Below are 72089 nucleotides of genomic sequence, written 5' to 3'. Positions count from 1 at the left end.
GAGGACGGCATCCCTCTCTCTCGGCGCGTCCACCGGGGATACCCCGAGCTAATCGGGATGGAGGACGCCATCCCTCCTCTCTCCCCCTCTCATGACATCTTCGTTGCCCCGACACCCGTGTCGTAGAACTTGTCGTGTAGGTTGTTGTTTAGGCACGAGTATGGCCACGAGTGGGGAATTGTCGTTGCTATCAGACGGCGCGGAGGAGTGTGCAGAATTTGCGAAGCTGGCGCAAAGGTCGGTGAGAGTGACATAGCCCCAGCAGCAGCCACAGGTGGGTAGCAATTGGACATTGTGTGATGTGTCGTTCTGCCACTGTGGGGTAAGGCCGAGATGACCGGTCTACTCTCCTTGTTGGAGCTCAAGCCATTATGCCTCTAATGGCCCGCGTTTCGAAGTTATAGGACTAAACTGACACACTTCCAACAGGTTTAGAACCTAAAACTGCAGTTTCGAAGTTATAGGACTAAAATGACACAGCTCCAATAGTTTTAGGACCTAAAATTGCAGTTTCGAAGTTGTAGGACTAAACTGACACACCTCCAATAGTTTTAGGACTTATAATTCATTTTACTCAATTCAGTTTCTACTTTTAAAGCTTTATTATTCTTTTTGAAACCCGTTCAAATATTTGAGAAAATGTTTGGAGTACCAGAAAATGTTCTTATTTTCAACTATTGTTTACAATTTGAAAAAAGTGTTCTGGAATTTCATAAAATGTTCCCATTTTTTATTTTTCTGCCCACAAATTTAAGATATGTCCGTGTTTCAGAAAAGGTTGATAAATTTCAAAAGGTACGTGGTTTGCAATTTTTTTCAATATTTTCATCAATTGTTGGCAATTTGTTAACTTTGGAAAAAGTGTTCAAGTTTGTATAATTTTCATACAAAATTTGAAATTCCGGAATTGTTGAAAAAAATAATGATTAGGACCAAAAAGTGTTCATATTGATATATAATGGTGGAAATTGCAAATAACAGAAGCATTCAAATTAGGAAAAACTATATGCTCGGAGATGCACCTGTCTGGCATAGTCTGGCACACTCCTCTTAACTGGTGTTTTTTGAACTATGAATAAATGACCCAAACTTCTATAACGGTCTGGCACGGACATACGAGGCATCCATGCGAAATTTGAACGAGTCCGGACACTGTTTACATGTTGCGACACGTTTGGCCATTTATTTATCATTTTTCATCGTCGAGAAAATTTCAGAAAATGCAAAACTTGTAAAAAAATATCTAAACTACTTGGCATGATGCCTTGGGGCCATTTGACGGATGTCGGAAAACAATGAGCTTTCAAACAAATCCTTTTGGCCTAACCAAACACCCTTCATTGACCATTGTCTATATTTTGACATCCTTAAAATGAGCCCAACTTTGCAAGATGGTAGGCAATGCCCATGGTAGGCACCCATGATTGGTTTGGACGACTTTCGACCATGTATGCAAGTTGCGACATGTTCGGTCATTTATCAACCTTTTTAAATGGAGAAAACTCCAGAAAATCCAAAACTTGTCAAAAATCCAAACAACTTAGCATGGTGTCTTGAATTGTTATACAAGGCCATGAAAAAAATTGGGGCCATTTAAGGGGTGTTGAGAAACAAGGTGCTCCCAAGCGGACCCTTATAGCCTACCCGAACACTGTGCGTTGAATATGGTATTTCTTTGGAAATCTTATGATCGGCCGCAAATTTTGCAAGCAGGTGGGCATGCCCATGTTAGGCATACATGCCTGGCTTGAATTACTTCTGACATATGCACGTTGCGTCACGTCTAGTCATTAGTCAACCTTTTTCATCGAGAAATTCCAGGAAATGCTAAACTTGTTGAAAACATAAACAACTTGCTATGGTGCCTTGAATTGGCATACAAGGTCATGGAATACAATTGAGGTGATTTCAATGATGTTGAGAAACAACGTTCTCTGAGACGGAGCCTTCTGACCTACCCGAACACCCTCCATTCAACATGGTCTATTTTTATACGTCCTTGGAACGACCCCAACTTTTTTCCACTAGGTGGGCATGCCCAGGATAGGTACCCATGCCAGGTTTGAATGATTCCCGATATTATATGCAAATCACGACACGTCCGACCATTTATTGGTCTTTTCTAACCGAGAAAACTTAAAAATATATAAAACTTGTCAAAAAAACAAAATAACTTTTCATGGTGCCTTGAATTGATCATAGAAGGCCATAAAATAATGGGGCCATTTCAAGGATGTCGAAAAACAACGTGCTCTCAGACAGACCTTTCTGGCCTACCCGAACACTCTCCGTTGAATACTGTGTTTTTGTGGAGATCATTGAAATTACCCCAACATTTGCCACCATGTGGACATGCCCATGGTAGGCATCTATGCTAGGTTTGAATGACCTCCGACACTGTATGCAAATTGCGACACGTTCGACCATTTATCGGCCTTTTTGACCGAGAAAACTCTAGAAAATGCAAACTTGTCGAAAAACCAAGCGAAATGGCACGGTGCCTTCAATTGGTCGTAGAAGGCCATGGAAAAAATTAGGGGAATGGATGCCTACCATGGCATGCCCAACAACTGGCAAAAGTTTAGGTCATTTTAAGAATGTCGAAAAAAACATTATCAACATAGGATGTCTAGGTAGGCATTCATGCCAGGTTTGAAGGGAAAAAGTATTTAAAACCACAATTTAAAGTACTTCAAACTTTTATTTTAAGTTTTTAACATAACTAATAAATATAAAGGAATAAAATTATAAAGAATAAATGCTTAAAAAGCATTTAATAAATATTTGAAGGAAAAAAGAATTTAAAATAATAATTTTAAATATCCACTTAATACTGTTATTTAGTATTCCAAACGATATCAGATTCTTGAACAGGTTTCAAAAAGGATAATAAAGTTCAAAAAGGTGAAAAATGAATTAATGAAAAAAGAGAAGAATATCGAAAAAAACATTTAGGCCTTGCCCAACTAAGCGACGACAACGCTGCCGTTGAGCATCTGTTGGAATTTGTTTGGAATTTAAAAAATGTTCCTGTTTTTCTTAAATGTTCACAAACTAAAAAAATCTCCAGGCAAATTTAGACCACATTTTTTGCTTACAAATATTTGTTCATCCTTCTGAAAAATGTTTTGAAATTTCAAATATTGTTTATGTATTCAAAAAATATTTGTTTTCAAAATTTTGTTTGTGCTTTTCAAAAAATAAATGTTCGCGTTTTGACATTCTGAACAAATTTTGGAAGACACAAACATTTTTCTGAAATTCCCTTACAATTTTCAAAAATGCGTATATTTTTAAATTTATGAAAAGAATTTGAAAACGACAAACATATTTTGAAATTTTGAAAGGGCGGCCATTTTTTGAAAAAAAAGAAGAAATGTAACAGGAAAAAAACATAAGAGAAGAGAAAGAATAAGAAACGGTGGAAAAAAGATTGGTTCGGAAAGTGTTCGTAAAATCTATTTAAAATTCCCAGCCCGTTCGTTACTTAAACTAGATGATGCCTCGCACGTTGTTGCGGAAATATTTTGCAGTATTTTAGTGAAATTTTGGTTATATGGAACATGAATATTTCAAATAATAGTTTTTAAAATTATATAAAAATTAAATCTAATTCCATTATAGAATGGAATTTTACATGCATGCATGTTTGCATGTTGAAGTGGATTTTTAATATGCATAGTTGCATGGTGAGGTGGGTCTTTCCTATGCAAGTTGAATGATGTGGTGGTATGCTTGCATGTTAAGAGAAATATGTAGTGGAGGCTAGCTATTTAGATATACTCCCTCCGTTCCAAAATTCTCGTCTTGGATTTGTCTAAATACGGATGTATCAAGTCACATTTAGTATTAGATACATCCGTATCTAGATGAATTTAAGACAAGAATTTTGAGACGGAGGGAGTAGAAGATAGAAGATGTCTGGCTTCACAACCTTCACTAAAGGCAGACAATCCGTGTCGCTATGCATGCACGTCATGTTGTAGGCGGACACGTGTTTGATCCCAGCTAGTGTGATCTTTTTCGTTAACTTTCATTGCGTGCTACCGCAAATGGGCTGGCGTAGGTGAGCCGCCTTTTGCGAACGTATGGCGTATACGTATACTATGATTTGCGAAAGGTTCCTATTACCATGAACGACTGAACTAAATAAATAAATAAATAGGATGAACAACTTTTGTGAGAATCAGGCGTAACCATGGTCTACTAATGGTCCCATTCATATGGCTACACAAACGCAGGTAAAAGGTGAAAGGAACAAATTGGAATGGCGATTGTGGTCCGTTTGAAGTCTGGAGTCTGAAACATGAAATGAAATCTAGGGCGAAAAGGCCGTCGTGTTATTCAGTGGCAGTGCTGGCCATGCTGTCAAATGCTGTGTTTTGTTAGTTAGCGCGTGTGATCATTCGATGCTGCCACTGCGTTTGTGAAGTGGTTGGTTGTTGCGCTACATAAATGAAGTGAACACGCGTTCTTCCAGCTCAATCATATACCTGTCACCACATAGAGAATTGGTAGTTACGTAGGCATAGAGTTAGGCGATGATAAACCAGAGTACTACAGACGAGGCTCCAAATGACAACATTTTTCATTTCGATCCCTCCAAGTGTCTCCAGGTCGACTCAAGGTTACCAAACGAACAAAAGCTACTACGTGTCAGTCTGCATGGCTGAAACTGCAAGAAAGAATTGACATGTAAAGAGTGCCCATCTGGTTGCAATCTGCACAACATGTAATTTTTTCAACTGGATCTTAGGCGAAACGGAGCACCTATTTCATTTTAGACGAGAACTGACCTGCTGAATGGTTAGGAGGACAATGATATCATTAATAATCAAATATCATATTTGACGCTTTGTTCTTTTATAAAAAAAGATGGAATATTTGTTTGGTGGGGGGCGACGTTCCGTTGATAGCAAGGCGTTTGTGGTGATTTTGTTAGTCTCAAGATCCGTTGGCTCAGTCTTACGAAGATGATGTGTTTATTAGAGTGAGTGTATGCACATGTTTGTGAATGTCTGCATTTGTGTTTCTTTTAAAAAAAACTTCAAAAGTCATAGCACCACAGGAAAAAACGAAAATGCTAGAAATCAGGCGTCAAATTTCCATGCATGGAGAATCAAAGTTTTTTTTATGGCAAATCGTGTTGTTGGTATAACAATTCTTTTCAACAAGCATGGCAAATCCTAGCAAAAAGCAAAAGAATACGAACATGCTAGTGTTTGCTAGGCTTCCTAAAGGGAATTGTTAGGTTCGCTCACGACACGTGATTTGCTGTCAGAATTTACCACGCTTGCTGAAGGGAATTGCCAGGCTCGTAATACGTAATTTGCTGTGTTTAAAATTTCGACATCAGATTTTTTTAACGGTTCCAAAAGAAAAGGACGCCGATAACGTCTACACATGTGGGCGTTAAAAGGTCTGACCACATGTTTTGTGTGGTGTCTAAGAGAATCAGCCCACACATATATGTGTAAACAAAACAAGTAATGTTCACACGTCTTTTTTTTTTGCCTTGTGGTCACTTTCACATGTCTACGTGTGGGCAAAATAGATAACGCCCACACGTCCGTACATCAGGCCTCCTATCTCATGGTCCCGCTCGCCCTGCGTGACAGTCATCACGCGTCTTGCCATGGTCCGAACCCTTTTTCATGTTCGTTTAACTGCAGTTGCCATGTTGCTGAACTACAGTTGCCATGGTTGCTCAACTGCAGTTGCCATCTCAGGTCAAGTGACAAATGCCATTTTTGGACAACTGCAGCTATTGCCATGTAGCACTAAAAACGACATGGCAAAATAACATGTTCGGGTAAAGGAGAGAGTTGACATCTGCTTACAAGCACACTAAAAGCAGTTGTCATGTACCCTGCAAAACACATGACAATTGATAGCTTTGGATGTGGAAGAAGAGGTGGGCGTATGGGCGCGGTGGTATCTTTAGGAGTTGTTATCTATTAAACACTAGACAATTGCCATGTAGCACTATAAAAAGATATGATAAAATAACATACATGTTCGGGTAAAAAAAGAGTTGTCATCTGCTTACAAGCATACTAGGGCAGTTGCCATGTACCCTACAAAACACATGGCAACTGATAGCTTTGGGTGTGGGAGAGGAGACGGACGTGTGGGCGAACTGATAAACGCCCACACACCAGCCCCTCTGTGTGCGTAGAAGACGGGCGTGTAGGCGAACTGCTAAGCGCCCACACACCAGCACTTCCACATGTGAAAGAGACATGTGGGCGACCGAATAAATGCCCACGCACCAGCCCACTCCTACGTGGCATAAAAAACTGGCAAAATATACCAAGATTCATGCAAACTCAAACCGATATTGATCAATGTCTGTGTGCGAGATGTAAACGCCCCACACGTGTGGGCATTAGTATTTTCGAAAAAAAAACTTAAGAAGGCAGGGTAAGAAAAAGATTGACCCGTTGACCAAGAGTAGCACCTTAAACTGCCAATCCAATCCCTTGGGCTGCCAGTACCGTGCGGGCTCCAGCCCATCCGTCACGACTGAAGCAAATTTACGAGACGGCGACAGATAAGAAGATAGCGCCATTTTGTTCAGGTCCAGCCAGCCACGCGGCCACGCCTTCCTCCGCTGCGCCCGTCCTCGTCAAAAGAAACCGACAACCAGATTTTTTACAACGACAAATCCCAAATCCCCTTCCGCTTCGCTAATAACGGCGCCACCGGTATAGTTGCTGCCCGTCCCCTCGGTAGCGCCGCGCGGAAACCCTAGCTAGCCGGCCGGCGAGGCGATGTACCCGGCGGGGGCCATGGTGGCGGCCGCGGCGGCGCCGGCGCGCCAGGCGGCGTCGCGGGTCGACAAGGCCACCAGCCACCTGCTCATGGGCCCCGACTGGGCCGTCAACCTCGAAATCTGCGACATCATCAACGCCGACGTCTGGTGGGTGATCCCCTTCCGCCGCCTCCCCTTCCTGGAGCCCCTCTCTCTGTGCCTGTGTTTGTTTCTGTTCCTGCGTGCGGAATTATGTGCGGAGTTTTGATGATTTTGGGCTCAGGGCTTGAGCCTTCAGTGGGACATAGTGTTGGCTTGTTCAATCGCTCCCTGTTCTGGCAGAAATCGGGGTTAATTTTTGGTATTGCGATGATAGGAGGCAATTTGGGCAAGGGGATCCAAGGCGAGCTTTAGCTTCTGGTGTGGATGTAATGGTCTAGTGGTGAATCGACCGCAGCTTAGCTTGAACGCTTAGCACGAAATCGTCCTTTGCCCTTTTGTAAGCTGTTGCTAAGAGACCTTATTATGGTCATGAAGTGGGGGATAGCTTCTGAAGGGCCGTGGCCAAAGGCCAAAGCTAGAGGTAATAGAGCTTACTGCATACATCTCACGGTGAATCATAATGATGAGGGGAACATGGCATGGGGGATTTGTGATTATGGTAAAGACTAAAGTGTTTCCAAAATTCATCATGCTAATTCTATCCGACTAACATTATAGTGATCATTATTAGTATGAAAAAGACCTCTGGGCCCCTATACCAATGGACAATCATGGTACAGACATAACCAGATTGAAGTATCACATTTGCTTAGAGGTGTACTATGCGGGCAGTGGAAGCGTACCTTGCATCTGCTTTTAGCACATTTATTCCTGTAAGAAATTTAACTGTAAACATATTTTGCACCTTTTTCACTTTTACTTATGCAACATGTGAACATTTGCATTCCATTGATAGTATTAATATTATACTTAAATAAATAGTGTTTTTTTGGGTCCAAGTAGCTGTCTGCCTACCATGCTAATTTGTAAACACCTTAATCAGGCAAACAAAAGATGTGGTAAAGGCAGTGAAGAAGCGATTGCAACATAAGGATCCGAAAGTTCAATACTATGCTTTGACGGTATGTACTGCAATGATGCCATGTTGCGCTCTGTAAAATTTCTTTTTGGAACACCCATTTAGTTTGAATCTAATGCAAATGTTGTTACTTCTCATATGTTTGTTTTAGCTTCTGAGAGCATATCTTTTCTTTGCTACAAGATTTGAAGATACTGTTGGTCCTGCTCATATTAGTTACAATTTTTTTGCAGTTATTGGAGACGATGATGAAGAACTGTGGAGAATATGTTCAGTTTGAAGTCGCTGAACAGCATGTTCTGCAAGAAATGGTTAAAATAATCCAAAAGAAGGTTGTTTTTTTTACTTCCCTCCTTGCCTTTTATTGTGCTTATCCTTACCCAACACATAAAGTCTAATTCTGTAAGATGATTATTTTAGCCTCAATAGTTCTCAATGGCATTGTATCTGTCTTGTATGATTGTATACATTGAGAACATACTAAGTAGTCTGTCACATTTAGAACCTCATGGGTACACTAATCCTTGTTCTTAGTCACTCCCTTTAGTGGGTTTTCACTGGTTCTCTTCTCGAGTAAGTAGCCTGAACTACTTTACCCAGGCATGGTTAATTGTTCAATATCCTACTTCCAATTCAAGTTCATGCAGTTATCAGAACCCTCCTATAACATACTCCCTCCGTCCCAAAACGCTCTTATATTATGGGGCAGGAGGCAGTATTAAGGTTATGTCGACCGATTTCTGTGCAGCACTAAATAATATCTCGTTCACCATTTTCACTTACGCAATTTTTTTCTAGTTGAGTTAGCCATGATTGTTGTAGTACTCCCTCCGGTCCTTTTTACTCTGCATATAAGAATTGTCTGAAGTCAAATTTAGTAAAGTTTGACCATATTTATATGAAAAATATATCAACATCTACAATACTAAAGTTACACAACATGTAAAGTAAATTCATGACGCATCTAATGATATTGATTTCGTATTGTGAATGTTGATATTTTTTTCTATAAACTTTACGAAGTTTGACTTTAGACAAATCTTATATGCGGAGTAAAAAGGACCGGAGGCTGGAGGGAGTGCGTTATCTCTGATCGTTACCACAAAATGGTTGACAATTGCACTGTTTTCGTAGCATAACGCTATTTGTCTTGTGGAAGATCCATTGCCAGCTTGCGCTTGTGACTAAATTCTACAGTATTCTATTTTCTCTGATGATCGGAGATGCCAGTAATAAGATTACAATCTTTGCCTTTTCGAATTCCTTTCAGAATGATATGCAAGTAAGGGATAAGATATTATTACTTTTGGACTCCTGGCAAGAAGCATTTGGTGGACCTGGAGGTAAATACCGGCAGTATCACTGGGCATATCTTGAAGTAAAGGTAGGCAACTAATCCCCGTCTGTTCCCTAAAGAAGCAAAAATATATTTCCCTGTATTTGATTCCAGAATCATATCCTGTTGTCAGCAACATGGTCATGTGAGGCAACACCATTCTTTTTTTCATGGAAATTAATCCTTTCAAAGTAATCATCTAATTGTGAAATTTTGTTACAGCGGACAGGTGTAGTGTTTCCAAGACGTCCCATAGATGCCCCACCAATACTTACTCCTCCTGCAATACACAGTTCTCAAAACTATGGTTCACCCGGATATGCTGCAGGAAGTTTGAATGAGAGGATGTCCTCCGATGTTGATACTCTGAGGTGATGCCTATTTTTATCGTGCATTCGACTTCATTTGACTTGCTCAATTATCACCCAGTAACTCCATTTATATCATTATATATGTTCTCCCCTTTCCCTGTTACAGTTTAGGAGACTTGAATAATATTCGAAATGTGACGGAGTTACTGAATGATATGGTGTATGCTTTGAACCCATCAGATCCAGAGGTAGTAAAAAGCCATCTCATCTGAATTTTTGACTTGTGCCCATCTCTCATGAAATGATTGTATATATTTTTTAAGTTCATGCTGATGAATGGCCTCTTAAATTTCTTTTGAACCCAGGCCGTCAAAGATGAAATCATCACAGATCTCGTGAGCCAATGTCGCTCAAATCAGCAAAAGCTCATGCAGTTTGTCAGTTCGACAGGGTAAGTTATCAAAGTGTGTTCTGTAAATATTTGCTGTCCTTTTGTTTGTTGTACTAAAAATCTAAAATGACCTTGCATGTTTTTTTCTTCATATTCACTGTTAGGTGCACATCATGTATCTTGATACTGCAGTTAGCTTACAGTGATATTTGATATATTCATTTTACATTGTTTATTTAGGAACGAGCAGTTACTAAAGCAAGGTCTCGAAATAAATGATCGCCTACAAAATGTGCTTACAAAATATGATGCCATCGCTTCTGGTACTCATTTGGCAGTTGAAGCTCCCGTGAGAGAGACAATTGAGTCTCCTAGGGAGGATCCACCAGCAAAACCATCCTCATCTCCTGTTGAACAAAATGACGCTTCCAATGAAGAGGAGGATGAGTTCGCTCGGCTGGCTCAAAGGTATGTCCCATGCTATTGCTACTTGTACTTTCTTCACAAATATTAAGCTCCATGCTTTATTTGTCTGCAGAAAAAACAAATCTGTGATAAGTAGCGATGAGACGTCATCAAGCACAAGCACTGTGGACCTTGCCCTCGTACCCATTGATCTGCCAAGCTCAGAATCGCCCCCTTCTGTTGCAAGCAATGCATTGGTTCCCCTTGATCCAGCTCCTGTCACTAGTAGTACTCAAACAAAAGAGCAGGATATGATTGACCTTCTAAGCCTCACTTTGTGCAGCCCTACTGATGAAACTTCTACAGATTCTTCAGCACAGAGTCAAAATGGTCTCCAGCAGCCTCCAGATGGGCAACAAAATCCTACTGGTGTGCCCCAATATCCTTCAACCAACCAGCCATACTCAGTAAACCAAGGATATACTCCACAGAATAGCAATTATGTTGCACCTTGGGCCCAAACTGGACCATATCCATCTCAAGCCCAGACCGGACCATATCCATCTCAAGCCCAAACCAGACCATATCCATCTCAAGCCCAAACCGGACCATATCCATCTCAAGCTCAAACTGGACCATATCCATCTCAAGCCCCAGCATACACATCCGGATATCCAGTGCCACCTTGGGCTACACCTCCAACTGCCAATTCTAATCCTTTCCTGTCGGCTGCTTACCAAGAACAACTCCCCTCGGCCGTCTCTGGTGCCCCAGCAACCACCTATGCAGCTCCCTCACCTTCATATAGCTCTCCTCCAGCCTCCCAGCCAATGCAACAGTACAGTTCTGTGGCCTCTCCAACAAGCAATGGTCTAACGATGCCTCAAGCTCCAAATGGGAATCATCAACCGAAGGATTCTTCAGCAGCGGCAAGCAAACCTTACTACATACTCGATAATTTGTTCAGTGATTTGATTGACTTGAAGAGCACCAGTGGTGGAAATAAGACGGGTACTAGTTTGGGTAGCTCAAATGGTGGCCAGCCTATGATTGGTGGAAAGAAATAAGTTTTCTCTAAATGGCACTAGTCTGTGGCTACTACTTGATTCAATGTACATTTGCTGTATATCTCTATTCCCTCTTCTACATGTTTGATTGCGTTGGTTAATTCAGTGGGTTCAGTTGCATAGAGTGAGCTAGAACATTGGTGATGTACATAAATGATTAATTGCATCGAGTGGATTGTTACTTGTTACGGACTTGCAACACGTAAAACATGCTGGAGTTTGGTTTCCCATGTCATGCATGTACCAATGACAGGTACCAACTGATCCTTTATCTGCGAAATTTGTGATCGTTCCTTTGTCACAGGGATCATCTGTCTCTTTAGTGTTTGCCTCAGAATCATCTCCCACTCCTTTGATCTTCTATGTATTGTTCTTAGTTCTTGCTGAGGTTTCTTAACCTTGATGTGGTTTGCCGTGGGTAATGTTATGTCAAATACTCAATTTGTCACAGGGATCACATGTCTCTTATACACGGTTGCAGGCCTGGAACCATTGGTTTGTTATATGCCAATAGGAAAAGAAAAAAAATGATTAGCGTTTAGGCTACGGGACCTGTTTTCTAATAGCAGCACAGTCGCCACAAAATCATTTTGGAGTGCACTCTAGAATATAACTCAGATTTCCTAAATCGCAGCCTCTAGATTACCCCATCTATCTTTTTTGCTTGTACTCAAAATTTCTACTTCTATTCGTTGTTGATTGTTTTTGAGATAGCTTACCACTCATTTCTACCTCTATTTGGCACAGATTGAAAACCAAACTTTGGCCGGATCATCACGAAACACTTGCACAACATTGTAAACTAGATAGTTCATTTTTATATGGCGGCAAAATTCATCGCTTATCGATTGTACATATATGCAGCAACTAGTCTAGTAGATAACTAAACTAGATGTTACGGGGAGAACCTTCCTGGACTTTTTTTTTTTGCATGATAATACATGTCTCATTCATATCACAAAGAACAAAGTACAAGTCTTATAAAGACCGATATGACAAAACTGAAAAGATAGTAAAACATCTCTGAGCTTGACGCCAACGTCCGTCACTTGCCTCCGGCACCACCACAGCAGCCACCGAAGAAAAGAATGACGAATCACCTCCTCACCCGAGCTCGATGCGGCTCCATCGATGACAAGCAACTTTGCGGACCTCCAAGGTGGCTCACCAAAAATGAAGCCCTTACCGTTGAACGAATCAGACCGGGGCAACACCCCGGACATGCCATCGAACTCCAGATCTGGCCCCCCACCACGACTAAAACGCCGAAGGAGGAAACCATATCTGCCATCCACGAACCACGAGCTCAGCACATGCTCAATCTTCCAAATGTCGTCGATGCAGACCACAATCTGCATCCGCTCCTGGACTACCTCCCAAGCTCCGCGTCGACACTGCAGCAAACGCCGTCGCAACAACGAAGCCTGAGGACACAGATCCACCACGAGGATGCCGCTGCCGTCACGCCATCCTTACTTGAACAGTTTGGTTTCCAAATCCATCCACAACCATAGAATTGATGGCCTCGTCAGGGAAGGATTCGAAGAATCTTTATTCAGCATTGTCATCGTCGCCGTCGAAACAAAGACGATGAACAACCTAAAAACCTAGACTACGAGAGAGTAAAAGCGATCCACACGTGTGGATCCGGCGACCCCCCTCAGGACCGACGACCGAGGTCGCCAGCGGAGGGAAGCCGCCGAAGAGCGGCGTTGGAAGATCGGCCTCCCCTGGTGGCGGCTAGGGTCCCAGCCGCCAGGGACGAGAGGAAAACCTACACCGATGTGTCTGACCGTAGGAATTAGGGTACTTGCGCGGCGGGTTAACCTTCCTGGACTTGATAGTGAACAACAACCTTGGGAATAGTATTCTACTATTCTTCAATGTATATACCATGCCAATGTACGAGGACACGTTCTTAGATTTTGCCGGCGTTGGCTGCAGCCTTGGAGTCGCAAGCGTGGGTGTCTGCCTCCCATACCGGCGAGGCACCCTCCTTAGCCTCGAGGGTGATGGCACGTTCCTAGATGACACACTCCCTCTTGGCGTCCATCGCCGACACGATGTATAACTCCGTCCAACCCGTGTTCATGTCGAAGACTGGGGTAGGGCGGGCGGCATGGCAGGTGTCCTAAGCCTCCGTACAAGCGAGGGAGTCACGCTGGCTTTAGCGCGGCTACGACATGACGAGCAGCGTGACAGGTGTCTCAAGTCTCCCTACGGTGAGGGCGTGACATTGCCGCGACACCGGACGATCGTCTAGCAGGACTCCACAAGCACACATTGATCCTCAACCTTTACTCTAGCATCTCGATGTTGGACCATCTCGTTGGCAAAATCATGCTCCTTCTCAGCGGCGGCGTCATCCTCCTCAACATGCTCCCATTGCATTTCTTTTGTGGAGGCCGACGGAGGGCCACAACAGCGCTTCTCCAGATAGGGCTGCAGGGCAGCATTGCTTCGACGGAGGAAATGGTGCGAATGGGTGTGGGGAGGGGAGGAGTGGTGATATAGGCATCGACACTCGACTTTTCTTAAGCGCACAAAGGGAATGTATGCGGGTGGCAGGAAATCTCATGGGAAAGGGCAATGTGACGGGAAAAATGTGGCGGTAATGTGTGCGAAGAGGATGGAAACATAGAGGCTCCCATAAATGGGCATGTTTCCAGGAGGGGGGACTTACCTATGGGACTAGTAATGGTGGCGGGTTGGGTTTGGAGTACACTCTAAAACAACCTCCAACCTCCAAATATACAGGTAGTTTTGGTGAAAGCCCGAACGTTGTATGTTAGATAAAACTAACCCGTACAATAAACTTCGTTACAAGAATAAGAAATTACATGTAAGCCCTTGAAGAAATCGACACCATCTTCCTTCTGTATTCACCGGCGATGTGACGTGAGAAAAGCTCTTTGCTACCTCTGGGATTCTGTTCTCATCGGATCAGTTTTGTTGAAAACTAGGAGCTTGAAGAAGTAGCGGTCGGGAACTCGTCGATTTAGACCAAAAGATGTTGGCGATCACGATCTAGAAATATCGCCATCTTGGAGAAGCTGGTACCAAGGAGGGCCAGAATATAATCCCAACTCCGGCAAGACAGGAAGGGGCACAGACCTCGCGAGTTCCCCCATGGAGCCCCATCTGGCTAAGCTTCATCAGACAAAGAAGGAACCGGAGAACGAAAGTATGCCACGACATCATCCCCTCCATAGGGCGCCGCCGATCACCTAGACAAAACAAAGACAAAAGGACAAGATCAACCCTGACTGAAGCTCCACATGCCCTTCGTCGATGTCAAACAACAACATTGTAATGGGGACATGACCCGGAAATCTTATTCCTCATCGCTAATGGCGCCATCGCCTCACCACCGGCATCCAGACACTTAAACTTAACTCTAACTGAAGCTAGGGCTACCAGAGACATAGAGAGAACTTAGACTGCGCACCCCCCCCCCCCCTCACCTCGCTAGCGGCAAAAGGCACCTAGAAGCAAGGGGAATTGACAGCAACGGGGCCTTAGGAGGAAACCCTAGCGTTTCTTCTCAGGAGCTAGAGGCACGGCTGCGGCCGGTTCCGAAACTTTAGTTAGGGTTTGGTTTCCAAAATTTTGGAAGACGGGGGTGTGGACGGACAATCTGCTAGAGTACATTTTGCCACTCTAGCCTTCATTTGGACTGTCATTATGGAGTAGTTCTGACGCTTTTTCGTTCAGAGAATATGTAAGGAAGTCAATAATAACATCTGGGTCCAGGCCAAATAATCATTGAATATTACCATTTCCGCTAGAAAATGTTTAAGAAAACGATGTATCATGCAAAAGCTCTTTAGGACGATTCTCTCATTTTCAAAAGAAAAACACAACCTGATAGTTTTTAGTTTTTCCATAGTTAATGCAATGATGCAATTCCTTGAAGGCACTTCTCTCTTGTGATTCATCGAGCTTGTACGCGGTATTTCAGCCTCCATAAAACGAACGTTAGAATTGCAATCTACTTTGGTGCATGCACTCCCTAGAGTGCTAGTCATTAATGAGCAAATCCCTTTGCTTGAGATACTAGAAAAATTAAGCGAGTATCCTTTTTTGAAAATGGGATCGTGGACCCTTGCCGTTTCTAAGCAACCCATAAATTACTTCTTTTAGGGGTATAAGGAACCCATAATAAATTACATTACAGAACTAATCCTGCTACCAAATTCAATTTCAACAGCTAAATCCCCTCTCCTCATACGCGAGCCTTCACCACAATCTTAATAAATACACGGGCAACCACATCAAAATCTACCCATTTTGATATCCCCTACCCAAACTTTTTAACGGTAAAATACAGAGAGATCACAATGAGCCCCGGGTGCACCTGGGGCGCGCTGCTCCTCGCCGCGCTCCTCCTGCAACCCGCACTCTCGTCGCCGGATTTCCGTGTCGGCGCCCGGTTCGCCGTGCGCCTGCCCGCGGCCTACCAGCCGGGCTTCGCCGAGCGGACCACGGTGCTCGAGGCGGCCGGCAAGCGGCAGCCCCGCTTCGCCGCCGCCGTGAGCGTGGAGGCCGGCACGGGGGGAGGGTACCTGTGCTCTCTCGTCGTCCTGCTGGCCAACGTCACGGTCTGGGCTTCGGATCGCTCCGACCAGGAGTTCGCGGCGCGGGCTGTCTGCCAGCTCGAGCTCACGGAGGACGGGCAGCTGCGGCTGACGGACGGCGCCAGGGCCGTCGTGTGGTGGTCCGGCACGGCCGGGCAGGGTGCCAAGGTGATACCCCGTCTCTTCTTTCCATCGTTCTCCATCATTAGTTTAATCGAGTCTAGATTTCTAGCTAGCGTGGTTTTTTGAATTGTTACGCCGAAATTTCCGATTTCTTAGTGCTAAATGCTAACACGATCGGAAATTTAAAATATGGACATTCCTAATGGCTAATGCATCGGGGTATAAGCAGTGCTTATTCATGTTGAAGATGGAACTGTGCATCGGCATTCGGCAATAGGAATCATCCGGGGATACGTGTCTGTCCACACATGTGCCTCGAAGAACCCATGGCATAAGTCTGTGAATCCAGAACTGCCAGGCAATATGAACTAGAAACCAGATTTTACATGCTCTCCAGATTCTAACTAGCACTCGGGGCCAATACACTTTTCGGATATGTGCCCTATCAAAGGCAATTATAAATACATTTTTTGAGGGGCAATTGTAAGTACATGTTCTATTTCATAAGGCGCGAAACCATAACGGATATGATCTATGCTATACGAGTATTTTGAAAAAGGCGCGGGAAATGCCGACGTAGAAAGAAATCTTTAAATTTGTTGGGCTGAAATAGAAAAAACCTTATTCAAAAGAAAAATGAGGCTTCAATAACTACCAGGCATATATATAAATTCTATTATAGCATTAATGGGTTTCATTGATATATAAATGATAATAAAATCCCTATCATTCATTGTCCTGTAGAATGAGTCCCCTCTTAAGCTATCTGAATGTTCAAATCTTGAGTTCTTTTGAGATGCTCCTAAACTGGTATGAGTCCTTCGTTTTCTATGGTCCACTGGCTCATATTAGTATTAATTCCCTCTTGGGAGATCAGATGCTATCAAAATATCATGTATGGTTAATATGGACTTTGCTCTACAAATAAGAAAGTAAATTAGAACGTATCTAAAGCACAAAAATAAATAAGGAAAGTATACAAATACACATTAAATGATATTATTTCTAATATTAATTATTGAAGTAATTTAGACATATTATGCTTATACCGGTTGTCACACGTATATATATACATATATGACATATGCATACCTTAAGTACAAAAACATAAAATTTACATATTCATAGATTCCTAAAATATTTGATTTTGGATATTTCTATGAAAAATGCCTAAGTATATCTCTTGCACAAACCTGTCACGTGGTGAAAGAAAAATATGTATGCATGAATAACACATACTAGCATATAGGAAGGAGTGGGCACTAAATCTGTCAAAACATATATTTTCAATCAGTTACACTTTGCCATGTTAATAAAGAACATATCATGTGCTCCCGGTACTCCAAAGCCAAAAATCACTCCATTAAAGTTGTGAAAAAAAGTCTGAATGTATTAGTACATATATAGATCATGAATCTACCATGACACAAAATTTTAAATTTCAGTATGATATAGAGCTCGAGAAACGAATAGAAAAGTTCGAGGGTGATAGTAGCAATGGACTAATTAAATTCATAAACCCAATTTGTATTTGCTATATACATTGGGCATTTTAACCTCACTATTGTGATTTTGGGAGAACCAGAGTACCGCAAGGCTGGGAAGTGGGAACACATGAATGCCCAAAACAAATAAAAGGCCCCGGGCCTGGGCTCCTGACGAAACGTTTTTGTTTACATAGCCAAATTTGTCTGAAGAAAAAACTAAGCCAAATTTACCCCTGGTACCGAATTCTCCTCGCAAAAAAAAACTCCTCTTCTCCTCATGCTTTTTTTTTTATTTTCTGATTTACTCTTGCGGCACGTGCACAGGCTCTGCGCTTGGATTCCAAAACCGGCAACCTCCGTCTCCTGGACGACAAGAAGCATACGGTATGGCAAAGCTTCGACAAGCCCACGGGCAAACTCCTGCCGGGCCAGTGGCTCCGGGTGCCCTCGTACTTCACCGTGTCCCCGGCGAAGAATTCCTCGCCGTTCTACAGCCTCGAGCTCGACAGCGACAAGATCGCCGCCTACATCTACTTCGGGGAGCGAAAGTACTCCTACTGGGAGCTGGCCCCCAGCACCAGCAACCAGGCCATGGCGTTCGCGGGAATGGACGAGTCGGGGCTGACGATGTACGACGGGCGGTGGCGACCCGTCGCGAAGATCTCTCCGGCGGTGAACAAAGGGCCAGTCAGGTTCCTGGCGCTGGGAGACGACGGCAGCCTGGGGCTCTACGCCTACGACAGCCGTCACGGGAGCTTCACGCCCTCGTACGAGGCGCTCGCGTTCTGCGACCTCCCCCTCGCCTGCGGCGTCCTCGGCGTCTGCTCCCTCTCCGGGAGCTGCCGCGACTTCGCCGCGCGCGGCGTCCGGCCGGCGCAGGGCGGCACCCTCTGCAACGCGACGGCGACCGGCTCCGACGCCCTCCACGACATGGTGGAGGTGAGGGGCGTCACCACCGTTCTCAGGGCCGACTCGCCGCTCACCAACGTGACGGTGCAGCAGTGCGCGGACCAGTGCCTGCGCGACTGCTCGTGCGCCGCCGCGCTCCACGTGAAGGACGACGCCCTCGCCGGCAGCGGCGTCTGCTCCCACTACGAGCTGACGGCCGGGGCGAGGGAGGTGATCGGCGGAGGCGACGGCCAGGGGCACAGCTACTGGGTGAAGGTTCTCAAGGGGAGCAAGAGCAACTGTCGGGAAGACGAAGAGGATTACAATGCCAAAAACGAGGCGCTCACCAAGATCATGATCATCTTCGGCGTAGTGGATGTGATCGGCCTGCTCTTGTTTGGCGGGCTCTGCGCGTACTTCATCTGCCTTCGTGGGCGCGCCGCCGACGAGCATGCCTGTGAAGAAGATGGGGAAGCAGCAGGCCGCGACAGAGGAGCTGTACAAGACTCATAGAAGCTGATGGATGAAATCAACTGTGGTACAAATATCATAGGGAAAAAAAAACTTGGGCGTCAGCTAAGCTGAGCGCGCAACCATACCTCTAATTCTAGCTCAGCACTTCATAGCTGGAGAACCTCTGAGACTCGAAAATTCGAACCCATTGATAATTTGAAAACTTTGGACTTGAAAATTATTTTCTTTTTTGTTGAAAATCAAAACCTTAACTCGATATTTTGGCCATGTGTAACTTCCAAGCACTTTGAAATTAACAAGGCTCCTTCCGTTCCACAAAGTAGTGCATAGTAGGTTTTTCGAAAGTCAAACATGTCTATGTTTGATCGAGTTTTTAGAATGAACTATCAGTATCTATCAGTAAGAAGTACAATTCATGATGAATTTAATGATACTAATTTTGTATTGTAGGTACATATTTTTTTCACAAGACTTTGGATCTACACATGAAAAAAGTGGGATGTTTTATCTCATATTTGATATTAGTGAAATAAGTTTTGACCTTAGTTTAGGGATTTTCAACTTTAATTTTTTATCATTTGTTTTGCTCGAGGTCGCTCAGTATTGCTTCTGCTGTCTATACCATATTGTTGCAACACCACATATTCAATATATATCGATGCTATGTGGTATGTTTGGTTTGAGCCCAACTTTAGCATTTTGGGGAGGGTTTTGCTTGCCCGTTATTCGGCCACTATTGGAAGAAATAAGAGTGGAAAATTTAGTATGGGCATACCAAAACTTTGCCAAAGTATCTAAACAAAAGGACCAAAATTTGGGGTATGACCAAAAAAATGGTAAATTAATTTGGAAACCAACAAAACATATTCGTCTTTCCTTACTTGACAAGTAATGATCTTAGATTACTACTCAAGTAGTGTTGGAAATATATTTACCGCATTGCGGTTTTCTAATCGATACATGTGGGTGTGCTTCCCGACAAAATGGACACTATCAGCAAACTCCTTTATTGAGTGTATCTTTCTATTTACGCTCCTTTCTCCAATACGGAATCACTAGGGGTTGCCCCCGTGCGCAGGTAAAAGTCTTGTCGGCACGGGGGGCGCCGGGGGGGGGGGGGGGGGGGAGTGACTTCTTTTTTTGTCGGGATGCGATCAAGGTGTGGGCCCCAACACGTGGCATCCCCGTTCTCTCTCTCACGCACACATTTTCCCTTTTTGACTGTTGGCGGCCCATCCCCGTTCTCTCTCTCACGCACACATTTTCCCTTTTTGACTGTTGGCGGCCCACGGCCATGTGTCTTTGTTCTCAATTTCACCCCATTGAAAAGCTCCATAATTTCCGAAAGTTCAAATTCTTTCGACGGTTTCATATTCTGAAAACTGGACCAAGATTTTCAGGAAACGAAACTTTAAATTCCGAAAGTAGCAAACACAAGAAATTTCACGAAATAGAAATCACCAAATATCGAAGAATTTTGGCAGGAAGCCACCAAATATGCAGAGTTCTGGTAGGAAGAGGCCCAGCAAGGAAAGAATAAAGCCCACTCTGCTATGACCAACCCGAGTCAAAAACAAATGGCCCAGACCACATATTCAATTGGGCCGACGAGAGGTTTTACGGCGCGCCGTGTCACTGACAACTGGTCCCTACGACTTGCGATCAGCGCAAGTAATTCGAAGCGAACTTGCCGGAGGGGAGCGGACTTCTCGGTCTGCCGTTGCCCACCGGCAGCCGGGAGAGGGCTTCTTCACCTCCTCGCCGTCACGGCAGCGGCCGAGCGGCGTTCAATCCTCCTTCTCCTTGTCCGCAGGCGAGGTCTCGGCGCCGCGCCACCTTGGATACGTCTTTGCGCCCTCAGTTACACGTTTCACCCCTGAGTTCCTCTCAGCTTTCACCCCTGAATTCGCTTGGTCTCACTCTGCGGTTCAACTATCGCGTCCTCCCACTTGCTGAAGTTCACTTGGATTTCGAGACACGCCAAGGCCTTGTCCTCTGTGTTTCCCATGGCGGATGAGAGACGGGGACGCTGCATCAGCAGTGCAGTTCCTCCAAGAAACTACGGCATTCAGAAGAGAGCCGTCATGTCCAGTAAGACTTGCTTCAAGGACGCAAGAAGTGAACGAGGAAATTCTCGAGGACGGCAGCCGAGTCGCCTCGGAGAATGGGCACCGCCAAAATAGTTGAGTGAGGGACTCTGAATCATGAATCATGACGAGAGTTATCATGAGCAAATAAGTGGTGTAGTCTCGAGTCTTGACTGGACCTTTGACACATATCACGTAGAAACGGCAATCCCTTATTGCGAACTTAGGTTGTTTTGACTATCTGAACTGCCTTGGAGCTTCAGATTTCACACACCTAACTGGCTTCTCAAAGCGGGACATGTGGTATCTTCACGCCAGCAGAATGTAGATGGTAGGTTGGTTAGGCCTGCATTCACCCCCTTTTGAACCAGTTGATCATCATCCTACCAATCTTCCCACTCGTCGGACCGAAACTCTGAACTCTGGATGTTGAGCTATGGACTACATCACTTTGGCATAAGGGTTGCACATGGATGCTTTTTTGAAATTCAACCGAAAGGATTGTGACGCGGCGGTTCAGACGACGGAGCAACCGAATATGCAGTCTCTTTTCTGAGTCCTACCATGTGGCTTGTCCTCTCATGTTCTGACGGCGTTTTCATGTATTATTACCGGATGAGATCAGCATTTGCTCAGGGTGATCTCACATTCGTGTACATGATTATTTGTTGCTCTGAGCCTGAACCTGAACCTGAAGGCTGAATGAATGTGATTCGCGTGCCAACCGTGGCCTCTGGATATCTCGGAAATCAAGCGTGTTGGACATGAGTATACGTTTCCATCTGTTCGTCCAGTCCAACACGACGCCACCCATCATCGTGCATCTAGTCGAACGAACGGAAACGGCAGTTCAGTCAGTCCAGCTCCAAGTCCTGTCTGAATGCAGAACGAGATGGAATTCCATCCCTTTCCATTTGTTAGGCCTCAGGTATGGTCAGACTGCACTCCGTACAGGTACAGGAGAGGAGAGGAGCAGCTAGCCCGCCTCCCAGATACCGGCGGCCACCGTATGCCCTGATGTCACCGTTACGCCGTGGGAACGGCGATTAATGGCGGGATCCGTCTTCACGCCGAAGCCGGCCCGAGGCATGGGTGCGAGCGCCAGATTCATTCAGACATGGCTGGGAGCCTGTACACGCCTCGCTCCTACGGGCCTGACATCACCTCTGTTGCCTGCAGGTCATGGCGGGTTCATTTTAATGGCGCCAAGGCGGGACGACAGTAACCGCGGCTGCGAGCGTGGCCGGAGACGCCGAGATTTAACCGTACCTGCGGGGGGGTGATGGGAACGCGGCATTACTGCGCCATGGAAACCGTGGCGATGTTTCTCAGGCGGGTGAAAGTGGCCGCCCGGCCTGAGGGTGACCGCCGGGGGACAAGGCGCCACGGACTCCCGGAGGTTCAGTGCATTTGAAAACGGGGCTGAGGTCGATCCGAGTGGCGGGAAACGCCTTCACGTCGACGCCCGGCTGAATCTCCAAGATGGCAAGAGCCCGTCCGCCGTCGCCCTCCCATATCTCGGACGAAACTGAACCCCACTCGTCGTCGGATACGATCGTACGAATTCGTCCATACCATACATACGTGATACGCGTCCCGTTCGGCTCCGGCTTCCGATTCAAACTAGGCAGGTATTGTGGTATATATGTACTGTATATGCGTCGGGCCAGGAAGGAAGAAGCCAAGCCGCAATCTTGGGAGCTTCCAAGTTCCGCCGACGCCGCAGATCGCGGAGATCGATCTCGGCTCTCGGCGATCGTCGTGTTTGGTTTCGCTTCGGCGTCCGGGGACGGCCAGATTCATCGCCATGACGTCTATGAGAGCTGGCTGGCCAAATGAGTTGTGAACCCTGCAGTCTCCCTGTCGTCGTGGCTGCCGGGTAAACCGTAACCAGCTCGGGGTAACCATGGCCAGGAGCTCGATCCTGCCATAGGTCATCCGCCATTAATTTCTGGCTAGCTAGACAGCTCAGGCTGGTCAGCTTGGAGCAGCAGCGGCCACCAGGTGTCTCGCCGCGGCAGCACCGAGCAAACTTGGAAGCAACCGGCTGCGGTCTGAATTCTGAGTCCTGAGCTCGACCGGATCGGCGTGACAGTTACACCTCGGCCCTGGCACTGCTGGCCTAACTGTGTCCGGCCCGTATACTGGCTGACGGAGAAGCCACATAGCTGAGGCAGCAGCTCGCGGCCACGTCGGAAGCGGGCCCTTAATTGCCGGCGATTTACAGCCACAACCATCCGACTTGGACGAGGAGTCGCCGGTTGGTTTACCACCGGCGGTGCATAAATACCCAGCGGCCACGGGCCATAATTATTATCAGAGCTCCAGTGCCTCCAACACCACCACCACCACCCCTGAGCCCGGACGGAGCACGTACAGCTCTCCCCTCCCCGGCGATGTCGTCGCCTTCCTCGGCCCACTGGCTGAGCCTCGTCGGGACCATCTGGCTGCAGACCATCAACGGCCCCAACTCCGACTTCCCCGTCTACTCGTCGCAGCTCAAGGAGCTCAAGGGCATCTCCCAGGTGCAGCTCAACTTCCTCGCCTTCGCCTCCGACGCCGGCAAGCTCTTCGGCTGGTTCTCCGGGGTCGCCGCGCTCTACGTGCCGCTCCCGCTCGTCGCCTTCGTCGGCGCCTCGTTCGGCCTCGTCGGCTATGGCGTGCAGTACCTCTTCCTCGACAGCCCCGCGCTCAAGTGCTGGCACCTGTTCCTGCTCACCGCCCTCGCCGGGAACGGCATCTGCTGGATCAACACCGTCTGCTACCTCCTCTGCATCAAGAACTTCGCGTCCAGGAGCCGCGTCGCCGTCAGCCTCGCCACCAGCTACCTCGGCCTCAGCGCCAAGGTGTACACCAGCCTGGCCGAGACCATGCCCCGCCTCGCCGACTCCAAGGCCAAGACGTACCTCCTCCTCAATGCCGTGGTGCCGATGATCGTCACCGTGTTCGTGGCGCCGGCCCTCAGGCTGTTCGACCTCAAGAGCGACTCCATGGCGAGCACGGACACGGCATTCCTCGTCATGTTCGCCATCACGCTCGCCACGGGCGCGTGCGCCGTGGTCGGCAGCATCGGCTCCACGGCCAGCGGGCTGTCGTCCAGGGAGCACATGGTGAGCCTCAGCGTGCTTCTGGCCGTGCCCATGCTCATCCCGGCGGCCCTCAAGATCCGCGAGAGCATGAACAAGATCTGGGAGGCCAAGCGCGAGAACAGGATCCACGATCTCGGCACCGACGACGCCGTGGTCGTCATCGAGGTGATGGACCTCGAGACCAAGGAGGAGGAGATCGTCGTGGCGGAGGAGAATCCACAGGAGGAGATCGGAGGCCTCCAGCTGCTCAAGAAGCCGGACTTCTGGCTCTACTTCTTCAGCTACATGTTCAGCGGCACCCTGGGCCTGGTCTTCCTCAACAATCTGGGGCAGATTGCCGAGTCGCGAGGTCTCGGCCAGACTTCCACTCTGGTCTCCCTGTCGTCTTCCTTCGGCTTCTTCGGTCGCCTCCTCCCGTCCTTCATGGACTACTACTCTGCAAAGTAAGCACTTCACCATTCTTTCCACACACACATGCATGATTAGATTAATGCTTATTTTCGTCTGATTGGGCCCTTGGGATCTTCTTGGAGTCTCCCTCCAGGATTCATGGGGGTCCTTTTAAATGGGAAACTTGTAACTATCAACAACTTCTAGTTCTAGAGTCGAATCTTCTCTGCTTTTGTCCATGCAATTTGTTACTTGTTTCCAGAAACAGCAGCTAACTGAATCTGTTGGTTTGTGGTGCAGAAGCGGGCACAGCATATCGCGGACGGGGTCCATGGCGTCGCTGATGGCGCCCATGGCGTGCGCCTTCTTCCTGCTGCTCAACCCGGGCAGCGTCTTCCTGTACGCGAGCACGGCCATCGTCGGCACCTGCACGGGGGCCATCACGTCGGTGGCGGTGTCGGCGACGAGCGAGCTGTTCGGCGCCAAGAACTTCGGCGTCAACCACAACGTCCTCGTGTCCAACATCCCCGTCGGCTCGCTCTGCTTCGGCTACTTCTCGGCGTTCCTGTACCAGCGGGAGGCTGGCGCGCGGGGCGCCGCCACGTGCGCCGGCGCCAGCTGCTACCAGGCCACCTTCGCCATCTGGGGCGCCACCTGCGTCGTCGGCACGCTGCTCTGCGTCGTGCTCTACGTCCGGTCGCGCAGCTTCGCCGGCAGGCTGCCGGTGAGGTTACAGTGGCTGTCGCGCGTAGCTAACTTCCTAGGCGCCCGTCAGAAGGCTTGACCCTTGACGGCGGCGGCCATGGCGGGTGATTTGATTAACTTAGGAGACACGAAGCATCGGTCTGCCGCGATGCGATCGATGTAGCTTTTTGTTTTCTTCTTTTTCATGGCTTTTCTCTTCTTGACTGATCGATCCCACGGAGGGGATGCGTACACAGATCAAGCTGGACTGAGTAGATATTGTGCAGGTTGATCATCACCTTTTCGCTGCAGATATATATGCATATAAAGAGTGATTGAGGAAAAGCAGATTTTTCCTTTTTCTCTTCAAGTATATAATGCTTCTTCATTTCCTTTTATTTTTTTCATGTTTTGGTGGCAGCATGTAGGAGTATCAACGTTGGGATGTTGATGAGTAGTGTACGTACCTGGAGCTGCAATTAACAATTAGTGCATGAAAGCAACAAGGGATGCCCTGTTTAGACTTTTATATGCTTGATTAATTACGAAAGTGGAATTCTACTAATTGATTGTGTAGTTTCGTGAGGTAGGCAGCTAGAGTTAGCTAGCTATACGTGTAGAGAAAAATCTGTTGGGCACATCCGTACATGTACGAGCGATGGAGTGAAAGCTTATAGCGGACCTTCCAAATTACAATAATTGTTCATAACATTTCGCAAAGTATGTGTCCGTAAGTCAGCACGAAAGGTGTCAATCTGCGAAGATCAAGGAAAACTCACCAGGCCGTATTCTTGTGATGTTATCACATGATTTTATAAACAAATCAAACTGTAGAAAAATGGTGACGAGGGAGGCTCCGTAGATCACGAAAATTAACGAAAATTCTAGACTTGATGGCTCGAGTGACAGTGTAACCCGCCTTTCAGGATCTTGTCTTGACCATGTAGCATGGCACACAGTAGGGTTCCATCTGCTATCGACCCGTCCCTTCCGACAATAGCATGCATCACTGGCATGCGATGCGTCCAATCAGCATCACCAATAAACAGGAACTGAGCATGGCACCACTGACATTTTACTAGTATCTATACTACACGCACGAAGGTCGGACATGCGATGCATGTGAGGCAGCGGCCGCCATTAAAGGATGTTCAAGGCTTCAAGCTGGTAGGTCGATCGATGGATCCAGCATCGGCCTCGCTCGTGGTCCTCTCACATGCTGTTCGACTTGGATCGATAGCGTTGCAATGCAATGATAAACGCAAAGTTCAGTTCCATCCTCCTTCCCCATGTACTTGCATGGATGGGCCAACGCCCATTTATTCGCCGAAAGATTGCGGAGCCATCAGCCCTGCCACCCCTGCCGGATGTCATGCTAGCTCTATTTATCCAATCTTTCAGCTGGTGAGCTGATGTGCATTTATGCGTCTATGTGGTTGGCTCGCGCACACCGGTGAGGATGCTGCGGCGCAGCGGCTGCCTCCCCCACGCCGTCGGTGCATGCGGTGATGTCCAGCGCGCGCCCGATGGATAGGTCGCTTGTCTTCAGCCTGGGGTTGGACTCGCTTGGAAACTGACATGACGTTATATCTATGGGCTTGAATCTTGTCACGCTTAACGGACAGCGCACAACGCATGACTTGAACGGACAACGCACAATGCATGACTGATCGATCCATGGCGCACTGGAGCTACCCAGCTAACGAACACGCTGCCTCAAATCGAGCCCAAATCTCGCGCTCTGTGGCTGCTACACTATATATTGTTGCCGCGCCCTCGCCCGGGAAGGAGGAGTGAATGAGGGACGATGCTTGGCGCGGTGCAGTGCAGTTATGGTGGTTGATGGCGGATGGTAATGGCGGCGGTTGTTGAGGAGGCAGAGCCACGCGAGATGGCCATGACATGTGTCCTGTGCGCGCACATGGCTGGCACGCCCGCGAGCGCGGCAAAAAGGAGCCCAGGGTTGGAGACGAAGGCGGAAGTGCGCGCTCTTTTCGGTCCATTTGTAAACGCAGCGATTTGGTGTGCTTCTGCTAGTTATTAGTTGGACATGCTAGTTTGTGGACGCCATGATGATTACGGTCGTGCGTCTCTTGTAGTAATCTTGCTGCTGCTTGCCATTGCTAGTGGTCGGGTCAGATTCGGTAATGCTGCTGCTGAAAGCGTGCCGTCAGCGGGCGGAAAATATCTGAGGCGTGGGTGTCACCCTGGCGTGCCGATGTACCCTAGCGCTCATTTTGATTTTTTTTTGAGAAACTTTCAATCTAATCATAGTACGTCGTGACAATACATAGAACATCAGAGGTAACACAAAATACAACTCGCAAAGCACATCGTTGTCATCGCCCCTCCTCGCCGGAGCTATGCAAACCTTATTGTAACAGACAGTCAGGAAGTCGTCGTGCCAAGATCCCATAGACGCATCAAAACAACAATCACCGGCTTCATCGCCAATGGAAAGAGACCCAAACACATCTCCACACATCGTCCGAGAACGCTAAAAGCACCATCAAGAAAAAAATCAGACATGGGAGACATTACTCCTTCAGAAGGACAACGCCATCGTCAGCCAACCCAACCAAAATGATGAATATACCAAGAACAAGAGCGGCGCCCTCTCGCCGACGGGGGGCATGGTCCTCCACACATCCATGGCCTAAATGCTATCAGAGGCAGGGCGGACCGGCGACGACACCAATGGGAGGAGAAGCAAACATAATCGCCTCAGAGCCTCTTTTTTGGGAGGAGGAAAGAAGGACCTAGTTTTAATTATCTATTTTGCTCATCCGATGTCATTAATTTTACGTGGAGATTCGTGTGGGTATTTGTTTTACGCAATCATCAATTTCCGGTGTTTTGGATTATTTTTCTTGCTAGAGCACTTGTCCTGATTTTGTTTTCTTATTATCACTTTCGCTTCAAACTTTTTTCCCAATTTTTAGCTAGTTTTTTTACTTGCCGTATAGCAAACCAAAAAATGCGCTAGGTATTGCACTGGAAAAGAAAATGGAAAAAAATCCATTGCACGTCTAGTACTATGCATTAGTTTTAGTTTTGTGGAAGAAAAGTCAAGCTTCCTTCCAATGCATTGATGTTTGAATACACACAAACATATTTTCATGTAAAATATGTCCGATGTTAACACCGAACAAATTGATGTACAATATATAATTTCTTTTTTGATGAAAATGCCGTTAGAGCAGCTTTTCATTGACATTGGGGGTAGAAGACATACATACAACAGTTAAGCTTACAATGTTACAACTCATAGGGCCACCAGGGGTGACCGAGACACCAGACCCATGTCTTGTCTGGGCGTTTTAGTCTGGTTCCCTGGGTCTATGCATAAGGGTGTTAACTAATCACCTGTCACTGTCCATATTCCAGCATCTTCGATCAGCCGCCCGACCGTCACCTCCCCTGATGCATAGTTGTTCTGAAAGATCCGGGCATTGCGCTTCTTCCATATAACCCACCATACCAACTGAATCAGTGAACTCCAGGCCTTCTTTTTGCAGGCCGGCATTGTTGCCGTGGACTCTTCTATCCATCCCAGCAACGATGTGGTTGCTTTCGATGGCGCCAAAGTGGCCGGGAGCCCCCAGTGTTGCAGCGTTGACTTTCATACGTCGACAGTGTAAGGACAAGCAGCCAACAAGTGAACCACGTCCTCGGGTTGCCCCGCGCAAAGTACGCATGTCGGACCATGCGGCCACCCCTTTCTGGCCAGCACATCGGCCGTATTGCACCTTCCAAGCAGAGCCAGCCACCCAAAGATTTTGCATTTGCCGGGAGCGTCTGATTTCCAAACGAAAGTTTGAAAACCTACTCTGGAGCAGCCCTCAAATTGTATAGAGTATGCCGATCATGCTGTGTAGATGCCATCGTTTGTCCATCTCCAAGAGACGGTGTCCAGCCCACTGCCTAACTCCATGTGATTTACCTCCGCCCAAAGTGCAGTGAACTCCCGCGTTGCCTCAACTGTCAGGTTTTGCTTGAGGTGCTTGATCCACCTTCTATCCAACAGCGCCTGTGCAACTGTTAAGTTTTTCCTGGTGCAGTGCGCGAACAACATCGGGTAGGTGTTCTAGAGGCTGACGCCGTTGTGCCATGGTTCCTTCCAGAAGGAAATTCGCTCTCCATTGCCAATGTGGAAGACGACCGATGCATTGAATAGTGCCCTGACCTTGGGGTCGATAGGCATGTCCAGACCAAGCCACGGTTTGCTCCCATCAGTCCACGTTTGCCAAAGCCACCTGGCACGGAGCGCAATACTCTGCGCCGCAAAATTTATGATCCCTTGGCCACCAAATTCAGTTGGGCGACAGACCCTTTTCCAGTTTACCAAGCATTTGCCACTAGTGGCCTCTTCCTTCCTTTCCCAAAGAAACCCTCTCCTGACCTTGTCGATCATCTTCTCGAGCCAGGTTGGAATATGAATTGCAATCATTGGCATTGCTGACAAAACCTTCTTAACCAAGTCCAACCTCCCGTCCAGACTTAACAGGGTCAGTTTCCACCCCTTCATCCTTCCTAGGATTTTATCACACACCGGTTGTAGTTCCCCTTTTTTCAATTTTGAGTCTAAGATGGGCATGCCCAAATATTGACAGGGGAAAGGCTTGACCGGACATTCCAGGCCTTGAAGGATCGACCCAACATCCACCCCCTCACAGTATATGGGCGTGACTGATGACTTGGAAAAATTGCACTTGAGCCCTGTGGCCTCCCCGAACAGCAGCAGCATGCTCCTGACTGCCTGGATTTCACATGCTCTCGGATTGATGAAAAACACAGCGTTGTCCACGTAAAGCGATGTTCTGAAGGGCAGATTTTGGTGTCCAATGGGGCCAAGTATCCCTAGTTGCACAGCCTCATTGCCGCCAAGCAGTCCATGACGATGACAAACAGGAGGGGTGATAGGGGGTCCCCCTGTCGTAGGCCCCTTCTATGGCTGATGTTGTCCGATAGCTCCCCATTGACAAGGATATTGGTGGTGGAGGAGCGAAGCAAAGCTGCCAACATGTCTATCACCCTCCGGCCCACACCTCGAGCCTCGAGCAACTTCATAAGAAATTCCCAGGACACCGTGTCAAAAGCCCGCTGGATGTCCAACTTAACCATGAGGGCAGGCGTCTTTGCCCTACGAAACGCCCTTGCAAGGCCGCTGACATAGTTGAAACTGTCGTGAATGGTCCTTCCCCTGATGAAGGCCTTCTGGTAGGGTCTAACAAGCTCCAGCATCCTCCTCTGCAACCGAGCCGCAAGGATTTTAGTGACCAATTTAGCGAAGCTATAGATCAAGCTGATGGGCCTGTAGTCCTTGGGTTGCAGCGCCTCGGGATTCTTGGGAAGAAGCACCATGGTGGCTTGGTTGAGACGGTGCAGGTGAGTGGTGTCGTTGGTATGCACAGCTTGTAGGGTGGCCAAAAGGTCATCTTTAATCGTTGCCCAACATTGCTTATAGAATGTTCCAGTGAATCCATCCGGTCCCGGAGCACGACTCCCCTTCATTTCTTTGATGATCAAGTATACCTCCGTTTCAGTTATCTGTTCCTCTAGATCACTGAGATCGAGGGGACTGTACCCCAAGGCATCAAGGTTCAGGCAGTTATGTCTTCTGTCAGTTGTCCCAAAAATTGGCTCAAAGAAGTTATATATGGCCTCCACTTTGGCATCCTGGTCAGTCACCACGACCCCACCGACCATGAGCCTGATGATGTGGTTTTTTCGCCGGCGTGCCGTGGCCTTGGACCTAAAGAAACGCGTGCCGACGTCCCCCTCCTTGATTCCATGAATCCTTGATTTCTGCCTTCATATGGCCCTATCGAGCGCAGCCAAGCCCAGCCTCTGCATCTTCAACATTGCCCTGAATTTCCTTTCCTCCTCGGTGAGAGCCCTTATATCCATGGCTTTGTCCATCCGCGCGATGAGCTCACTGCTGATCGCGGTTTTGAGCTTGATGTTATTGTGAAAACTAGGCTGCCACCTCCGTAATGCCTTTGCCGTTGCCCCAAGCTTGGCTGCGAACCGACATATTGGGTCCGGTCCCGAGTTACATCCTTTCCATGCATATTGAATTGTCTCCTGGAACCCTTCCATCCTCTGTAATGCCCCGGATGTAACCTACCATATTTGTACTCCAACTCTTGCCATTTTCGGCTCTAAGTTATGAGATTCCCTCGTGGTTGGGTTTTCACTTCGTTTTGCATTTTTTTCATGTCATGCATCTCATATCATGTCATCATCTGCATCGCATTTGCATACGTGTTTGTCTCATGCATCCAAGCATTTTCCCCGTTGTCCGTTTTCCATTCCGACACTCCTACGTCCTCCGGCGCCCCCTTTTGTCTCTTTTCGTGTGCGGGTGTTAAACGTTCTCAGATTAGATTGAAATTCGCCAAGCGGCCTTGGTACACCACCGGTAGACCGCCTGTCAAGTTTCGTGCCATTTGGAGTCCGTTTGATACTCCAACGGTTAACCGAGAAACCGTAAAGGCCTCGTGTGTGTTGCAGCCCAACACCCCTCCAAAGTGGCTCAAAACCTATCGTAACCTCCTCCATCCTCTTGGCCGTTCGATCACGATCGCGTGGCCGAAAACCGCACTTCATTTGGACTCTCCTAGCTTCCCCTACCTATATATATGTGCACCTCTCCAAAAATTCCCGGTCTAAACCCTAAAATTCCCCCTCTGCGCCGCTGGACACGTCCGAGCGACGTCGGACGAATCGCGCCGCCGCCCGCGGCCTACCACAGCACGCCACGTGGCGAGCCCGTGCCTACTTTGCCGCCCCTCTAGCGCAGGCTCGCCGGGCCCAGGCGGGGCCCTCCCGGCCCGCGTGCCCGAGGCCAGCCGCCGCCCGCGCCCGCCTGCTCCGCGCCTCCACCGCCCGGCCCGACCTCCGCCGCCCTGATAGCTCGCCGGCGCGTCGTTCCCTTCCGCCAACGCCGGCCGCCGTTGCCTCCCTCGCCGACCTCCGCCCGCCGCGGACTCCGCCGCTCCTCCGCCACTCCGCCGCCGTGGACCCCGCCACCTTGCCATCCCGCGGATCCGGCAAGTCCGTCAGCTCCGGCCGCCGTTCCCGTCCTTTCCGGCGAACCTCGGGCTCCGAGATCCCAGATCCAGATCCACTAGGGTTGACCCCGATTTTCTCTCTAAGTTATTTTTGCATTATTTTGTAGCACTATTCATCATGCCATATCTCTGTCACCGTAGCTCCGTTTTGAGCATGCCATATATCCAAATGTTCGTTAGGATGTTCTCTTTATTTTGTTCCATTGCACCATGATTGTTTGAGTCCATCTTGATGCCCAAATTGTTGATGCAAGAGTGCTTCATAATGTTAGTTCTTGTTTCTTAACAGATCGTGAGCATTTGTCATTTTTGCCATGATTATTGTGTGCTGCATATGAGCATGAGCTCTACATGTGTTTTGGGCTATGCCATGCCATATTTACAGAGGTGTATGCCATGTATTTTTGTGATCAATGTGGTGACTAGCACAAGCATGCAAAGTAGCTCTCGTGATGTTGCTGATTTCAGGGACTTAGAATTTCACTGTCTTTTCCCTGTTGTTATTTTTATGCCATGTATTCATGCTGCTCCAGGGTGATCCATGCTTCTTTTGAGTATCTTCAGTAAGGATGATTTTGACATATGGTTATGATCTATCCATCCATGTCCCTGTTTGCATTTATGGAGTGCCCTAGCATGACTCAATATTACTCTACTTTTGCTATAAAAAGTTCCTGGCAGATTGGTTACGTGTTAATCAATTTTGCCAAGGTTGTTGTAGTTGATCCATGCATGCTATGAGATTGTTATTGCCATGGTTAGCTTCTTGATCATGTCTTCTTGCTGGTAGTATGCTTAGCTTGTCATGCAATGCCTTGTGTTGAGTTTATAACTTTGTTTTTGCCATGTCCAGTTTTCTGCTAAGTCCGAATCTGTTAACGAAACTTGCTATGTTTACATGGGTGCCATCTTATCTTCTGATCCTTTGTGGCTTATGGTCAGTAAGGGACTTTTGTTATATGCTTTGAGTAGATTCATGCCATGCCTTGCTTTGCTATGTCATGTTCCTGTAGCATGTTGTTATCTTGCTCTAAACATTGCTTCCTGATGTTAATTTCTGGCATGTTATTTTCACTAAGTCTGAGATGCTGTTATCTTTTGCACTTTTGCCATGCTTGTTTGAACCTGCTATTGTGTGATTTAGCCGTAGCTCAGTGTTCATCTTTTGTCAAGCATCTTGAGTAGATCACTGCCATGTGCTTTGTTACTATGTTGGAGTGCATTAGCTTAGTTTCTTGTTGCATTCTAGATGGCATCGTGCTGTTAATCGCAGAATTGTGCAATTATCATTTTGCTTGCCATTTGCAAACCATGCATCCGATTCCGGTGATCTTTATATCGATTTCGACCGAAATCAACTCATCCTTCCAGCAGCGCACTTGGTTTGCCAAGTTGAGGCCTGGTTCATCTTTTCCTTCCGGAGCATGCACATGCATTGCATAGCACATCCCGCATATCATGCCATGTTTTGCATCATGTTGTTTGCGCATTGCACCGTGGTTGATTGTGGTTTCCTTTTCTTGTGTTCTTGCTTTGGGTAGAGCCGGTAGATGAGTGCGTGATCGAGGAACCCGTTGAGTACGCTTACGAGGATCAAGCTTACGTCAACTCGGAGAACTTTGCAGGCAAGATGACCATACCCTCGAAATCACTTCTATCTTTGCTTGCTAGCTGCTCGCTCTATTGCTATGCCGCGATACCTATCACTTGCTTCATCATGCCTCCCATATTGCCATGTCAAGCCGCTAACCCACTTTTCCTAGCAAACCATTGTTTGGCTATGTTACCGCTTTGCTCAACCCCTCTTATAGCGTTGCTAGTTGCAGGTGAAGATGGAGTTTGTTCCTTGTTGGAACATGATTATTGTTGGGATATCATTATTATATCTTGTTTACTTTAATGCACCTATATACTTGGTAAAGGGTGGAAGGCTCGGCCTTATGCCTGGTGTTTTGTTCCACTCTTGCCGCCCTAGTTTCCGTTATACCGATGTTATGTTCCTTGATTTTGCATTCCTTACGCGGTTGGGTGTTATGGGAACCCCTTGACAGTTCGCTTTGAATAAAACTCCTCCAGCAAGGCCCAACCTTGGTTTTACCATTTGCCTACCTACCACCATTTACCTGCCCTTGGGTTCTGCAGACTCAAGGGTCATCTTATTTTAAACCCCCCCGGGCCAGTGCTCCTTTGAGTGTTGGTCCGAACCGAGCCGCCTGCGGGGCCACCTCGGGGAAACTCGAGGTTTGGTTTTACTCGTAGCCTGTCTCATCCAGTGTTGCCCTGAGAACGAGATACGTGCGACTCCTATCGGGATTTGTCGGCACATCGGGTGGCTTTGCTGGTCTTGTTTTACCATCGTTGAAATTTCTTGTAACTGGGATTCCGAGTCTGATCGGGTCGTCCTGGGAGAAGGAATATCCTTCGTTGACCGTGAGAGCTTGTGATGGGCTAAGTTGGGACACCCCTGCAGGGTTTTGAACTTTCGAAAGCCATGCCCGTGGTTATGGGAAGATGGGAATTTGTTAATATCCGGTTGTAGAAAACCTGACACTTAACTTAATTAAAATGAATCAACAACATGTGTAGCCATGATGGTCTCTTTTCGGCGGAGTCCGGGAAGAGAACATGGTCTCGTGTTATGCTTGAACGTAAGTAGTTTTAGGATCACTTCTAGTTCACGACCGTGCTTTGTTTCTCTTCTCGCTCTCATTTGCGTAAGTTAGCCACCATATATGCTAGTGCTTGCTGCAGATCCACCTCACTACCTTTTCCTACCCATAAGCTTAAATAGTCTTGATCGCGAGGGTGTGAGATTGCTAAGTCCCCGTGACTCACAAATTACTTCCAAAACCAGATGCAGGTGTTGATGATGCCAGTCCAGGGGATGCAACCAAACTCAAGTGGGAGTTCGACGAGGATTCAGGACGTTACTATGTTTCCTTTCCAGATGATTAGTAGTGGAGCCCTGTTGGGGCGATCCGGGACCTATGCATTTGGGGTTGTCTTTATTTTGGTTCCGTAGTCGGACCTTGATTGTATTATGGATGATGTCATGCTATATTTATGTATTATATGAAGTGGCGATTGTAAGCCAGCTCTTTATCTGTTTCTTATTCAGTACATGGGATGTGTAAAGATTACCCCTCTTGCGACATGCCTACTATGCGGCTATGCCTCTAAGTCGTGCTCCGACATGTGGGAGATATAGCCGCATCGTGGGTGTTACATCCTCAACCAATGATTCTCAAACCGGAAAGCTCGGGAGTGCCAGAAGGAAATATCATAGTTTAGCAGTAGTGGGCAATGGTCTGACATCTCCGAGGAAAGTGCTTGTAGCAAGCAGTTTGGCATCAATCCCTCCCATTCCCCATTGACCAGCACCCGGTCGAGCTTTACCAAAGTTGCATTCCTCTGTTCGTTGCACCAAGTGTAGCGCCGCCCATGTAAGTATAGATCTTTTGCCTGCACCTCGTTGATGAAGTTTCGGAAAGCCGCGAGACAACGCCGATTGATTCGCTAGTTGCTTTTGTCGGCCGCCCGAGCAATCAAGTTAAAGTCGCCCACCATGGCTACCGGTGTGCCCGCCGGGAAGCCCCCCTGTAGCACAAGCCTTAGATCTTGCAGGAAGGATATTTTGTCATCAGTTCCTTGTGGTCCGTAGATGGAGATTAGTCCAACAGGCTGCCCGGCAGAGTTTGTGCCATGAGCCGCGATGAAGTGTTGGTGCACCGAAATATTGGGAAAAGTATAGTGATCGCCCTTCCAGGCCAGCAACACCCCACCCCGCGTTCCATCGGCTGGCAGGAAGGCAAACTCCAAAAATTCAGCCCCGCAACACTGTTGCACAGTTGCCGCATCCATGATAGACAACTTCGTCTCTTGCAAACACACTAAAGATACACTGTTTTGATACACTACATCCTTGACTACCTTCCTACGGGCCGGGTTGTTGAGCCCCCTTACATTCTGGATTAACCAGTTGTCTTCCATATGGAAACTATGTCGACAATGCCGCAAGAACGACGGGACTATGCCGTCACCATCACCGCGGTCCTGCACCCCTTTCCATCCCGTGCAAGGGCCGTCAGGGCGTCAATCTGCACCGTGGTCAGTGGTTTGTCGAAGCAGGTGGTGTAGGCTTTGATTCGCAGCTCCTTTGATTCTCCTCGCTCTGGACTCGCCAGCCCATGCTTGGACATGACCAGCTGTCGTGCTTGCTTCATCACGCCCCCATCTCCCTCCAGGAATAGGTTCCTCTTGCACATGAGGCGGTAACTACGTCGACTCGCTATTGCAGGTGCCCTCACCGGTCGCCTCGGGCGGCACCGGACCAGCTTTGCAGTGGGAAGGATCCCTGGCGTGATCGGCTTGGCCACCAACTCCAGGAAGCGCGCCGTTGCTTCTTCCTGGGTGATTGGCATGGTGATGTTGCCGCTGCATGTGGGGCTGATTGGCTGCATGCCCCCCATGCATGCGGGTGTGGTGAACTGCCGGTGGGGACCGCGATGCTAGAGTTGACAATATATAAATAAAAGAAGAAGATTTGTGTTGAGGTTATTTGAAAAATATCCTAAGGACATCCTCTTTGGAACCTGTCACTGACCTTACTACACTCATGTTGTACATCCACTGTACTAGGACAATACCCGTGTATTGCAATGGGACATAAATATTCTAATACGTTAGTCATGATTCATTTGCCCATACTAATGTGATTGTGTAATAAATGTTTATTAATTCCTGCCTGGGATTGTGCGAATAAATGTTTATCAAATCTTGCATGTGATTGTCTAAATAAATGTTTATCAAATCTTGTCATTGTGTAATTAAATGTTTGGTACTCCTGAGTAAAATTAGGTGGAATTGATGTAGAAGGTAAGTAAATTAAGCCGATTAATTAGAATACATGGTAGGTGCGAAAATAGAGTTTGGGGGGACTAAAAAACCGATCGGGAGAAAAAAACTGTGATGTGATGTTTTTTCTTAAAAACATCAACAACTTTATTAATTAGAAACAATGGTTACATCGTCTAAAAGAACGGGTAGACTATTTCCCATAGGCTCCTCGAACCAATTCTTTGTGACCAAACTTTTTGCTAATCTAGCAAGCTCATGAGCTACTTTATTCTCTTCCCTATTATAATGTTCAAAACTAGTAAGAGGAAAATCACAAGCCATAAAATAGCAATCATCGAAAACTGTCGCCGCTCCTCCTGCAGAATGTCCTCCATTGTTCATTGTGTCAATGACTTCCATGTTGTCAGAATTAATAACGAGATGATTGCAGCCCACCTTTTGTGCCAGCAACAAGCCAAACCACGCTTCGCTGTCAGAACATCCGCACACCAATGCATCTTCCAATTTCCTCTAACCATGAAATTCCCTTTGTCATTCCTGAGAACAGCTTAGCAGATCCCATAGGAGGTCTACTACACGCTCTATTTTCCCTCTTTGCACTACATGAATGGGTATTTACATAGTTTACCGTCATGGCACGAATCCCCATCGAGATTTGGTACGCCTCTTGAGACTTTCCCTTATGAAACAACTTATGTCTATTCCACCATAAATACAACACATTTATCGCGATAAGCTCCCGTGCGTTCTATAGATGCAATATAGATAGTTCCTGATCTGGCATGAGGAGTAAGAATTCAATGACTACCTCTCCAACATGGTCAACAACACAAGCTTTTTTAACCACATCATACATGCCAACTTGTCCCACACCTCTTTAGCCTTCTAGCACCGAAATAACACATGTTTTGTATTCTCTAGCCCATTTGACCATGATTGGTAAATAGGCGAAAATTTATTGTGTCTATTGACAAGCATAATAGGACAACGTCACATGTAACGTATGCCAGATAAATATTTTTACCTTCACCGGACAAGCTAATGTCCAAATCTTACCCCAAATAGGATTGACTCTACTTCTGCCCATACCATTTGTGTATTACAATTTCCTCCCATGTTATTTACTTCATCCCTCCAAATATGTTGATCGAACGGTGAACAAACCATTTTTGTGTAGCTCCAAGTAATGAAATCTAGCATATTATGCATAGGGAGAGGGATCGCCAGGACTCGTTGGGCATCAATTGACCATAATGTTTGTCTCACCAAATTTTCATCCCAAACATTCATCACTGGATCAATAAGATCAAAAACTTTTGACATAAGATGCCCTCGTCTAGGAGTAATAATTTTCCTATTTTCACAATTGGGTTCCAATTAGCATCTCTCCATATATCAATATTTTGTTCTTTTCCTACTTGCCATATGTAACCATTTCCAACAGAGTCCATTCCCTCCATAATGCTTTGCCAAGTGAAAGAGGAGCCCTTTTTTTAAACTTGCGTTCATTAGATCACCCTCAGGGAAATACTTGGCTCTTAAGATTGTGGCACATAACGAATCAGGATTATCAAGGAGACGACAAGCTTGTTTGGCTAACAATGCCGGATAAAAATAATGTACATCTCAAAAGCCCATTCCTCCTTGATCTTTTGGAACACACATCTTCCATCACGCCATCCAATGCATCATTTTTTGGTTGTCCTCATCGCGCCACCAAAAATGCGACATTGCATCAATAATTTCTTTGCATTTTTTAGGAATTTTAAAGACGGACATGGTATAAGTTGGAATAGCTAGAACAACAGATTTGAGCAAAATTTCCTTTCCTCCAGCAGACAACAATTTTTCTTTCCATCCACTAATTTCATAATAATTCGATGGATTAGGAACTGAAAACAATCCCTATTGTCCATACACACTTTGGCTGACAAACCCAAATATTTGTCATCGAGTGCTTCAGTCATAAAAATCAAAATTGTACAAATTTGCACCTTGTCTTCCACTTCTGTATTGGGGCTTAAAAATACGCTAGTTTTTCTACACTCACCAATTGTGAGGCGGCACAATAAGAATTCAGAACTGATCTCAGAGCCTCCGCATTTATGGCATTTGCTTGCATAAGGATCAAATAATCATCGGCAAAGAGAAGATTGGAAATTGTAGGGGCTTCTCTGCTGACCTTAATACCATAAATACTACCCATCTCCTCTATGTTTTCTAATAGGGCAGTTAGGGCATCTCCAAGGCGGACCTGAAAACCTCCTGCAACCATCCAGACCACATTGTTCAGACCGTGGAAGCCATCCAAACCGGCACTATATTAGTCCACGGAGCGGTCCGGACGCGATTTCTCCCGCAAACCGGAGACAAAAGTGGGGAAGGTTTGCAGGAGTACAGACCGCTCCCAAGCCCGCTTCTGACCACCCTTGCCCACCAAAAACAAACCATCCTCCTGTCCCGCGCTTTCCATCCCACGCCTCGCGTCGCTTGCCGCACCGCATTCATGCCACCCCAGAGCTTGCAGCGGCCGACATTGATGACGTGATTTGACCGGACGGGGAGGCGCCGCAGATGAAAGCGACCTCTCAAGTGTCGCCCTTGCTTTAATGCGGGTGCTGCATCCCGAGAAACCAACTTCGGCAGCTGCGCCGCATTGAAGCGGGCTGATTGCCCCTCCGCCTGCCCTGGTCGTGGCTACTTAAGCCACACTCTGGCGTCGTCCAGATCCGCACCCTCCAGAGCATCGCACCGTCCTCCTCCCCCTCTCCGAGCCTAGCAGCGATGTCGAAGTCCTGGTTCTCTGCGCTGGCATGCGGCACCGGTGGAAATTCGTCGTCAGGAGGATCATGGCGGCGGCGCCCTCGCTCACCTGGAACATTCGCATCCACGATGGTGGGCTCCTCCGGCGACGAGGAGGACTAGCCATGGCAACGGCCACGTCTACTCTCGGAGGTGGCTCCGACGGAGGAAGAATTCGTCCGTAAGATGGAGATCATGATGGAGTGCTCGCTTCGTCAGTTGGGTCCGGCGCCACCTTCGCCGGTGCATGTGAAGGAGGAGCCACCGGTCCCGTCGTGGGTCCATATTAAACGGGAGACGATATCCCCACTCTGGCAGGTGAAGGATGAGCCGACATCCCCACGCCGGCAGGTGAAGGACGAGCCAACGTCCCCGCCACGGAACCCTGGCCTCCACATCGGCGGCCGCATGAAGCAAGAGTCGGCATCCCCCCAGCGCCTCCGCCATGCGAAGGAGGAGCTGCACAGCTGCTATGCGGGGATTGACAAGCCCTTATCACCACCATGGCGCCAACGCCACGTGAAGGAGCCGCAGCCCGCGATCGCCAAGGTGCGTGGCCGCATCCTCCACTATCTCGGAGGCAGTGGTTACAGCGGTGCCTCCACTCTCTTGCCATGGTATCCAAGGCAGAGTGCGTAGCGCGGTGGTAGGCGAGTGGATCTACAACGACCCGGACCTCCCGCCTCCCCGCGACGCTGCACCGCCGCCTCGCATCACCGCCACGCCGCTAGCCGTCGCCCCACCGCCGCTACCACGCCACCCCGCTCGCCGGAGTTACCGCCGCCGCCGCTGCCGGTTTATTTTTGCAAACTGGTATAACCGCTAAACCGGCCTAGTTTTTTTTATTTAGTTTGGTTTACTTTTTTTGATCGGTTTATTTATTAGGTTAAATTAATTAGTGAGCATTCGCTCGTTCGGTTCTATTAACGAACGAATTCGTTCGTTAGTCTCTGTTAGCAGACGTTCGTTCGTTAGATTTTTCTTTTTAGTTTAATTTTCAGCGATGGACCTATCTGTAATTATTTTGGTTGAAGTTTAGTCCCTGATCTTTAAACCCTCACTACTTTTTGCTCGTGTATCCAAATCCAATGAAACCAACGCCAAAATCTTTGTCTTATTCCCCTCTGTCCAGATAAACAACTTGAACATGTGTTTGGAAGTTTAAAATTTGGTTTCAAGTATATTTGAATTTGAACTTCTTTTGATTGTAGTTTGTGTTTTGTAACTCCGATTCGATTGATTCTTTTTGCATATCGAAGCTCTTCACTTGAACTTTCTGTTTAGATCTTTTCTCTTGGTTTTACCTTTGCATATTATGCTTGAGTTCTTATGTTTGCTATTGTTTGTTCACGATAGAGTTTCCGGAGTGCGAGGCTTGCTACTACGAATCTCTAGGGTTTTCCGATCGTCAGCAAGGCAAGTAACACTTTGATCATATCCCTTTTATTACCCAGTTATTAGGCATTAGTTTCAACCCTAAAACATTGCATGAGTAGGATTTGATAACATGTGGGTGTTGGGAAGTAGTTGATGAGGTAGGAACCTATTGTCTTTTATCAAACCCCGGGTACTATACATTATGCTCATACTATTTTGCTATGCTCGTAGACGTGGGTTGGTATGTGAGATTCATGAAAGATGTGAGAGTTATTTATAACTAAGGGAAACTTAAGGTGGTTACTTTAATACACATCTAGGTGGATTAGTTGTGGGCACCTGGGGATATACCAGTGTTGTCCTAGGAGATCCCGGGGTACCCGTGTGATCCTCCTATGGAATGCCACCCAGGCTCAAAGGGATCATAAGATTATTCATGCTAGAAACTTCCGTGTGCATCCACAAGCCATTATGGGCTCTGGCATAGTCGAGTAAGTTGTGGGAATCCTTTCCATGATGGGCTAGCAGATGTAGGGGATTGTAGGTGTACCGGCCTATCTATCGGTTAAGGGGACCTCTTCGGAAAGACTGTGTCTTGGTCATCCGTTTCTCAAACATCATGCAGTGCGAGAAATACAATGGAGGAGATCGAGTCTTGTGGGGAAAAGTGCGCAAACCTCTGCAGAGTGTATAAACTAATCATGGTTAGCCGTGTCCCCGGTTATGGACATCTTGAGTATCTGGTAGTTGAATTATCGTTTTGATCTTATCACTTTACTTAATGATTTTTTGGGTTATTAATGTTAATTTGGGATTGAGTTGGGGGTACCTTCTCAATAATGTCATCAAACTTTATACTTAAATAAAATATAATCCTTTGATGTAGGAAAAAATTTAGCTTTATGCAAATGATAACCATAGAGCCTTCACCAGCCCAATATGCATGTAGTGATAGCTGTTATTTGTTCATTGCTCTATGGTGTTATCTTGCCAGCATATTCCATGTGCTGACCTACACGGCTGCAACGTATCATGTTGCAGAGTTTTTAGACGAAGAGTAAGGTGCGATAGGTCGTTGTCATGCACTCAGTTTTGTCATGGAGTTGTATGGACTCAATTATCTGCGAAGCTTCCACAATTATCTTATTTAGATGGCCTTCAGCCATATTATTGTAATAAGTACTCTATTTGAGACACTCGTTTTTTTTGACTGGGAACTGTAGGAAAAAAAACCATAGCATATCAAAACTTTATTAAAAAAGAATGCAGATACAAAGGGGGATTACAAGGGGTAATCGGACTAATCTAGAGAGTAAGAGAATAAAAAGAGAAGATTACAAAACAGGGGCCTCAAGGAGGCAGAAATGAGACCCATCTGAGGAGGTCATCCTTCTAGGCAGCTTTCACTCTATATTGCATCAAGCTAATATCATGAATGAATGCACTTCTCCATTTATGAAACCTAGCTCTCTCATGCCTGAACACTTTGGCATTCCTGATGATCCATATATTCCAGCATGCAATAAATACCACTTCAGTGAAAAAGGGCTTCCCAAAGCTCCTTCTAGCATTGATAACCAAATCAGCCATGGAGTCACCAGATGACGAATCAACTTGCAAATAGTTCCAGACTCTGACGCTGAAGTTGCAATTGAAGAACAGATGATCTCTTGTTTCCCTAGCCTGGAAAGGACATAGAACACAATTGACTCCATCCTCCAGATGCCAATGCCCCCTTTCCACCATGTCCTTAGTGTTTAATCTGTCCATAATGAGCATCCAAGCAAAACCCTTGATTTTCATTGTACAAGAGGACTTCCAGATCCAATTGGTCAATGGGTTAAAGGACTCTGATGCAAAAGTATGGGAGTAAAACATCTTTGGCTTGTATCCCTTGGTAGTGCCATGCCAAAACCAGACATCCTTGGACCCAGGTGCTCTATTGTGGCCGTCCATCAGAGACTGGAGAGTGGCTAGGTCCTCAAAAGCTTGGCTAGACAAAGGAAGATGGAAGTGCTGGAACACGTCTTGTGAGTCAAAAACTCTTTAATAGTGATCCAGGGGTCCTTAACATATGAAAATAGCTGGGAGAATCTATATTGAAGGTTAGAAACCCGTTGATCAAGCTGCCAGTTGTCTGACCACATGAGGGCAGTGTCACCTTCATTTATCTGCACCCAAGCGCACTCTGAAGCTTTGCATGATCTGGCATATATCTTTCCACCGGAAAGAGCCACAATCAGTAGTTCCCTGAGGCACTCTGCCATGATAGTAAGAGTCCCAGATTAAAGACACCCAGGGAAGGTCTTTCTTATTGAGGAAGTTATTTGCATGTTTGAGGAGTAGAGCTACATTCTGAACACCAAGGTTGAGAATACCAAGATCCCCCTTGTTTTTTGGCCTATAAATAAGGTCCCAAGCAGCAAGTGAAGGAGCAAGCTCACCCCTATGTTTCCTCCAGAGGCATTGCCTCTGAATTCTCTCTAGTTGTTTCAAAATTCCAGTAGGAACATCCAAACTGCAAAGAAAAAAATGGGCATAGAAGACAATGCAGAGTTTAAGAACTGCAGTCTTTCTCCTTGATTTAAAAAAGAGGAGCTAGATATCATTCTCCTCTCCATGCAGTCCACCAATGGCATAAAATCAACCATTTTTGGCCTTGTAGTTCCCACAGGCAACCCAAGGTAAGTAAAAGGCATTTTTCCAATCCGACACCCAAAAGCAGTAGCTAATTCAGTCATCATAGCAGAATCCACATTGATTGGTATAATAAATGATTTGTGGTAGTTCACATCAAGACCAGTGGACACAGAGAAGGCCTTCAGCATATCCTTCAGAGCTACAAGTTGATCCTTGTCAGCAGGCAAAATAAACAGTATGTCATCAGCATACTGAATCACAGGGTAATCTTGGTCATGACAAGGTATAGGAAGGTGAAGGATGCCTCTTCTAAACATGTCATTAATGATAGTCTGTAAAAGATCAGCAACAAGGACAAAAAGGAGGGGGAGACTGGATCACCCCGTCTGACACCCTTTTTGCAGATGAACTTCCTACCAGGAACTCCATTAAGCAGAACAGATGAGGTACCTGTGGATAATAGCTACTTCATCCAAAGAATCCACTTCTCATTGAAGCCCTTACATCTCAAAATTTGCACTATAGCCTCATGCTAAAGGGAATCAAAAGCCTTCTCAAAATCCAGTTTAAGTATTACAATTGGTCTCTTTGACTGATGACACTGGTGCAAATACTCAAAAGTCCATCCAATGCAATCCTGAATTGTTCTACTTTTCATGAAACCATACTGGTTCTTGTGAACACACTGCATAATCACCTCTTGAAACCTATTTGATGCCATCTTAGATGGGAATTTAAGACCCATTCCAGTTAAAGAGATAGGCCTAAAATCACCCACCTCTTCAGGTGATAGCTTTTTAGCCACCAGAGTGATGTATGCGTCATTAATATTTTCTAGCTGAGCAGAACCATCAAAGAAAGCCTGGGCCAGCTCATAAAAATCCTTAGAAATTATGTGCCAGCACTTCTTAAAGAAGAAACCATTAAACCCATCTGGACCTGGGGCTTTATCCACAGGCATATGCTTAACAACATTATCCATTTCCTCTTTCTCAAAAGGCTTAGTTAGAATATCTAAACCCTCTACTGGATTTGAGACACTCGTTGTAATAAGTGTGTGATTGAACTCTGCAATAAATCCTCGAGTACTGTGTGTGTCAGCAATACCGATCCAGGGATGACACTTAAGCACAGACACTACGGTCCATTGGGATCGGGTCGCTACAGGTATTTTTGTATTTTTGGTTTAATAGGTCTGAAAATAAATGCAATGGGAAAGTAGATCACAAAGGCAAATATATGAGAAAGAGACCCGAGGGTCATAGGTTTCACTAGTGGCTTCTCTCGAGAAAAATAGAAAACGGTGGGTGAACAAATTACTGTTGGGCAATTGATAGAACTTCAAATAGTCATGACAATATCCAGGCAATGATCATTACATAGGTATCACATCCAAGATTAGTAGAATGACTCCTACATGCATCTACTACTATTACTCCACACATCGACCGCTATCCAACATTTTTTAGAAAAGGAGGAGGACCCCCGGCCTCTGCATCTTGGCGATGCATGCGGCCACTTTATTAATTATTCTCACAAGACCTTACAAAGTCATACAACAGTAAGACTAAAGGCACCGTCTAATCAACAACTGTCGCTACTCCTATCCAATTGATGAAGGGGCACTAATAGCCTGAGCCTAATACCAAATAGACATCGCAGCCAAACCTAAACATCTAAGACATGAGGTCCCAACCGGGACGCCTGCCGGGTATGGGGCACCTACCAGTCCGGCGCACTCCTCAACCAGGATGTCTGCCGGGTATGAGGCCGCCGCAGCCGCCTGCCACCAATCCATCTTTAGAGCTGTACTGATGCATCTACCATGCCAGGTCCCTCTGCCATCGATGCCACCACGACGCCAGACAGCGTCGTCCTCCTGCGCGAGTCCAGCCTCGCACATCGAACTCCGAATCTGCACTACGCCACGGAGTCAAGATCCGTCGCCATCAATGTGTATGGTGAAGCACCGCTCCACCAAAGATGTCGTACGTGGTCCTACGAAGCCGAGTGCACCTCCAAGAATGCCGCCCCCAAGGGGGTAATGGCACATGCTTGCCGCTGACATCCGATCAGCTGCTCTAGGGTTTCCTCCGGAGGTATTGAGTGGAGTTGGGAGTTTCACCTCGATGATGCCTTCATGAAGGAAATGATGATAGGGGCATCATCATCATCGGCTCCCGCCATGGACCAAAAACCAGGTTTTCACCCGGATCCATCCCAAGAAATCCACTCGACAACCCGTGCACCATCTCAACTGCCTTCAAAGCCCCAGATCCAGCCGCCTAGATCTGGTGACCAACTGCAACAATAGTGCCACCGTAGGATCCCTGGCGCACCGGCCACTGCCTAAGTGTGCCACCACTGGAGCCTAGGAGGAGGGCTCTCACCCTGCCTCGCCAAGCCACAAGAGCCGCCGAGATGGATCCCGCGCGCTCGTCACCGTCTTTGATCCGAACCAATCCATAGCAGATCACCTTCACGGATCCGCCTTGGACAGGGACTGCACCACGCCATGCCACCGTAGGAGGCCCTAGCTTCACCAGCCGCCACCCTCCAGGGCCGCCGCCTCGGGATCCAGACAGAACATCGCCGCTGCCACCGGCCATGTTCCGCCGCTGCCGACCGGCCAAGCCGCCAGCCACTGTGACCTCTGCCGCCATGACCAAGCACGTCCACCGATCAGCCGGCACCATCAGATCTTCCACGAAGCCCTCCGCTTCGCCGCCTCCTCCCATCACCACTGTCGGCGTCCTGGGAATGGGGGTCCCCAGACTTGCCTGCCTGCGGCCCGCGGCGTGGCTGAGCCTGCAGGCCGTATGGCCCATCTTCACCAGCAAAGCATCCAAGACCCTCACGATGCGGATGATGCAAGACCTCCTCGGGAGTAGCCTAGCTAGGCAGGCTCACGAGGAGCGGAGATATCAAGGCGGGGCAAACCTCACGAGACCCTCTTGACGTGAGCCATGACGCACGACACCAGGTGGGTGCCAGGCGGGCGCCAGCGTGCGCAACGTCCTTGTTTCCTCTTTGGTGCTAAGGAGGACAGCACAGGCGAAGAGTACCGAGGCATCAGACAAAGGTTGGTATATTGGTGCAATGAGACCAAGACCAGGAGGACGACAAGACGGAGGTCATCGTGGAGCCCAAGACGGTGTCACCACCAGAGCCTTTCATAGGCAGAGACCATCTTTTGTCAGGATAGCTTGTACTAGCTGTCCCCCTTCGAATTAGCCCGCCATTGTTGGCTCCCTTCCCGCTCAATATTTGGGAAGAGGACCAAGGCCTATATAAGTAGAGCTAGCCACCGTAGTAGAGGCATCTCATCTTAACTTGATCCAACCCGACCGAGAGCCTACTCACAAGAACACCTCAACCTCAGGAGGCTGTTCTTCCCTTGTACTGTTCATCATCAGCCCTAGAGGCAATCCACCACCACCACACTGGAGTAGGGTATTACACCACAACGGTGGCCCGAACCAGTATAAATCTTGTGTCTTCCTATGTTGCGAGTTTGTCGAGTTCGTTCACGAGATCTTAGTGAGCTAGGGCATCGATTGGTGGGAAGGAAAGGCTTCGCGCGCACCCCAGTGTTCGAACCTTAAGGGTTTGCCGGAACCCCACATCCGACATTTGGCGCACCAGGTAGGGGTGCGCGTAGCCTCCCTTCCATCAGTCCGTCGCTCCGTTGTTTCCATGGCGGACGCTCGTCGTGCTCGAGCTGAGCGTCGGGCTGCCCTCACCGACCACGTCGCTCAGACGGCTCCCGTCGGCGGGCCACATCACCGTTCTCCGTCCCCCGCCGCCAACGCTGCCACCGGCCCGGCGGGGAACGAGCAGCAGGTGTCTTTGTTGCATCCTTCGGTGCGGCGGGACGGCCTCACTGCCACTCCATCGCCGACCCCTGCCGGTTCTTTGTCTCACGCGCATCGCGCTCCCATAGAGGCATGGGCTGCGCTCCTCGCAGTGAACGAGCTCCTGCGCTACCGCCCCATCGATGACCTCTGCGAGGAGTGGCTCGAACGCGTCGCCGACCTCGTCCACGCCGCGGGGGGCTCTCCGGCGCTGTCCCACTCTCTGCGTCCCCCTCAACTAGCCGCGGGCGACGGGGCTCATGGTGCTCCTCCACCACCTCAGCCCCAAGACGTCGCCTTGGCACCAAGGCGCGCGGCTCCACGACGTGATCCACCGCGCCCGGCGCCCGCACGCGAAGAAAGAAGCTGCCAAGAAATTCCGCGGCCATGAGAAGCCGCACCTGCACACCCCGCGCCACCTTGTCAAGACCGCGCACCGCCCACAGCAATGCAGCGCGGGCCTTGTGAAGACCAAGCTCCACCTTCAAGGCGGGCCCCAGCAACCACGGCTGGCTGCCGCGCCTTCACTCCCGAGCTGCGTAGCGTCGCCTGGCCGGGCAAGTTCAAGCCGGATCTGCCTCCATGCTACGACGGGACCGCTGACCCCACGGAGTTCCTGCAGCTCTATGAGATGAGCATCGAAGCGGCCAACGGCGACGAAAAGGTTATGGCGAACTGGTTTCCCATGGCTCTCAAGGATGGAGCTCGCTCCTGGCTCCTGAACCTGCAGCACGGCTCGATCTCCTCCTGGGACGAGATGCGCGACCGTTTCATCGCCAACTTCCAGGGCACTCGCGACCGCCCCCCAGCCGCGGGTGATTTACGCCGCATCAGGCAGCAGCCAGGAGAGACCCTCCAGAAGTACATCCATCGCTTCAACAACACTTGCCTCAAGATCCCCAAGGTCACGGACGAGGCCATCATCTTCGCGTTCTCCAACGGCATCCGTGATGTCAAGATGAAGGAAGAGCTCGCCATCCACGAGGAGCTCTGCACATCTCAGGAGCTGTTCAACCTGGTGAACAGGTGCGCAAGAGCTGAGGAGGGGCGCTTCTCTCTCCTTGAGCCGCCAGCCATGGGCGCAGAGGAGAAGAAGGCCAAGGCCAAGGACGTGAAGCACAAGGACATAGCTGTGCTCGCAGCGGAGCCCGACATCAAGCGAGGCAGAGATTAGCCCGAGACATCCAAGAACGGCCGACCATTCTGCACCTTCCACAACCTGGACACCCACAATACCAGTGACTGTCAAGAGCTCAGAGCCATACGAGAAGGACGCTACGGTCGATGTCCGAGCGCAACGACCGGGGCTACGGCCATGGAGGAGGACGTGGAGGCGGATGTTGGGGCGACCGTGGCCCGCGCCAAGAGTGGCGCGACCGGCCTCGTGAGGACCGCTCGCAGGACCAACCTCGCGAGGGTGCCTGGAGGGACCCGCCTCATGAGGATCGCCCCCAGGGCAACACCGGTCTTCCCCCGCTGCCGCCACCAAGAAGGAACGACGACCACCGCTAGGACAAGGGGGCTGGGGGCTTCCAGGAGCCGCGCGCGATCGCCTGCATTTTGGGCGGCTCCCAGGCCCCAGCCTCCCAGCGCGTCTTCAAGCAGTTTGCTCGCGAGGTGAACGCGGCGCTTCCCAAGCTTGAGGCCACGCGCCCGCTCAAGTGGTCCCAATGCACCATCACTTTCAACTCGGTGGATCAACTCAAGTGCGCAGCCACCGCTAGCACCCTCCCTATGTTGTGTTCCCCAGTCATCAGCAATGTGCAGGTCACCAAGACCCTCATTGACGGCGGCGCAGGGCTCAACATCCTGTCCATCGCCACCTTCGACAACCTCCAAGTGCCATATGAGCAGCTCCAGCCCACCAAGCCTTTCTCAAGAGTGACCGACGGCTCCACCATGCCGATAGGGCAGATCCGCCTGCCTATCACCTTCGGGGAGCGCAAGAACTACCGCACCGAGCTCATCGACTTCGACGTTGGGCACATCCGCCTGCCGTACAATGCCATCCTCAAGTATCCAGCCCTGGCCAGGTTCATGGCAGTCACTCATCATGGCTACAACATTCTCAAGATGCCAGGAAGCGGAGGAATCATCACGGTTCTGTGTGAAGAGAGGGATGCGGTGTGCTCCCTCGAGCGTGCCTTTCAAGCTGCATCAATCGACGACCCTGACAACAGAAATGAGGGCCCTCTGGAGACCATCCCCAAGAAGAAGCAGTCGCGCCGCGCAGGACCTCAGGAGGACGGCGTCGCGGCAGAAGCCATGTCAGGACCAGTGCCCGCTCTAGGCGCCTCCCTCAGTCACATAGGAAGGCACGCCCGGCGCCCTCCTCAGGCAGGGCTCGGGGGCTCTCTTCTGGAGGGCCTGGGACCTTGCCAACCTCACGAGGGAGGTGCTTGGGCACCACTTGGAGGCGTGCTTCACGGCACGCGACCCTGAGGAGAGCACAGGGCAAGGAGTGCCCACCACCCAGGAGTTCGTCACCAAGACCACCCAGGAACTGCAAGAAGCAAGAGCCATGCGTGGCGATGGCTGCCCACAAGGCGCAGCTCCGCATCCTGGCAAGGATGCTGGACTGCGCGTCTGCATCGACGTCCCAGGGCTCAACAGGGCCGCATCTCAGGAGCGTTTCTGGCCTTCGCATGTGGGCCGTTGTGAGGGCCCGCTGCACAACTACGTTCGTATGCCCTTTGGCTTGCCAAGCGTGGCGTCAGCCTATCAGTGCAACATGCAACGTGTCCTAGCGGTTTAGGAAGCCAGGTACCACGCCGTTCTGGAGGAGATGGAGACAGTCTTCAGGGAACCTCCCGAGCCCCCAGAGCCTCCCGAGGCTCAGGGTTCTGGCGGCTCATGAGGAGTCATTTCTCCAGCGCACGCCTTCAGTTGCACCAACTCTGCTTCATCTACAGAACCAGGTGACATCGTCCAAGCTCGTTTAGCTAGGAGCGCCCCACGGGCTGCATTATTCCCAGGCCGCGTGGGTCCGTCCCTGCGGCATGTATCCCTTTTGCTTATGTCTTCAGCTTACCTTGTTGGGGGCGCCCCTCGGGCTGCATCATCCCCAAGCCGCTCGGGACGGACCCGGTGGCATGTATCTTCCTGCATTTATCCAAGCTGATCTGCTCTCCATGCCTAACCTGCCAACTGATATCACCTGCTCGATCATCGTCCCCCCGGGGCCTCCACACAGGCACGGCGCTGGTGCATGGGTCCGTCCCTGCCATGCTGACAAATCTGAGCGGCCGAGCTCTGGCTCGCGGCACGCCCCGCGCACGTCACCTCACCAGACCCTCAGTGCCTTCTCCTCATCCAGAGCAACCAGAGGCAGGCTGACAGCTGTAACAGCAAACCGTGTTTCTTCTTGTGCCAGTTCACAGGGATCCCGTGGGAAGGATAGCAGGCGGCACCGCGAGTCTCCTTTTCTCTCGTGCAATTCGCTTGCGCGTTAAAAGGGGGGCTCCTGAGCATCGCGACTCAGGAGCTCTTACTGGCTCTCTAGCCCTCACCCCTGGCCTTGACCACGGCATCGCGACCTGGCATACCAATGGCGGCTGAGCTCGCTCGAGGGCTGGGGCCTGAGGACGTAGAGCACTAAGGAGAGCATGAGGGGAGGGGAACTCGTATGGGCTAGCCTAGCTAAGCTGCACGAGTAGGCGCGCAGCCCTAGCGCAATGCTAGGAGTCGCCACGAGATCAACGAGATAAGTCCCGCACTCGGATTGGCTAAATGTTTGGGCCTAATGGTCACTCACGCCTTGCCGCAGCCCCGTTGCGGCCACGTCAACTCCCTTTCTCGCCTTACCATGCCTGCTTGAGTGCTAAGGGGGACCTCCTGAGCATCGCGCCTCAGGGGCTCTTACTGGATCTCGGGCCGCACACCTCCTGGCCTTGACCACAGCACGCGACCTGGCATACCAGTGACGGCTGTAGCCTGCCTGGGGACCGGGACCTGTCGGCGTAGAGCAACAAGCTAAGCGAGAAAAGAAAGGGGGACCGAGCCTTAACGGGACATGCGTTCACCAAATTCTCATAATAAGGAAGATAAGCACAAAGGACATTACGGATAATTCATGCCCCAACAGGGTAATTCATGATTCATTGCAGGAAACAAAAGCCGATACTAAGGGGAATCTTATCTACATCCTCCCGTGGTGGATGCCATCATCAACAGTGGGCCACGAGAGGCCAGCGCCAACCCCATCCAGATCAGCAGCGGCGACAGCTGGATGTCGCAGCTCTTCCCTGAGCGCGGCGAGAGCTCGGTGGCACGTAACTATCATCGCTCGTCTCCGGAGTCTCATAGAGCTCAAGAGAGCTGCTGTACTCCCAAGGGCTACCGCTGCTGGAGTGGTCGCGAGCAGGGCGCGCATCAGCCTCGCGCTCCTCTCCGGAGCAGCACTCCAGGCGGCGGCCCTAGGCATCGAAGACCTTGAGGAAGAGCGTGGATACGCCATCGTACTCGAAGTGGATCGCAAGGGCGCCCCTCGCACGACAGACCTGCGCGATCTCGCCCCAGCCGCGCGTCATTAAGATCTTGCCGGTGGGGACCGCTTTGATCTCTGCTCCAGTCGTCGGAGCGCTGCAGTCGGCGTGCTGCAGCCAGAGCTTGAGAGGCCCCCTCGGCGGCATCACGTCGGAGAAGAACCGCGGGAAGCGGATCCAGGAGATCGGAGGCATCGACGCCCACAACACCAACTCGCGCGAGGAGTCCGCGGCGTGAACTCCAGGGGCGACGGCGCAAGTCGTCGAGGCGCGGCGGCCCTGGATGCGGCATGGGTGGCGCTGCTCGTCACTCCATTCTCCCGAGCCCTCGGCTTGGGCGTACAAGGGCAGCGGGTACCCCAGAGGAGGCCGCTCGCACCAAGGCCTCGACACCACTTGCATCGTCGCCTCATGACGGTGATGAATCGACCTCTTCTTTGGTGGAAGAGGCCCCGGATCATCGCGGGGAGCCTTTCCTTTCTCTTCAGTAGAAAACTTTCTGATGGCGCCATTGTTGTTGGCAGTGGAGCAAGGAGGAAGAAGCAAGCAAGGAAGGAAGATATGGGTAACGGGGGCTCCGCCCCCTCCCTATTTATAGCAAGAGAAGGCCAACCGGCATCTCCCACGATTGCATGTAATGATGGTTTTCCTTGCATGTCGCAGGTACTTGTCAAGTCATGCAGTTGCCAAGGCAGCATGGGGAAGCGGAGACGCCCACGTCCAATCAACCGCCATGCGTCAATCGAGGCCACAGGCTTTTGGGGCCAACAGTGCTACGAACTTGGCCCTTGGCTTCGCTGTGAAGCTAAGCCCGAGCGCACCTTGGGCCCGGGGGCTACTTTCGGCATCCTGGGAACGGGGGTCCCCAGACTTGCCTACCTGTGGCCCGTGGCGTGGCTGAGCCTGCAGGCCGTACAACCCATCTTCACCAGCAAAGCATCCAAGACCCTCGCGAGGGTCCAAGCCTCGCGAGGCGGACAATGCAAGACCTCCTCGGGAGTAGCCTAGCTAGGCAAGGTCACGTGGAGCAGAGATATCAAGGCGGGGCAAACCTCACGAGACCCTCATGACGTGAGCCATGATGCACGACACTAGGCGGGCGCCAACGCGCGCAGCGTCCTTGTTTCCTCTTTGGTGCTAAGGAGGCCAGTGCAAGCGAAGAGTACCAAGACATCAGGCAAAGGTTGATATATTGGTGCAACGAGACCAAGACCAGGAGGACGGCAAGAAGGAGGTCATCGTGGAGCCCAAGACGGCGTCACCACCAGAGCCTTTCACAGGCGCAGAACACCTTTTGTCAGGATAGCTTGTACTAGCTGTCCCCCTTCGAATTAGCCCACCATTGTTGGCTCCCTTCCTGCTCGATATTTGGGAAGAGGACCAGGGCCTATATAAGTAGAGCTAGCCACCATAGTAGAGGCATCTCATCTTAGCTTGATCCAACCCGATCGAGAGCCTACTCACAAGAACACCTCAACCTCAGGAGGCTGTTCTTCCCTTGTACTGTTCATCATCAACCCTAGAGGCAATCCACCACCACCACACTGGAGTAGGGTATTACACCACAACGGTGGCCCGAACCAGTATAAATCTTGTGTCTTCCTGTGTTGCGAGTTCGTCGAGTTCGTCCACGAGATCTTAGTGAGCTAGGGCGTTGATTGGTGGGAAGGAAAGGCTTCGCGCGCACCCTAGTGTTCGAACCTTAAGGGTTTGCCGGAACCCCACATCCGACAACCACGCCGCCAAGGCACCGTCGACGGCAAGATCGGCCGCGCCGCCGCGGCGATGGCTCAGATCGGGGAGGAGGGCCCCTACGCCATGGGTGGCCCGCCTCACCCGAAGGAACGTAGGAGGGAAGGGGGCCTCCGCCGCTGCCGTCAGCCGCCCGGGGCTTTGCCTGGCGGCCTCCTCCAACGGAGGTGGAGGGGAGGGGATGGAGGGGTTGGGAGCCCGATGGCGGCGGGGCTAGGGTTCGGCCCGAGCCGCCCTAGCGGGGGGCGACACAGGGGGGGGGGTAGAGTCCCTCATATCAACCTCTATCCAGCATGCATCTAGTGTATTTAGTTCATGGAGAAACGGAGTAATGCAATAAGAACGATGACATTATGTAGACAAGATCTATCTTTGTAGAGATAGACCCCATCGTTTTATCCTTAGTAGTAATGATACATATGTGTCAGTTCCCCTTCTGTCACTGGGATCAAGCACCGTAAGATCGAACCCACTACAAAGCACCTCTCCCATTGCAAGATAAATAGATCAAGTTGGCCAAACAAAACCCAAATATCGGAGAAGAAATACAAGGCTATAAGCAATCATGCATATAAGAGATCAAAGAAACTAAAATAACTTTCATGGATATGAAAAGATAGATCTGATCATAAACTCAAAGTTCATTGATCCCAACAAACACACCGCAAAAGAGTTACATCATATGGATCTCCAAGAGACCATTGTATTGAGAATTCAGAGAGAGGGATAGGAAGCTATCTAGCTAGTAACTACGGACCCGTAGGCCCACAAAGAACTACTCACGCATCATCGGAGAGGCACCAATGGAGGTGGTGAACCCCATCCGAGATGGTGTCTACATTGGATCTGGTGGTTCCGGACTTTGCGGCGGCTGGATCAATATTTTGTCAACTCCCCTAGGGTTTTGGGAATATTGGGGTATTTACAGAGCAAAGAGGCGGTCCAGGGGGCACCCGAGGTGGGCACAACCCACCAGGCCGCGTCTGGGCCTCTTGGTGCGCCCTGGTGGGTTGTGCTCTCCTCGGAGCACCCCCAGGCGCAGCCATGGCCCATTATGTTCCTTATGGTCCAAAAAAATCTCCATAAAGTTTCGTTGGGTTTGGACTCCATTTGATATTGATTTCCTGCGATGTAAAAAACATGCAGAAAACAACAACGGGCACTTGGCACTATGTCAATAGGTTAGTACCAAAAATGATATGAAATTACTATAAAATGATTATAAAACATCCAAGATTGATAATATAACAACATGGAACAAGCAAAAATTATAGATACGTTGGAGACATATCATAGATATACCCATATCTGCTCAAATCATCTGTGAAGGTCAAAAAATAACGATATCTGCCGCGAGCTTCAACACTCATCGGACCGCATACATCGGTATGTATTATTACCAATAAGTCAGTAGCTCACTCCATTTTTCCGGAGAACGGAGTCTTAGTCATCTTGCCCATGAGGCATGGTTCGCAAGTACCAAATGATTCATAATCAAGTGATTCCAAAAGTCTATCCGCATGGAGTTTCTTCATGCGCTTTACACCAATATGACCTAAACGGCAGTGCTACAAATATGTTGCACCATCATTCTCAACTTTGCATCTTTTGGCATCAATATTATGAATATGTGTATCACTACGATCGAGATTCAATAAATCATTCACATTGGGTGTATGACCATAGAAGGTTTTATTCATATAAACATAACAACAATTATTCTCTGACTTAAATGAATAACCGTATTGCAATAAACATGATCTAATCATATTAATGCTCACTGCAAACACCAAATAACATTTATTTAGGTTCAATTCTAATCCCGAAGGTAGAGGGAGTGTGTGATGGTGATCGTATCAACCTTGGAATTACTTGAAGGAAATATGCCCTAGAGGCAATAATAAAGTTGTTATTTATATTTCCTTATATCATGATAAATGTTTATTCATGATAGAATTGTATTAACCGGAAACTTGATACATGTGTGAATACATAGACAAAACAGAGTGTCCCTAGTATGCCTCTACTTGACTAGCTCGTTAGTCAAAGATGGTTAAGTTTCCTGACTGAGGGAGTCCTGGATTAGGGGGTGTTCGGATAGCCGAACTATACCTTCAGTCGAACTCCTGGACTATGAAGATACAAGATTGAAGACTCCGTCCCATGTCCGGAAGGGACTTTCCTTGGCGTGGAAGGCAAGCTTGGCGATACGGATGTTTAGATCTCCTACCATTGTAACCAACTCTATGTAACCCTAACCCTATGCGGTGTCTATATAAACCGGAGGGTTTTAGTCCGTAGGACAACATACACGTCAACAATCTTACCATAGGCTAGCTTCTAGGGTTTAGCCTCTCTGATCTCGTGGTAGATCAACTCTTGTAATACCCATACCATCAATATTAATCAAGTAGGACGTAGGGTTTTACCTCCATCGAGAGGGCCCGAACCTGGGTAAAACTTCGTGTCCCCTGCCTACTGTTACCATCCGGCCTAGACGCACAGTTCGAGACCCCCTACCCGAGATCCGCCGGTTTTGACACCGACATTGGTGCTTTCATTGAGAGTTCCTCTGTGTCATCGCCATCAGGAAGGATGCCTCGCCCCGTCTTTAAAGACGGCACCGTTGCTAAAGGAGCTTTGGTTGTCGGCCAAACCCTCCAGCTAGGTGGTTTTCTTATGACCACCTGTTCGGCTTCTACGCCGACGATGAGCTCTCGAGCCATCGAAAACAATCTTCATGTCAACTCGGAACTTGCCGAGCAGTTAGATCCAATAGAGCTTTCCCCTATAAACGAGCTCTTGGATCGCTTCGCCGCCCTGGGAGTCGCTACGGATTACGACCAGATTGGGCCTAAAACCGATCTGAGAGAGATTAACTCTCCCCAAGCCACCCACCATGTTGCCGTGGTAGAGGGACAGTGCGGCGACCCTTCATCTATCCTAAGGACTCGCTACGTCCGGATTCCCGATCCCTCCAAGCCGGATGTCCGCGGAGGGGAGGATATCACTCAAGACCTGAACCTAGAATCAGGCGACGGACTGGATTCATTGGACGACATCCAGGAATCCAAATTTCCGAGTTCAGAAATTCCTCGGCCTCTGAGCCTCAGAAGGGGTAAGGCTTCGTATTCAATTCCACCCACCCACCCAAACATTAGTGATCTATCCCAAATCAGGCACGAGCCCAAAGAAATAGTACATCATTACTGGGCCAGATTCCTCCTGGTTATGCACATGATAAAGGGCTGCCGCGAGGAAGACGCAATTCTATCCTTCTGCAATAATTGCACGGACAAGGGAATACTCAACGCCATAAGTCGCCGTGATATTACACGCTTCGTTGACTTAGCGTCCATAGTACAAAAGTACTGCGCGATGGAAAGTGCCCGGAAAACCAAAACAAAATTTTGGGACAGTCCGTCCCTTAATGCAAGCCCAGTCCGAAATAAAAGGGTGCATCATCGCCAGACACCCGGGTCAAACACCAAAAGGCAAAAACCCTCTATAGGGCATGGAACTGTAGTGGAAGGATGGCTTAACGGACCCTGTAAAATTCATAGTACAGAGGACGCCACACCAACTCACAACCTTAGAGCATGTTGGATACTCCGGCAGGTGGCTAAAATTGGCGAAAACCTCCTAATCCCGGAAGCCACAGAAAGCCACCCCAGAGACACCAATACGGTATTAACAATCTTCGAGACCTTCGCATCAAATAACATGTGAAAAAGGACACTCCGCAGCCTTGCCGAAGTCTACCAAGTAGCAACAATAAACCCATGGAGTGACACGGCCATTACCTTCAACGCCAATGATGAACCTAAATTCCGAACAGCCCGAGCACCAGCCGCATTGGTCCTTAGTCCAATAGTGGACGGCTTTCGTCTCACCAAGGTACTCATGGACGGCGGCAGCGGATTGAACCTCATTTATGAGGAAACCCTTAAAAAATGGATATAGACTGGAACCGCATCACGCGAAGCAGCACAACCTTTAGAGGAATAATCCCCAGTCGGGAAGCGCGCTGTACAGGAAAAATCACACTAGATGTGGTGTTCGGCACGCCGGACAATTACAGGTCCGAAGAAGTCACGTTCCACATGGCCCCATTCAGCAGTGGTTATCATGCTTTGCTAGGGCGGGAAGCATTCACAATCTTCCAAGCAATACCCCATTACGGGTACATGAAGCTCAAGATGCCCGGGCCTAACGGGATCATCACTCTCGCTAGTGATCCGGATATAGCACTCCGCGCCGAAAACAAGACAGCCGCACTGGCCCTCGAGGCACTATCTGAAGCCCTAGCGGCCGAGGAACTGACTGTGCTGCGCTCTACCGTGAATAGGGACGACGTGGTACTCGACAAAAGATCCAAATCCACCTCCTTTAAACCAGCGGACAAAATAGTCAAATTCCAAGTTCATCCAACGGACCCCAATAAAACATCTTCCATCGGGGCACAGTTAAACCCTAATGTCGACGCCGCATTATGAGAGTTCCTACGAGAGAACTGGGACATTTTTGCCTGGCACCCTTCAGACTTGCTAGGAATCCCACGCAGGCTGGCGGAGCACAGCTTAAATATCCAAACAGGATTCAAACCTGTCAAACAGGCTCTCCGGCGTTTTTCCGAACCTAAGAGACACGCTATGGGAGAGGAGCTAGCAAAGCTATTAGAGGCCGGATTCATCAGAGATATAAAACATCCGGACTGGCTAGCAAACCTGGTGATGGTACCAAAGAAGGACAAATCCTGGCGCCTGTGTGTTGATTTTAAAGACCTTAACAAGGCTTGCCGAAAAGATCCTTCCCCCTCCCCCACATCGATCAAATTATCGATGCAACCGCAGGACACAATTCATTGTGTTTCCTCAACGCATATTCTGGCTACCATCAAATCAAGATGGCAGAACCAGACCAAGCCGCAACGGCATTTATCACACCATACGGGCCATTCTGCTTCAACACGATGCCCTTCGGTCTCAAAAACGCCGGCGCAACATATCAGCGCATGATTCACACATGTTTGGCAAGCCAGATCGGTAAAACAGTGGAGGCATACGTAGATGATGTGGTCGTCAAAACAAGACATGTTGAATCTCTAGTAGACGACTTGAGGCTCACATTTGATAATCTCCGAACGTACGACATCAAGCTCAATCCGGAAAAATGCGTTTTCGGCATTCCAGCCGGAAAGCTCTTGGGCTTCATTGTATCCAGCAGAGGAATTGAAGCAAATCCAGCCAAGATCCGAGCTCTGTCGCAACTAGATATCCCAAAGGACCTCAAACAAATATAAAAGTTAACCGGATGCGTGGCGGCTCTAAGCCGCTTTATCTCCTGCTTGGGAGAAAAGGCCCTCCCCCTTTACCGTCTCCTTCGGCGCACCGAACACTTCAAATGGACGGACGCAGCCACGGCCGGACTCAACGAAATAAAAGCCATACTGGCAACAAACCCAGTCCTGGCCGCGCCAAACACCGGCGAACCAATGCTATTGTACATCGCGGAAACACATCAGGTTGTAAGCGCAATGCTCGTCGTCGAACGAGAAGCGGACGGACACAAATTCCCCCTTCAAAGGCCGGTCTATTACGTGTCCACTGTCCTCACTCCCTGCAAATCATGGTTCCCGCATTATCAAAAGATTGCATACGCGGTATTCATGGCATCCCGGAAGCTACGACACTACTTTCAAGAGTGTTCAATAACAGTAGCCTCAGAAGTACCACTTAACGACATTATAAACAACCGTGACGCAACGGGCCGGATTGCGAAATGGGCCATCGAGCTCCTCCCGTTCGACATAACTTATAAGCCACGACGAGCCATCAAGTCACAAGTTTTGGCCGACTTCGTCGCAGAATGGACGGAGGCCGAACTCCCTAGAGAGTACGACACATATTCAAATTGGATCATGCATTTCGACGGCTCCAAAATATTGGTTGGACTAGGGGCTGGCGTCGTTTTGACGTCCCCCACAGGAGACACAGTTCAATATGTACTACAGATTCTGTACACGGACTCCAATAATGCAGCCGAATATGAGGCCCTTCTACATGGTCTCCGGATGGCAGTATCCATGGGCATCCAACGCCTAGAGGTGCGCGGGGACTCGAACCTCGCAATCTCCCAAATAAATGGAGACTTCGATGCCAAGGATCCGAAAATGGCAGCTTACTGAAACACTGTCCTAAAAATGTCAGCTCGGTTTGAGGGACTTGAATTTCACCATATAGCCTGGGAAAATAATCAGGCGGCGGACGTCCTGGCACGCATCGGTGCAAAATGCGATGTAGTCCCCCCCAACATCTTCTTGGAAAGGCTTTTCAACCCATCCGTGGCATGGGAAGGGGAGCCAAACAATAACAGCCCGGACCCAACCGCACTGCCCGACACCGAACATTCTGACACAATCGGAGGCTCTGCCACTGAAATAACACCCTCAGCCCACGTAATAATGGCCGTCATCGCCCCGTGGACAGAACCATTCCTTGCCTACCTTACTAGGCAGGAACTCCCCAAGGACCAAAATGAGGCACGCTGCATAGTGCAGCGATCCAAAGCCTACAAAGTCCATGAAGGAGAGCTTTACAAGAAAAGCACTACCGGAGTCCTTCAAAGGTGCATCTCCGAAGAGGAAGGGCGGAACCTCCTGGCTGAAATTCATCCCGGACTCAATGGTCATCACGCTGCAGTTCGGTCCCTAGTAATCAAGGCCTTCCGTACATGCTTTTATTGGTCGACGGCCCGGGCAGACGCCCAGGACTTAGTCCAAAAATGCACCGGTTGCCAGCTCTTTGCAAACCAAAGCCATATGCCACCTACTGCCCTCCAAACCATCCCCATCACTTGGCCTTTCGTGGTCTGGGGGCTTGACATGGTTCGACCCCTTAAAGGCGGAACCCACAAACACAAATACTTACTGGTTATGGTGGATAAGTTCACCAAATGGATAGAAGCCAAGCCTGTTAAGACGGCCGAATCCGGACCTGTGATAGACTTTATATCCGGGGTTGTACACCGTTACGGCGTCCCCCACAGCATCATCACTGATAACGGCACGAACTTCATGGCCGACGAGGTAAAACTCTGGTGCAAAAACATGGGCATCAAGCTCGATTATGCTTCCGTCTATCATCCACAAACTAACGGCCAGGTCGAACATGCAAATGGTCTTATCATGAGCGGCATTAAACCCAGATTAGTGCGGTCCCTCACGGAATCCAACACGCACTGGGTAGAGGAGCTTGACTCCGTACTCTGGGGTCTGCGGACCACGCCGAACCGCACCACCGGATACACACCATTTTTTATGGTGTACGGCGCAGAGGCAGTTTTGCCTTGCGACATAATTCATGACTCACCTCGGGTGCGCATGTACGAAGAAAGAGAAGCCAAGCTCGATCGGCAGGACAGTTTGGACGTATTGGAGGAAGAGCGTGATGTGGCAAAAGCCCGTTACGCATTCTATCAACAGCAGGCTCGACGATACCAAAGCAGAGAAGTACGGGCCAAAAATTACAACGTTGGCGAATTAGTTCTACGCCTGCCGAACAAGAAAAAGGACAAACTCAAGCCCAAGTGGGAAGGTCCCTTCATAATTGACCAAGTTCTAACTGGTGGAGCATACCGCCTGCGAAATGCATCGGATAACCGACTCGAGCCGAACCCATGGAACGCAGCCCGTCTCCGAAGATTTTATGCCTAGCGCCGGACTCAGTGTTCGTCTCCTTCCTCTGTCCATTTTTATATATTTTCTGTCTTACATTCCTCTTCTTCTCTCTCAATCTCTTATAGCCATTAAAAGCTCATAAAGTGACGCGCTATCCGTGCTCATCAGACCTGGGGGCTTCTTTAAACAGAAGCTTATTTATACGGGCTTCATGCCCCACACATGTGTCACTCTTCCGCATGTACCTTTTATTCACCATTATATGCATCGATATGACTTAAGTTTTGGCCAAGCTGGGTTGCCTGGCTCCTGTGCTTACCCCTACGTTCCTGATTGTTCGGCTAGGTGGTAAAGGGAGCACCTCTGCGATTGTTACTGCCGGGTCAGTCGGACGTGTACCTCAGACTGGGTGAAGCCGAAAGCTAGCGTTCTTAAGGGAATATTCGGTCGGTGAACTAAAGATGATCTTTTTTATTTTTATGCCCCCAGATGTTTTTCCTGCATTTCTTTTCGCAGCATGGACATGCACTTTAGGGCATGCCTCCCAGGGAAAGGAACCCCTAACGGAACTATTCTCCCTGGAAGATGTTTCTTACAAACCATGTAATATAACATAACTAGTCGGGCACTTGTCTGTTAACGCCATAATGACCCCTACGCCTGGTCTCCATGCATTCCCCGGTTCCTATATAACCGCATGGGAATTCGGACACACTCCGGACCGTCAGGCCCCGAGGTTGAAGCGAAAAGGTCAGCCATGACAAATGATCTACAATCCGGCTAGAATGCATTATAAATGTCAATTCGATTACACAGTCATTTTGATTGACTGTACTCCTCTTCAATACCATCTAACAGGCTGTCCAATTTACAGTCCTGCTATGAATACTTTGCAGCCAACTCTACTTGGCTGTATACTAAGCTCAGAAGGATCTCCTTCCCATCGGGCCCTACAGGTCCAACCTCTGCCATAGGGTTGGGGTCAGCCTGTGAATACCGCGTCTTCACCATGGCCCAGGCCTCCCTAGCGCCTTGACGGCAGGCTGATATCTTCCACAACTGGAAGCACCGCCGTGCTCCTCTCAGCTTCTCCGCAAGCTCTCCCAGACCTTCGGGCATGGAGATGGATGGCCACAGGACCTGGGCGACGCCTCGCATCGCCCACCGAACTCGATCGAGCAATTGTAAGAGCTCGGGAAGAAGGTCACCCGTAGAACTAGGCATCTCTTCTGCAGGACGACCTATTAACATACCTACGGATATCGCTCTGTTAATCAACGGCACCGCCGAACTTTCTTTTAAAAAGGTTCGTTCAAGCACTTACTAAATATGCCATGCCGAAGCCGTTGATTCTCCTTCACGGAGTCTGACAGCTGGGCACGAACATCTTTTAGCTCAACGCCTAGCCGGGTGTTGGCATCTTGGAGAACGTTCTTCTCCCCCATCACCTTTAACAACACCCTCTCACCAGCCTTTAGTTGGCATTCGAGGTGTTGCCTTTCCGGATTCAATCCGACGCAATCTGCAATTTTATTTGTCAGATTCGCACACAAACCGTGCTTCGCCACATACTTATCTTTCGAAATATATATTACCGGAGGGGGTCTCCTTAGGCTCCCCTACCGCGGCTAGTGCGCCCTCCAGTTGGGCTTTGCACTCTTCCAGCTCCTGGGACAGTAGGGAATTCTTTTCTGTAAGTACCTGCATTTCAAATGATCCTTAAACCAGTTATTCTAACTGTTTTCAGTCTCGGGGGCTACTGCTACATATATACCAAAGTTTTCTTACCCGTATGTCTTTTACATATTCCTCCGTGGCTCTGGCTAGACCATTTTGAGCGGCACGGAGGTACGCATCTCCCGAATTGAAGGCATCCAACGCCCCTTGGGAGAAACAAGCGTCGCGAAGAATTGTCCGGCGGCGCCTGTGGTTCATGGCACTCTCCACCTCAGAGTTGGTGGCAGACAACCCGTCCGCTTCCTCCGTCGGAGGAGCGTCTGGCACGCGCCTTGCGTTCGCCTCTACCTTCGGACCAGGCTTTGGAGCCTGGCTGGTGGAGGCACGATTGACAGCATCTCCGGATATAGTCCGGCGGGGTCTCTTTGTCCTAAAGAAAGCAAGTGTCAGATGTGCCTCGAAGGTATAACACCTAGGATGGGGAGGCGCACCATACCTTTGCACTGATGCCTCGGTCCGGACCACACTTCTTTTCTGCCCACGGGGCCCTACAGCCCCTCGTTGGCTTGTCGCCGCAGGTTCGGCCTCCCGCCTCAAGAACCTCCCCTGCAAAGTTCGGTTGTTATCAGGAAACTAAAAACACGAGAGGGCGGACACCTATTCAGGGTACTGGGACTTTGATCTCAGTTACCTGGGTGGCCGGAATTAGCCCTGGGTAATCATCCGTAATGGCCACCAAGGCGTTGTCCATACTCAATTGATGGAACACTCCATCAATTAGCTCCACAGATATGTCCAGATCCTCTTGAGAGGCCGGGTCGAGGGACTGTTCTGGGTCCTCGGGTTGTGGAGAAGGGCTGCTTATTTCCTTAACAGCCCGACCAGTTCCTGCGTTGAAGTAGTCAGACTGAATATTTAACAATGGGAATACGAAACGAGTGAGCAAGTAAAGGCAACCACTTACCCAGCTTGGGGGATTGTGCATAGAGAATCCCCCCTGTGGGTTGACGCGGAGAAATTCCTCCTCTTCCCCCTTGTACAAAGTGGACAAGATCTTTAGTAGAGCGGCAGCCGAATCCGGCCCCTTACGGCCGCAGCGGGTGGCGTCGTCCTCCCCGTTGAAGTCCCACATGGGGTGGCTTCTATACTGAATCGGCTGCACCCCCCCCGCATGATGCATTCGGCCATAACCCCGATCATGGTTAGTCCGGAATGGGCCAACAGTCTTATTCGGCCCATCAGGTAAATGATGTCCCTGTCACTTTCCCTCTGAGGGCTCCGTGGACGCCAGCTTAGGCGCTTCTTTAAGGGAGCACCATCGAATTCTGGGAGGCCGACCCGGACAGGATCCGGCAGCGGGACGTCTTCTATATAGAACCATTCCGAGGGCCAGTCTTCGGACGCCTTCTTTGGGGTTCCAGACAGATATCCGGTCCTGACGATGCGCCATACTTCGGCTCCGCCCACTTGATACATTGACCCCTCCTTAGAGCGGGGCACAAGGCAGAATAACCTTTTCCATAGCCCGAAATGAGCCTCCACGCCCAACTATAGCTCGCAGAGGGCTACGAAGCCCGCGATATGCAATACGGAGGCTGGCATGAGATTGTGTAGTTGGAGACCGTAGAACTCCAGCAGCCCCCGGAGAAATGGGTGGATTGGAAACCCGAGCCCCCTTATTAAATAAGGGGCAAGGCATACTCTCTCTCCTTTGGAGGGATTGGGGGCATCCTCCGCTTGCTTTCCGCCATTATAGATGGCAAGACCGGCTCGAACCGGGACCATGTAGGCCGGGGGGAGAAATCCCTTGGTCTGGAGCTTCACCATCTCGCTATGCGGGATGGAGCATCTCTCCCAGTACCCGGGCTGAGGGCTGGAAGGGCGAGGGGAAGAGTTGTGATGACTGGCCATGGTGGAATGGACCTTCGTCGGATGCGATCTGATGAACACTTGCGAAGGAAGGAAGATGTGGTTTGGATCTAAATCCTCGTCCCCCTAAATAGGGTAGCTCATTTACGCGTCTAGGGGTGTGAATGTAAAAGCACTTAGACTTTTCATATCCATTTGGCATGTGGGAAGCGGCCATTATTGGGCGTAGAAGCCAAGGAGCGCAACATCCACAAGACACCGGACTTTATTCAACAGGTACATGGAATTTGGGGGAGAACCCGCCTTGCAATGCCGAAGACACTCTGCACGCCGGACTTATCGTCATTGAAGCCTGGTTCAGGGGTTACTGAGGGAGTCCTAGATTAGGGGGTGTTTGAATAGCCGAACTATACCTTCAGCCGAACTCCTGGACTATAAAGATACAAGATTGAAGACTCCGTCCCGTGTCCGGAAGGGACTTTCCTTGGCGTGGAAGGCAAGCTTGGCGATACGGATGTTCAGATCTCCTACCATTATAACCGACTCTATGTAACCCTAACCCTATCCGGTGTCTATATAAACCGGAGGGTTTTAGTCCATAGGACAACATACACATCAACAATCATACCATAGGCTAGCTTCTAGGGTTTAGCCTCTCTGATCTCGTGGTAGATCAACTCTTGTAATACCCATACCATCAATATTAATCAAGCAGGACGTAGGGTTTTACCTCCATCGAGAGGGCCCGAACCTGGGTAAAACTTCGTGTCCCCTGCCTCCTGTTACCATCCGGCCTAGACGCACAGTTCGGGACCCCCTACCCGAGATCCGCCGGTTTTGACACCAACACTGACCATAAACATGTGTTGTCATTTGATGAACGGGATCACATCATTAGAGAATGATGTGATGGACAAGACCCATCCGTTAGCTTAGCATAATGATCGTTAAGTTTTATTGCTATTGCTTTCCTCATGACTTATACATATTCCTTTGACTATGAGATTATGCAACTCCCGAATACCGGAGGAACACCTTATGTGCTGTCAAACATCACAATGTAACTGTGTGATTATAAAGATGCTCTAAAGATGTCTCTGAAGGTGCTTGTTGGGTTGGCATAGATCGAGATTGGGATTTGTCACTCCAAGTATCGGAGAGTTATCTCTAGGCCCTCTCGGTAATGCACATTACGATAAGCCTTGCAAGCAATGTGACTAATGAGTTAGTTGCGGGATGATGCATTACATAACGTGTAAAGAGACTTGTCGATAACAAGATTGAACTAGGTATGAAGTTACCGACGGTCGAATCTCGGACAAGTAACATACTGATGTCGCTTGAAGCTACGTCAGTATTTCCCAAAAGAGGAAGGGATGATGCAGCACAACGACGATAGGTATTTCCCTCAGATATGAAACCAAGGTTATCGAACTAGTTGGAGATCCAAGAAACACAACGTAAACAGCCCATGCACACAGATAACAAATCCTTGCAACCCGACATGTTAAAGGGGTTGTCAATCCCTTCCGGGTATGGCGCCTCAAGATAGGCAAACGGACGTGAGATAAAATTGTAGTAGATTGATAGATCGAACGCCAAATAAAATAAATAAGAATAAATTGTAGCAAGGTATTTTTTTATTTTTGGTTTAATAGATCTAAAAATAAATGCAACAAAAAAGTAGATCGCAAAGGCAAATATATGAGAAAGAGACCCGAGGGCCATAGATTTCACTAGTGGCTTCTCTCGAGGAAAATAGCAAATGGTGGGTGAACAAATTACTCTTGGGCAATTGATAGAACTTCAAATACTCATGAAGATATCCAGGCAATGATCATTACATAGGCATCACGTCCAAGATTAGTAGACCGACTCCTGCATGCATCTACTACTATTACTCCACACATCGACCGCTATCCAGCATGCATCTAGTGTATTAAGTTCATCGAGAAACAGAATAATGCAATAGGAATGATGACATGATGTAGACAAGATCTATCTATGTACCGATAGACCCCCATAGTTTTATCCTTAGTAGCTACGATACATACGTGTCGGTTTCCCTTCTGTCACTGGGATCAAGCATCGTAAGATCAAACCCACTACAAAGCACCTCTTCCCATTGCAAGATAAATAGATCAAGTTGGCCAAACAGAACCCAAATATCAGAGAAGAAATACGAGGCTATAAGCAATCATGCATATAAGAGAACAAAGAAACTCAAATAACTTCCATGGATATAAAAAGATAGATCCGATCATAAATTCAAAGTTCATCGATCGCAACAAACACACCGCAAAAGAGTTAGATCATATGGATCTCCAAGAGACCATTGTATTGAAAATTCAGAGAGAGAGAGAGAGAGAGAGAGAGAGAGAGAGATGAAGCCATCTAGCTACTAACTACGGACCCGAAGGTCTACAAAGAACTACTCACGCATCATCGGAGAGGCACCAATGGAGGTGGTGAACCCCATCTGAGATGGTGTCTAGATTGGATCTGGTGGTTCTGGACTCCGCGGCGACTGGATCAATATTTCGCTGACTCCCCTAGTGTTTTGTGAATATTAGGGTATTTATAGAGCAAAGAGGCGGTCCGGGGGGCACCCGAGGTGGGCACAACCCACCAGGGCACGCCTGGGCCTCCTGGCGCGCCCTGGTGGGTTGTGCTCTCCTCGGAGCACCCCCCAAGTGCAGCCAGAGCCCATTAGGTTCCTTCTGGTCCAAGAAAAATCTCCGTAAAGTTTCTTTGCGTTTGGACTCCGTCTGATGTTGATTTCCTCCGATGTAAAAAACATGCAGAAAACAGCAACTGGCACTTGGCACTATGTCAATAGGTTAGTACCAAAAATGATATAAAATGACTATAAAATGATTATAAAACATCCAAGATTGATAATATACCAACATGGAACAAGCAAAAATTATAGATACGTTGGAGACGTATCAGCATCCCCGAGCTTAACTCCTACTCGTCCTCGAGTAGGTAATTGATAAAAACAGAATTTTTGATGTGGAATGCAGCCTAACATGTCATATCATATTTCTTTCTTTGTAGCGTGGACATTTGGACTTTTATATTGTTCAAAGCAATAGTCTAGTTTTGACATGATAATTTAAATACTCAAGCATATCAACAAGCAACCATGTCTTTCAAAATATCAACACTAAAATAAGTTATCCCTATCCCATCATGCTCAACCATTGATCCATTCATGAAACACACTCACATATTAGCTACACCCAATACTTAAGTACGATCATACTGCCTCCTAGTTGGTGCTTTTATAAGAGAAGATGGAGACTCAAATTCAAAAATAAAAATTGCATAAAGTAAAAGAAAGGCCCTTCGCAGAGGGAAGTCGGGATTTGTAGAGGTGCCAGATCTCAAAGCAAAAAACTTAGAGATAAAAACATTTTGGGAGGTGTATCCATCCCATCAACGAAAATGACTTAGAGTTCCAAACATTTTCCATGCTAGATATACCATAGGCGGTCCCCAAACAGAAAATAAAGTTTATTCCCTTTTCCACCATACTTTCACTTTCCATGGCTAACTGTATCCATGGGTGCCTTCCATACCAACACTTTCCAAGGAATTTATTATTTGACAACATAAAGTAAATTCATTTTTTCATTTCGAGACAGGGCATCCCTAAAACCTTTGCCTTACTCTCGTGCAATGACAAGTGAATAAACACTCATCGTGAGAATAATACACCCAGCATGGAAAATATTAGCCACCCTCTCCGCTCTGCGAGCGAAATGAACACACAAAAGAGAAGTTTATTTTGAAAATTAGAGGTGGCACATGCAAATTTGCTTAGAACGGCAAAAGAATACCGCATATAGGTAGATATAGTGGACTCACGTGGCAAAACTGGTTTAAAGGTTTTTGGATGCACATGTAGAGATCATACTTAGTGCAAAATGAAGGCTAGCAAAAGATTGAGAAGCGACCAACCGAGAAATAGATAATCTCATAAGCATAATTAACACCGAATAATGCACCACAAGTAGGATATAATTTCATTACATGACTATTGACTTTCGTGCTTGCATAGGTAATCACAAATCTTAACACCAATATTCTTACTAAAGCATAATTACTCATCAACATAACTCACATATCACATCATCATATCTCAAAACTATTACTAAGAATCAAGTCTATCTTTTCCAATGATGTTCATGAAAGTTATTATTATATCCTTCTTGGATATCTATCACTTTGGGACTAATTTTCATGTGTTGATTTTCATAAGCTCAAACAAATATAAGTGAAGATAATGAGCATAATATTTCTTTCTTTCTCTCAAAATAATTTAAGTGAAGCAAGAGAGAATTTCTTGAAAATTTTACTAACTCTCAAATAAATATAAGTGAAGCAAGAGAGCATTTCTTCAAAAATACTAAAGCACACCATGCTCAAAAAGATATAAGTGAAGCACTAGAGCAAGTCCATAGCTCATAAAATTTAAGTGAAGCGTAGAGAGAAATTCTAACAAGTCATGACATAATTTTGGCTCTCTCAAATAAGTGTGTCCATCAAGGGATCAAGACTTAAAACACAAAATAAAACAAGCAAAGACTCATATCATACAAGAAGCTCCAAGCAAAACACATAGTATGCGATGAATAAAAATATAGCTTCGAGTGAAATACCGGGGGCATCCCAAAGCTTAGTTGGTTGCTCATTTTTCGATAATAGTTTGGGATGCCGGGGCATCCCCAAGCTTAGGCTCTTCTACCCCTTATTCCTTCATCCATCATAAGATAACCCAAAACTTGAAAACTTCAATCACACAAAACTCAACAAAACCTTCGTGAGATCCATTAGTAAAAGAAAGCAAATCACTACTATAAGTACTGTGCCAAACCAATTCATATTTTGTTTTTGCATTATATCTACTATATTCCAACTTTTCTATGGCAAAAACTCATCAAAGAAAACCATAGAGCCATCAAAATAAGCACGCAACGCAAACAAAACAGAACAGTTTGTAGCAATCTGACTATTCCAAAAACTTCTGGAACTCCACAAATTCTGAAAAATTAGGAAGACCTGAGCAATTTGTACATTAATCTACTGCAAAAGTAATTGTTATTTTATCATGCTTTGGTAAAAATTAGAATTGTTTTCATGAGCGCATAAGTTTCTGTTTTTTCAGCAAGATTAAACAACTATCACCCAAGAAGATCCTAAAGGATTTACTTGGCACAAACACTAAATTAAACATAAAAAACACAATGATAACAGTAGCATAATTGTTCTAACACTCAAAAATAGGAAGCAAAAAGCAAAAATAAATTTTATTCATTGGGTTGCCTCCCAACAAGCGCTATAGTTTTAGGCCCTTAGCTAGGCATAAAGCAAGGATCTAAGTTTTGTCATCCTTCTTCTTAATTTTCTTAGAGGTATTCTCGTCATGGGGTTTTGTAAACACAACATAAAACATATCATCCATAGAAACCTTAGCGTTACTAAGTTGGTGTTCATCACAACCTTTTTGATTCCAGGCAACAATCCAAGAGTAATGTTGATTAACATTATCGAAAACCTCTTGGATTATATCTAAAATGGGGACTTCCTTTTTCAATATTCTCATCAAAGATTTTATTATCCCCAAGAAAATGTCTTAAAGCATAGTCACTATTGTAGAGAAATTCATTTATCACAGCTTTTTCATGATTCATACCATAAAAATCAAAGATTTCCCTAGCTTCCCGTAATATGTAATCAAATTCATTCATAAGGACAAGGGTGGCCAACTTTTTAGCCCTAGGATTCTTTATGACGGGAAGCTCAAAAAATAATCTTTGCAAAGTAGGATGGGTACGAATAAATTTACTTTCGAGATTCAGAACTAGTGCTGAAATAGCATCTGCATAAGATCGATCTAGTAGTTTTACTATAGGAGCATCATCAAGACTTAGATTCCCAACACAATTGAAAAATTCTTGGATACGTTCTTTTCCCATAACGTTTCCTTGCGCAAGATAAAAGTTTTAGCATCCAGATTGCCCATACGTCCAATCTTAGGAGTTAGACCACCATCTGTTGTTGCCATACCAACATCACTCATGATTGCAAGCAAAGGATAGATCTGACAAGAAAACGGCGAACGAAAAAGAGAGGCAAATATAACGGCAAATTTTTGTGAAGTGGGGGAGAGGAAAACAAGAGGAAAATGGCAAATAATGTAAATTGCAAGGGGATGAGATTTGTGATTAGGAACCTGGTATATGTTGAAGATCCTCCCCGGCAACGGTGCCAGAAATTCCTTTTGATGTCGCTTGAAGCTATGTCAGAATTTCCTCAAAGAGGAAGGGATGATGCAACACAGCGGCGGTAGGTATTTCCCTTAGATATGAAACCAAGGTTATCGAACCAGTAGGATAACCAAGCAACACGACGTAAACAACCCCTGCACATAGATAACAATCCTCACAACCCGACGTGTTAAAGGGGTTGTCAATCCCTTCCGGGGTATGTGATGGCAGCTGGAAATACGTCGGTATTTCCCCGAAGAGGGAGGGCTGATGCAGCACAGCGGCGGTAGGTATTTCCCTCAATTATGAAACCAAGGTTATCGAACCAGTAGGAGAACCAAGCAACACAATGTAAACAACCCATGCACACAAATAACAACACCTTGCAACCCGACATGTTAAAGGGGTTGTCAATCCCTTTCGGGTAACGACGCCAGAAATTGGTGCATGATGGTAAAAAGATTGTAATAGATCGGATAAATAGATCGAAAATAAAATAAAGTGCAGCAAAGTATTTTTGTATTTTTGGTTTAATAGATATGAAAATAAAAGCAAGGAAAAAGTAGACCACAAAGGCAAATATATGATAAATAAGACCTGGGGG

General features: G+C 48.1%; 3 protein-coding genes across 3 annotated transcripts; all 3 read left to right on the top strand.

Annotated features, from left to right (window-relative positions):
• Window positions 1-6618: 6618 nt before the first annotated feature.
• Window positions 6619-11573, top strand: LOC123062456 (TOM1-like protein 6). Its single transcript, XM_044485977.1, has 9 exons — window positions 6619-6922; window positions 7800-7878; window positions 8069-8167; window positions 9106-9219; window positions 9394-9542; window positions 9649-9730; window positions 9848-9933; window positions 10114-10341; window positions 10412-11573. Exons 1-9 carry the CDS (start codon window positions 6774-6776, stop codon window positions 11343-11345), a joined length of 1920 nt encoding a protein of 639 aa, XP_044341912.1. The 5' UTR covers window positions 6619-6773; the 3' UTR covers window positions 11346-11573.
• A 4112-nt stretch (window positions 11574-15685) lies between these two features.
• Window positions 15686-18933, top strand: LOC123057021 (EP1-like glycoprotein 3). The gene is made up of 2 exons (XM_044480200.1): window positions 15686-16090; window positions 17857-18933. Exons 1-2 carry the CDS (start codon window positions 15686-15688, stop codon window positions 18931-18933), a joined length of 1482 nt encoding a protein of 493 aa, XP_044336135.1.
• Window positions 18934-23285: 4352 nt separating this feature from the next.
• Window positions 23286-25517, top strand: LOC123062455 (protein NUCLEAR FUSION DEFECTIVE 4). The gene is made up of 2 exons (XM_044485976.1): window positions 23286-24513; window positions 24761-25517. Exons 1-2 carry the CDS (start codon window positions 23378-23380, stop codon window positions 25242-25244), a joined length of 1620 nt encoding a protein of 539 aa, XP_044341911.1. The 5' UTR covers window positions 23286-23377; the 3' UTR covers window positions 25245-25517.
• Window positions 25518-72089: the final 46572 nt, after the last annotated feature.

The sequence above is a fragment of the Triticum aestivum genome, chromosome 3A (assembly GCF_018294505.1).
Source record: "Triticum aestivum cultivar Chinese Spring chromosome 3A, IWGSC CS RefSeq v2.1, whole genome shotgun sequence".
NCBI classification, from domain to species: domain Eukaryota; kingdom Viridiplantae; phylum Streptophyta; class Magnoliopsida; order Poales; family Poaceae; genus Triticum; species Triticum aestivum.
The sequence above is the reverse complement of the archived record's forward strand: the minus strand, read 5'-3'. Positions and strand labels throughout refer to the sequence as shown.

Bases quoted from the DNA above. Each gene is read 5' to 3' on its own strand.
- LOC123062456 (XM_044485977.1), top strand. From the start codon at position 6,774: ATGTACCCGGCGGGGGCCATGGTGGCGGCCGCGGCGGCGCCGGCGCGC. The intron at 9,220-9,393 runs GTAGGCAACTAA...ATTTTGTTACAG, and splicing joins GGGCATATCTTGAAGTAAAG to CGGACAGGTGTAGTGTTTCC. The intron at 9,543-9,648 runs GTGATGCCTATT...TCCCTGTTACAG, and splicing joins TCCGATGTTGATACTCTGAG to TTTAGGAGACTTGAATAATA.
- LOC123057021 (XM_044480200.1), top strand. From the start codon at position 15,686: ATGAGCCCCGGGTGCACCTGGGGCGCGCTGCTCCTCGCCGCGCTCCTC. The intron at 16,091-17,856 runs GTGATACCCCGT...GCACGTGCACAG, and splicing joins CGGCCGGGCAGGGTGCCAAG to GCTCTGCGCTTGGATTCCAA.
- LOC123062455 (XM_044485976.1), top strand. From the start codon at position 23,378: ATGTCGTCGCCTTCCTCGGCCCACTGGCTGAGCCTCGTCGGGACCATC. The intron at 24,514-24,760 runs GTAAGCACTTCA...TTTGTGGTGCAG, and splicing joins ATGGACTACTACTCTGCAAA to AAGCGGGCACAGCATATCGC.